General features: G+C 37.6%; 1 protein-coding gene and 2 long non-coding RNA genes across 7 annotated transcripts; all 3 read right to left on the bottom strand.

Moving 5' to 3' along the window:
- Nucleotides 1-22,032: 22,032 nt before the first annotated feature.
- Nucleotides 22,033-30,416, bottom strand: LOC145797283 (uncharacterized). Its single transcript, XR_014338607.1, has 6 exons — nucleotides 24,482-30,416; nucleotides 24,191-24,409; nucleotides 24,006-24,085; nucleotides 23,817-23,921; nucleotides 23,365-23,716; nucleotides 22,033-22,413 (listed from the first exon to the last, which is right to left on the bottom strand). It is a non-coding gene; the product is annotated as an uncharacterized LOC145797283 (long non-coding RNA).
- A 14,335-nt stretch (nucleotides 30,417-44,751) lies between these two features.
- LOC145796736 (uncharacterized) lies at nucleotides 44,752-48,713 on the bottom strand. The gene is made up of 3 exons (XR_014337231.1): nucleotides 48,087-48,713; nucleotides 47,133-47,546; nucleotides 44,752-47,039 (listed from the first exon to the last, which is right to left on the bottom strand). It is a non-coding gene; the product is annotated as an uncharacterized LOC145796736 (long non-coding RNA).
- Nucleotides 48,714-48,772: 59 nt separating this feature from the next.
- Nucleotides 48,773-71,555, bottom strand: LOC114287184 (uncharacterized). Of its 5 annotated transcripts, XM_082884030.1 has the most exons (3): nucleotides 70,991-71,317; nucleotides 70,327-70,520; nucleotides 64,723-69,163 (listed from the first exon to the last, which is right to left on the bottom strand). In XM_082884030.1, exon 3 carries the CDS (start codon nucleotides 67,196-67,198, stop codon nucleotides 66,041-66,043), a length of 1,158 nt encoding a protein of 385 aa, XP_082740156.1. In that variant the 5' UTR covers nucleotides 67,199-69,163; nucleotides 70,327-70,520; nucleotides 70,991-71,317; the 3' UTR covers nucleotides 64,723-66,040. The 5 variants fall into 5 exon arrangements, 4 of the variants coding, with proteins under 4 accessions (XP_082740156.1, XP_082740154.1, XP_082740155.1 ...); XR_014338606.1 differs by lacking the exons at nucleotides 64,723-69,163; nucleotides 70,327-70,520 and adding an exon at nucleotides 48,773-49,944 and having other exon boundaries at nucleotides 70,991-71,555; XM_082884028.1 differs by lacking the exon at nucleotides 70,327-70,520.
- Nucleotides 71,556-72,089: the final 534 nt, after the last annotated feature.

Genomic DNA, 72,089 nt, shown 5'->3' with positions numbered 1-72,089 from the left:
TATGTGGTTTAGTATATTTCTACTGGGCTGTGGCTCACCCTTTATGGGAACATCATTTTCAGGTTCAGGGGATAAGCTACCTCCAAGGACTTAGCTTGGAAGGACTTGGATTCTAAAGACTATTTTTCTATTGTTTGCTTTTATTTGTTAGTACATGTAAAAACTCAAGCCTAGGGCTTTTCTTGTATTGAGTTAGAACTCGTATTTTTGTATCCAAGTGTTGGCTTGGAAAGATGTAAGCCTGTAGGGCATTTTATTCGATTATTTAGTAATACTCTGATGAATGAATTAATAAAATGTCTTCTTTAAATAATGCATGTCGATGATATATAATGGGTTAATTTTGAGGGCGTTACAATACCTACATATATACATAGGGAGGGTGAGCTTGGATACTCAGTGAATGGTACAAGTAATAAAGGGGTTAAATGAATGATACCCGAGATCTTTGCAAAACCATACATAGTATATCTTTATCAAAACCATACATAACATAGTTTAGCTTGACTTGAAATAAAACATTAATCGAACCTTGGTCTTTCAAAACTTACATACTTACTTAACATACGTTAACTTAAAACATGGGGTGATGACATTCCGGGCAAAACAAAAGCATAACCTTGGCATCGAGCACACCCGTTCATAGTCCGTCGGTGGCCGATATCTTAACAAGGGTGCTACTTCGGCTTAACGTCCCCTAACACGAAAGGACGGTGTGACTTAGGCTTAACGTCCCCTAACACAAAAGGACGGTGTTACTTAGGCTTAACGTCCCCTAACACGAAAGGACGGTTCCAAGAATGTCATCCAAAACAAAGCTTATACTTGATACATAAAATAGGGATATCTTTCATGCTTAACAAATACTTCTAACAAAACAAAGCAAAGCTTTATCAAAACCTTATAACATAGCTTTATTAAAAATACCACTCACATAGCTCTTCGGACGTCGAGATCGAGGCAAAGGTCCAAGTCCTACAAACACATGGCAAAGTCTACTGAATGCACTTCTCGAAACAAGTCTTACATGCATGCAAATGATCTCGGAAAACATGTTGGAAGTCAAAACACTGTTTTACATGTCAGGAAGACATGCTGGGTACCAACCAGGTCTTTGCCGAGGTCCCACACCTCCTGGCCGAGGTGCGGCTACCTAGGCTTCAGCGTGCGATTGCATGCCGAGGTGCGCACAAGACAAACTAAAGGTGTAAGTGATCATGCAAGGTAGGCCAAGGTAAGATACGATGCTTGGCCTAAGTGTGAGGTCTAGGTAAGAGTGGTCTCGGCGACTACACTTAGGGAAGTGAGGTCTGGAGATCTGGGCTTCCACCCGTGAAGAGCAGGAAGAACATGAACATGAAGATCATGAAGAACATGAATGCTAAAATCATAACTTCTTGTTACAAAAATCTGGGATTTCATGCTATGAGTTCGAAAACATGGACCTAGGCACCCATACTTGAAAACCATGTGAAAACAAACACAAAAACATGGATCTTGGCATGAACTTTCGGATCAAAACATGACTTTTCTTTGAAGAACACATGAATACTATTTCCTCTTTCTAAAACCGAACTTCGAAGCAATGCATGGCTTACAAATCATATTCAATCATGCAATGCAATAACATAAACATAAAGAACAACATGAGCAGATCAAGAATCTAACCTTAGAACACGGATCTAATGGTTCGATCTCTAGGGGTCAAGCTTGGAAATCTACCTCCTCTCAAGAACTCCTCTCCCTCTTCTAGAGCTTCTCTCTCCTCTTCAAAACAAAGATATAACAAATGGTAGGTTTCTTTCTCTGCCGGCTGACTTAACACTCAGCTCGGACACGTGGCAACAGCTGGTTGGTTCTCCTCAAAAAGGTGATAGATTGACAAGACAAGACTATGACAAAGTGTATCTAACAAGCTACCCGGTAAGGCACTCCGGCAAGTGATGACATCGGCTAAGGACAAAGCTTCGGCAACTAAGGTGACAATGACCTCGGCTAGGAATGACAACACTTGACTAAGCTGTGCCACACCTTGGCCTAGATGTGCCATACCACTCCAGGACAAGATCACTTAGGTGCAAGGGTAACATCTCGGCCTAGATAATACACATCTCGGCCTTGGTGATGAACACCTCGGCCTAGATAATGACATCTCGGCCAATATGTCAGGGCAAAGGTGGAGGTCAAACAAAGTGGTTCCAAGACAATTCTAGACTGAAGATGACCTCGGCTTGGAATGATCTAGGCTTAACATAACTTAGGCTCGAGACACCAAGGAAGGGACAAAGCATGCACATAACACTTAGGCAAATCACATAAACACAAAACAAGACATGGACCTTACTTAGGCTAAACAAGTTGTAAACATACAAATGCAAGCTTAATGAGTCATAATCATACAAATGCTCATGAACATGACTAAGACATAAATGTGGGTTGTTACAAAACCAGTAATAAACACAATAAAAATGAACCATTTGACTTTCAAATAACATAAACATTTGTTGGGTTTTTTTTGCTATGTGACAAGAAGGGCTAAGAGAGGGGGGGGGGGCAACCATCACGTGGCAACTCTCGTGTGGGGTGAGTCGTGACCATAGGAATCCCTACCCACTCGAGTGCTGGACGAAAGGGATATTAATGGACCCACTCTCAAGATGGACAACCCCACCGAAAACATAGTGATAAAGGAGCCATTGGCCAAGTTTAATAGGGATTAGTCTCGGCCGAGCATCACCTCAGAAACTCACCAAATTAGATTGGATTGGAGTAAGCCCGTAATCACCGGGCTACATCCCTCGGATAGTAATTGTTGAGACATTCAAAATCAAACATAACTAAATACTCATGAGAAGTCAAAAGATGCTAAGAAGGAAGCACAACTATACATCTTGTAGTGATCAGGTTTATCAATTTTCTTAGTGAAACTTGGGATGAGTCCCCACGTCATGCACTGAAGAACTGCACCGTCACCACCAGAACCATCTTCTCTTCGAACCACAGTCAAATCCCTTCCGGGAGAAACATTATAGGATGGCCGGTACCTGAAATTCAACTTAGCTTCATTGTTCAATAATTCTAATTCACAACAAAGGAGCACTACAAAGCAAAAAAGAAAAAAATAAATAAAAGAAAAAAAAATTTACATTGTCAAAAATAGACTTACCTCTGAAACTGCTCAGTATTTATGAACTTCAAAGTGAGCTGCAATCTAGAGATAGCGATTTTGGGTTTTTATTTAATTATAATTGTCTGAATAGCCTAAAAGGAGTTTAGATGGATCAATAACGAATATAAATTAGACATCTATAAGTCCATAAAAAATTGAGAAAATAATAAAAAATTATTTTAAAATAATGAAAGAAATTTGCAAAAAAAAATAGAGGACAAGAAGAAATTAGGCTACCAAACCAAAAACAACATTCTCATCGCCATTGGAGGAGGCAAAGAAGGACAAGGGGGGTCACGTGCCCCCCCTCAGTTTTGAGTTTTTTTTTTTTTTTGGTCATATATAAAATGTATTTTTTTTTCTTAACATGTTTTTTGGTTAAGAATTTATTTTATTGCTCATAACAAGTAATTATTTGATACTTTAAGAGTACTGTGTGATATTATTTGTATAATAGTTTAAACTAGTAGTATAGCCAAAAATCTTATAGATTGGATATAATGAACTCATTATTTTCAAGCAGTTGATAGATTGCTTAGTGTGTTTTGTGATTTCTCATGCTTTGAGCATCACGTAGGCATTGCTATATGGTATTCTAAGAATTTTTAATAATTTTTATTCAAAACACATCATTTATAAGCAATGTCATCTCTTTAATATTTTTCCATCAAATAAAAATTAAATAGATTTTATAATAATTTGTGCTATAAACGATGTGTTTTTATTTTCTAAAATTAAGAATTTTGATCCATAATTTTTTGTGCTAAAATTACAAACTTACATCACCATCCCGCACCGAGCTATTCTACACTATTATAGATTTTTAATTTATTCCTATTAATAATGAATATGCAATTTTTTATGCTTAAATTTAGCTCATAAAATTATTATTATCTTAATGTTCATCATGATTTTTTTAAAATAAAATATTATAATTAATAATGCCCCCTCTAACTCAATTTCCTGACTCCGCCATCGCCAAAAAGGAGAGCTATATACAAAAATTCAAAGCTCATGCATACAGAGCTCCACATAAAACATCTCTAACAGATCAGCCTTCACAAAATTCAAGGATGTCAAGTTTAAATCAATAATTCTTCATCATTTCCTTCTCCTCTTCTCAGTTTTTTAAAATTTTAAATTAAATTCCGAAAACACATTTAAAACCTCCATTTGACTATGAATTTCTTAATTTGAATCTCTGAAGGCAACGGTAAAGAAATAAAATATCGATTCAATTTTAAATTTCGTACACATGAACGCATAAACACGTAAATAAATATGCATATGCATTATGTGATTTGTGAGTTGTACATGATATCACTTAAAATCAATCAGAAGTACAAAATTCTATCAATTCGAGCAAAATACTGAGTTTGGAGCATCAAATAGTTCTACATCTCCGTGTGATTCACAAAATCAAAAATAGAAACAGTTCGGAGAATGAAAATACAAACACTAATTTGAAAAATAAATTTAAATAGTCATCTTATAAAAAGAATTCCAAAGACTCAAAAATAACAAAAGTAAGAATCGAAATAGAAACTGGGAATAAGAATCCGCGAAGAAACAGTAAGATACCTGCAAAGTATGCAATGGCCTTAAATAGGCCTAAATTCCATGAATTTGGCTGGAAATTTCATCACACATCTTCAAGAATTATTCTTTTTTCTTCATTTCACCCTCACATTCCATTCTCTTTAATTAAAATCGTTTTTTCTCAATTTAAGGAAGAATTCAAGTTTTTTCTTTTATAATCATTCTACCAGTGCAATGCTATCAATCTATCAACATAGAATATAATGCCAATGTAGTCAATCATAAAGCTAAGCATAATTGAAGAAAATAATCCAAGCAATGATTTATCACTCAAACATGATACAAAAAAAAAAAAAAAAACTCATCATAACAATATTTCTAAGATTTTAATTTAGCACCAATGAGAAGAGACCAATGAACAATTTGGAGGGAAGCAATATGTTGATCAAACTAAGCTACATCCAACACATAGCTTCAAGGATCAACAAAGATAAAAACAGAGAATATATTAACTTTTAATTTAGACCAACATTAAAAACAGAGAATAGATTAATAATTTTTAAGCTATTAATCTGTTTGGTATAGCTGTTGGATTATAGATTAAAGTTGCTGAGTAGTGTTTGTTAAATAAGCTGTGAAGTAGCTTTTTCAATTAACTTTTATTTTTTATTATTCACTATTTTTCTACATTTCTCATAAAAAATAATAATAATATTATATAGTCCGTTTGGATCTTTTTTTATTTTTTAAAAAATAAAAAATAAAAAAAAATCTAAGAGTATAACCGTGAATTAACATGTCTACAGCAGAAGCTGATAATCAGAAACAAGAGGTGAGCAGCTTCTCAGAATCAACTTTTTTAATTTAAAATAAGTTGTTAGAATCAGAAGCTGTTTGAAATAAGTTTAATCAAACAGTCCAAAATAACTTTTTAAAAGCTAGAAGCCATAAGTTGGCTCAAAAAAGCCCCACCAAACACCCCCAATTCAAATTATACAGAGCTTAGAATTAGAAATTGAAACCCGAGAGATTCATGTATCTAATTGAGATAATCAAATCATCAACCACAACAAGCAACGTAAATTATAGTTAAAATTCAAATCAAATTGTTTACCTGAACCAAAGCTTGAGTCCCAGCTGACGCGATCGCAGTCACAGTAGTGCTTATCGTATCTAGAGCGTTGTTGTTCGTGCTTCTCATCTCTCTGTTTTTTCTCTTTGCTCGATCAAACAATTAACCTAATTTCACTCAACAATTTTTTGTTTCATCGTCGATCAAATCTCGTAGAGGCTGCAACTTTCTCAAGAAAATTCAACTTAGGGCTATTTTGGAAGTGGGGTAAAACCACTTCCCACCTTTTAACCTACTTCCCTCTCTTACAAAAAAACCAAAAAAAAGCCAAAAAATAGCTTTTGACCATCTTCCCAAAACACCCCTTAGAAAATTGAATTTCGAGTCGGAAAATGAAATTGAAGATCAGAGAAACAGAGCATGATGAAGAAAGTGAGAGACCGAGAGACAGAGATTCATACCACTGGAGCTGCGACTATGGCGAGCAAGAGAGCGAGAGAGACAGTTTAAGAATGGCGTGAGAGTGAAAGGGGTTAGGGCATTGGTGTATAAAATAAATAAAAGAAATAGCAATAATAAATTGAGGGAAGTAAAATCATGTAGTTTTGAACTAAATATATTTCTGTTCATTTATTTTTTGCGTTAGCCTTTTTGGCGTTTGCAATTTCTTTTTTTCTGCGACGGTTAAATAGTCAGTCGCAAAAAGTTAGACGCAAAAAATTAATTTTCCAGCAGTGACAAAAGTTTGGAAGTCATTCACGAGATCGTGAATCATGACATAACAATGGAAAACTCCTATTTATTCCAAGCTTATTGATTGATCGATCATTGATAATATGTCTTAATTCTGTCTCATTCTCTATTAATATTATCATGTCATCAAAATTACAGAAAGTAAGACAGATGATCTCATATCTGGCCAACCAACAACTAATTACTGGAAAATCCCCTACGAGTGGATCTAAGGGGAAAGGGGAAGCTGAAAGCAACCATCTCTCTTCAAAGTTTCAAAAATCCCTTACTATACTACTATTAATTAAAAAAATTAAAAATTTGTTTTATTATAGTCCTTTGTATAGATAATTTTTGGTTACGGGAACATTTGCTCTGTGAGATTAGAACCCTACATCGGTTCATCCACCTGATCAAGTTTAGGTGTTAAAAGAAGTTGAAAAACGTGGTCAAAAGACAATTAGGAAATAAGAAATAGAAAGACCCGCTCTCTTTAAATGGTTGTTCTTACATAACAATGTTGCCTTCGTACTACAACATTTTTTCCTGAAAAGTTTTAACTAATTTGAAATGATAAATCCTAATCTCATTTGATGTTACAAAAAACTATTTTGTATTATTGACAATTGAATGTTTGATCAATCAACTATAAACAAGAACATTCAATCTCCTAAGCCAGATCAAGTGAATTATGTTGGACAATCTTCACTGTATTTAAAAAATAAATTATGTTTGTGTACTGAACAACAAACGGAATACAGAATAAATAAAAGAAAGGAGAGAGATAGTTTGATTACGAAAATCAAACCAGAATATAAAATGAATAAATAAAACAGATTTTTTTTTTTATTTTGTTACAAAAATAAAATCAAAATTTGAAACAAGAAAAATAATAAAAAAGAAAAGTAAATTAATTACTTATCAAATTAATTTGTTGAACAAATTTTCCGATCAAGTCCAGTGTTTAACACAGTATCCTTAAGACAGATTCGTCCTCTCCACGGTGCTTTCAGAATGTGAACGTCTATCTCTCAGGATAAAATGATCGACAACGAATAACTGCAGCACTACAAATTATTCGCACAACGAACACACTTTGTGTATACATTCTTTCTAACAGAAAAATTAATTACACTTTTTCTCACAGAAAATTAATATAATTAAAGCTACAAATTGCAGAGATGAATGGCAGTAGAGAAGAACAAAAATTAGAGTAAGAAATCCAAATGAGGGACTGCCTTTATATAGGAAAATTCGTGGCTATATGGTTTGAATTAAACAAGTGAAAACCTGTTTGAACAGGTATGTTACCTGTTCGGTTTGAATGAACAGATACAAATATGTTGGGTTCAAATTTTGAACAGATAAAAACCATATTGAATAGATTTGAATCTGTACAGAAACTCGGAAGAAGTAAAAAAACAAATTTGAATTTTTCCCACCAAAATTTGAAATTAAAACTTTGGATATATTTTATTTTATCAAAAAATAAAATTTAATTCAAATTTTTTGGCCCAAAAAATAAGTATTAGGCCGGACAAGCCCAACCCAACCTCACACCACTTACTCGCGCCCAAGCCTAGCCCACCCGACCGATCGGACGAACGGCGGCGGCGGCGGCGCGCGCGTGTGTTTATTTTTGGGTCCAATGGGTCTAGCCCAATTTTCCCATAACCTCTCCCTTCTACAAACTTGGGGTGCCCCATGGGGCCCTCCCCAAGTTACAAACCCATGCCTTATAAACCCACAAAATTCTTCCCACTAAACTAATGTGAGACACTAATGTGAGACAAGCCTTTATTCAAACCTGAAGGAATTTCTATCAAAAATTCAATTGCCATAGATCTCACTTTGGCTTCAATTTTCCATTCACCTGATAATGGTTTTGAACAACCAAATATACCACGTGATTCACAACGCGGTATAGAACGCGTTACCACTTAGACCCGCCAACTTTGGCGCATGGGTCCCACCTAAAAATTAGACCAAAGTTTAGGAAAAATTATGTTTTTCCAAAACTTTCAGAACCCATTTCTAACAATCCCCCACATGAATGGAATTTGATGACAATGGAAATGCAATAATATGCAAAATTTTTTGAAAGAGTATAAATCGAAAATATCTTGCATCAGGATAGGTAGCTTTCGGCCTTGAACCTTCCCTAATGATAACCTATCGGGCTTACTAGCTAACCAATGGACGCGATGTCTTGAATTGTTCATCCGTTTGTGTAAGCCAAGACAATAGTGTTAGACTTATTTATTTTGATGATTTATTTAATTATGTTTTTAATTTATTTGGAAGAGAAAAATAGAATCAAAATTTATTTTGATGATTTTATGTTTTAATAAAATCAAAATTTATTTTGTCCCATTATTTCTCACCTAAACCTTTATCCTAAATGCTGTTAGAATGTATTTAATATTTGATTAAATCAGGGGTTCAAACAGCCCAAAAATAGAGGTTCAAACAGCCCAGCATAGCAGCATTTCAAAAGGTTCAAAAGGTTAAAGTGGAAGATATTCAAATTTGTAATAATAGAGTGGAAGATATTTAAATTAGTAATGATGGAGTACAACGGCTATAAACGGCTATAAATTCAAATGACTACAGCGGCTATAAACGAATATGAACGGCTATAATTTTCATTATATATACCAAAGTCTCTAATGTAAACAAGTTACAAAAAACCTGAAAATATTCTTTGATCTATAATCCCTCACATTTATTCTCAGAAATAATATACTGAGCCTTATAGCATTAAGCTCATCTTTCCTGTGTGAGATTTATAGAAAAATCAAAACTTCATTTTATATATCTATCTTTGAGAGATATTTATTTTAAGCTTTCTTTGAAAGCAAAAATACCATTTCATCTTGTGAAAGTGTTGCAAACACTGTGTTCTTGAAATCTTGAGAGTGATTGTGAATCACCTAATATTTGCAAGGGTTTGGGCTTGTGAAGTCTATGTAAAATCCGTGGAGGATTGCTCCATTTATAAAGAGGTTTCTAGCACCCCTGTGAAGCTAGAAGATAGTGAAAAATCTCAAGTGAAGCTTGAGGAGTGGATGTAGGCTTGGTTGAAGCCGAACCACTATAAATCTGTTTGTCTCCTCTTCCCTAATCTCTTTACTTTCCGACTACTGCTATAGCTATCTAATATTCATGTGTTAATCATTTGATTTACCCTGTATGTTAGTTATACTTCATTGTTATTTTCTTGATCATTTACTGCTAAGTTCATCATTGTGCTTGTTAATAATTTGTTGTACTAGTAGTTAATTTTATTGGGGTATTATTAATTTTAATTTGTAAAAACCTAATTCACCCCCCTCTTAAGTTTCTTTTTGGCTAATAATTGGTATAAGAGCCTGGGGCTCTTGTTTAGGTTTAACAATCTTGAGTTTTTGATTCATAGGAACCATGTATTCTACTTACTCTGCTATAGGACAAGCTAGCAATAGGCCACCTCTTTTTGATGGTAGTAATTACATTCATTGGAAAGAAAAAATGACTTTGTATCTTCAAGCTACCAATTATGCTTTGTGGCTCATTATCACTAAAGGTCCTAAAATCCCTACCAAGGTAGTAGACCATATCAGTGTGCCTAAACTTGAGGATGAATTTGATGAGCGTGATTATAAACTCCTTCAAGCTAATGCTAAAGCCAAGCTTATTCTTGTGTGTGGACTAGATGCAAATGAGTACAATAGAATTTCTAGGTGTATTACTGCTAAAGAGATTTTGGATAAACTTGAAATCACCTATGAAGGAACTAGCCAAATAAAAGAGTCTCAAATTGACATGCTTATTCATGACTATGAACTCTTTACTATGGAATCATTTGAATATATTTTTGAGATGTTTTTTAAATTTACCAATATTATTAATGCTCTAAAATCTCTTGGTAAATCTTATACTAATGATGAGCTTGTATAAAAAAAATACTTAGGTCTTTTCCAAATGAATGGGAAGCTAAGGTTACAACTATCCAAGAAGCAAAAGACCTGACAAAATTAGGCATTGAAGAACTCTTAGGCTCACTCATGGCTCATGAACTTTCAATGATGGATGGCAGCAAAAAGGAAGCCATTTGGGGAGAAAATGATGGAGTAGCCAACCTGTGTCTCATGGCTCTTGGAAAAGAAGAATCCACTCAAGATGAGGTAATTTCTAATTATGTAGAACTTGAAAGTGCTTTCAATGAATTACATGACATATTTAGAAACGTTTGCGTTAAGAATTCTAAATTAAAGAAATTAGTTACTTCTCTTTCAAATGATGTGGGTGTTTTAAAAATGGAAAACGCTACTTTGAAAAATGACTTTACGTCTATTGCCAATGAAAAAAACATTTTGAAAAACAATGTTGAGGATTTAAACAAAACTCTTGAAAATTTTGTAAAAGGAAAAGAAAACCTCAACAAGCTTCTTGAAAATAAAAGATGTGTTTTTGACAAAGTAGGCATTGGTTTTGATCCTCCTAAACCTTTTATGAGATTAAATGTTATTGAGACTAATCCCCATGGACCCAAGAAAGTATGGGTACCAAGAAAGAAATCAAGATATTTTGTAGGTGAAATCTCAAAGAACACCAAGGACTTCGAGAGGAAATGCACAACAAGAGTGTTTAATCTAAAGAGCAAAATCAGCTCCTACAAGAAGAAGAATGATGAAATGAAAATCACCAAGATGAACAATAGAGGTAATGTATGGGTGAAGATTCCAAAGAAGTAAATGAAGGTATAACTCCTAACACACCTTTAAGCTTAAAGTTCTATATTCTTTAAGGTGTGATTTGTGTACAATAGTTTGTGTCTAATCATTGCTTCCATGTAACCTAATTGTACTAAGTTTGCTAAGTCATGTTCTGCTAGTTTCTTTCAAATATTCATTGAACTAAAAAATGAGAATTATATTATTTTGATGAATGTCTATTAGAATGAGAATGATTCCTGTATTCATTAACATTTTATATCATGTCATCCATTGCTATGAAAAAGAGATAAGAAGTGATAAATTTTTTTGTGAGCATACTTTTCACATCTTATATATGACTTCATACTAATATATTAATTCCTTTTTGAGTCATATCTTCGTAGAATCAATTTTGATGTCATAGCATGTTTTTGAGATGTATATTATCTATATTTTGAATTCTACATTTGTGATCTCAAGAATATGCTCAATATGAAAATTTCATGCTTATATGCTTTACATTGGAATATTTGAATGAGTTGTGAAATTCCTTGATTATGATCCATCAACAATGTCTAAATGAAAAGAAGTATCATACGTTTGTAGAGACATTGCATCTATCCTATTGAATATCTTTTGAATATGGATTATATTGGCACACATCTCATGAAATGCTTTTGATTGATAAATTGTTGAATTAATTGTTTATAACATTCATGTTGTGTTCCATATTGAGTAAAATGTTTTATCACACTTGAGCATGTGGATTGAATTGATGAAAATGCCTTTTGATAATGTTTTGTGATTAAATGAGATTGTTGCATCATTTCTTAATAAAAACAAAGAGCATAAAACTATTTTCTTATGCATATAATGCTATGCGCTACAACTTGAAAATTCTGAAAAATAGCATTCCAAACTCTTGTTTGATTATTGAATTATTTTTCACCTTTTTAGTTTATGATAAGAAGTGATTTGTGTTGTATTTTTATTGAGTAATAGTGATTGTTCTATGAATGTTATATTTACACAAAATAGAAAAGGGTAGCACTAACTTAGGGGGAAAATCATTTTGCTAACATACTTGTTAAACCCTTTGAGATGAACTCCTCATGAAAGAAAATTGAAGATTGAAAAGCTTCCATCTCTTGAACCTAAGGTATGCCTCATATACTCTCTTAAGCTTTTGAGGTAAAAATTCTATCTTATATCCCTTGAGCTAATACTGTTATTACTTTGATATGAAAAAGATTGATTATACTTCATATGATTTGCAATGTATACTCTTTGATGGTGCTCTTACCTAAAAATCATGCCTATACTTAAATGTGTGGTACATATTGAAATTCATGATTTTTCTTGGCATATAGATTGCTATACCTTGAACATGTTTCATTTTTTTTTTGGAATTACATTAGTTCCATGAGATTATATTGAGTTTAACCTATTATGAGCAATATTTGGTATTCTACATAATGCTTGAGCTATGATTGTTAAATCTTCTAGATTGCATGTTAGTATCCTTGGTAGATTACATGTTGGTATCATTTTGGCATCCTATTTGATATTATTGACGAGAACATTTCAGTTATGAGTTTTCATTTATCATATCTCCTATTGATTTTGCCAAATGAAACAAGGGGAAGAATTTAAACTTGATTATTTTTTAAAATCCCCTCAGTTTCTATTCTATTTTTGATATCAAACTTATGGGCTTGCACTTTCACATGTTACTATTTTTTTCGCCCATTATTGTCAAATGGTATGAGCTTCAATTGTATGATCATTATGTGCTATCATCTTTTTGGTATCATAGAGCTACCTTGATATAGATGATTATTTGTGCTATAATGAAACTTACATTCTTTCATCTTATATGTTGTACCATACTCCCTTGTTATGCTTGATTTTGTTGAAAATGTCATCGGGGGAGAAAAAGAGACTTGATTGTTTTAATATCTCTGATTATTTTGGTATCTCTATGCTTTTGGTATCTTAATTCTTACAACATGACCTTTGAGTTGATTAGTTGTCGATAATGTAAGAGGAAGAACGTTTTCCTCAAGGAAGAGTGACTTGAACTTTAGCTCCATATTTATGCTCTTGCTTGGCAACCTTGTTTGATCTATACACTGTTATGTCTATTATAGTCTTGAGATTGGTATTCTCTTGCTAAGAAATTTAGAATTAGATCATGCTCAAATGCTTCTCATATACTCATTAACAATTTGGTCTCTCATTATTATTTTTTGTTTGGGCCTAATTTTTTTTTATTTTTTTCTCTGCTTTTTAATTTCATTTTCCAGTACTTAAACATAAACATAACAATAAATCGAAATACAAATATTTACATAAAAAAACCAAAAAAAAAAAACACCCTTTATTTTTTTTACAGCCATACGCCGATCAAAATAAACATAAAAAAAAAACCCTTCATTTTTTTTCGGCCATACGACGATCTTACTTACTCGCCTCTTCTATCATTTTCTTCTTCTTTTTATCACCTTGGGTGACCCTTGACGCCCCTGCCCCTATGCTTTTGTCGAGAGCGATGACTCCCTGCTGACTATTAAAGGCCAAGAATGACGTTGCTCCAAATCGAGTCATGGAGGTGGTCTTCCGTTTAAGCTCTTTATTTTCGGCCTTCAGTGTGCCTATTTCTGGTCGCGCATCCTTGTACATGCGCTGGAGCAGAGAGAGTTAGGCTGTAACGCCCTCAAAATAAACCCATAATCATACATCCAGGATACAAGAAAGAGATATCATATTCCCAACATCAGAGTATTCTTACAAGAGATATTACATGTTGACAACAAAAATAAATGCCCTTTAGGCTTACAACTTTCCAAGTCAACACTTGGGTTCAACAAAAATAGAGAGTACTAACTCAAAACACAAAATAAGCCCTTGGCTTGATTTACATGTAACACACAAAATAATCACAAAAAGGAAGCCTTCAGCTTCTATAACCTCCCAAGCTACATCCTTGGAGGCGGCATATCACCTGGACTTGAAAATGATGTCCCATATAGGGTGAGCCAACACCCAGTAGAGATATGCTAAACATAATATGAGCAATAACTAAAACATTAGCATTTGATAAATATTTAACTCATATAAACCAACATAAAACACAATCCAAATCCATGACAAGTATGTCCATGATCCTTTCCAATATCAACAATTTAAATGAGATTATAACTCATAATAAAACACTTCCATACTTCGCAATTCACATGAGATAACAACTCCTATTAAAATACTTCATACTTCATAAATGATACACAGATTTGCTGTATCAATGGAGTCCATCCCCTATCTCCTCCCAAATAAAATCCGGTTTAGGAGTCCATCCCCTATCTCCTCCCAAACCGTGGAGTACATCCCCTATCTCCTCCCAAATAAAATATGGTTTAGGAGTCCATCCCCTATTTCCTCCCACACAATACAATGTATATAAACAATTATTATATACACGATCAATCAATACAAAAATTCGATGTATTATTCCAACCGTTATATTCAATGACATATTCAACCGATTAGTTTTAATTCACCTAATCATCATGCAGTGTCTACAACAATCAAGACTATCCTCCACCGATATCCCAAAGCAATTATTTCTAAATAGATAATAAATGCATTAAACAGATAATGAGTGATTAATCAATCCAGCTACACCATTTCATCTCATAACTACCCAATTTCATTATTTCCAACTCAATTTCATATTTCCATAACTTCCAAAATTTATTATATAAATTAATTTATCAAAAAATTAGGGCTTTTCTCCCCCATTTTCCAATATTGACCCAAAGGCTCAAATATCATTACTAATCATCATTACCATCATTTTAAGACCCAAAATACACATGAACGAGTCATAATAACAAAACCCCTCTTTTACATATTGAAACCCTAACACCCAAAATTACTCAACTCCAACATTAAATCAAAATGACCAAAAGTTTATGTCAAAGATCATAAAAATGAGTAGTTATCCCTACCTTAAATGAAGAGACTCAAAGAAGATAATGAAGATACTCGGATGTGTTCCAACCCACAATTTTTCGGATCAAAACGAATATCAAGAGAAGCACCACACTCAATACAAAGGAACTAGGGTAGAATATCACTAGAACTAGATGTATTTATAGAGAGAAGATGTAGTCTAGAGAGAGAAACTCTCAAGTTATTCATTCAATGAACTTCATTAAATTGATTAATGTATCTCATACATGCATGATACATAATGCATCTTCTATATTAATGAATTCATTAGATAGATTAATGTATCTTACATATTCATAATTGATACATAATGCATCTCTAAGATTCATTCATAATAAATCCATCACATTCAATGTATTAGCATTAGTCTTCTATACATTGTATATATATAGGTGCATTCATCAATGATTAGTCACCATCTAATTGATGTACATGTATCTTACATAATGAGATAAATCTAGTATAATCATGCATAAGCTTCGAAAAGTTAGAGAGAGAGAATGACCTGAAAAAGTGATCCAAAAAGCTGTTTTCGGATTGATATACAAACAGGTCCGCTCGAGCGTCAAGCCCAAAATCTGGACATCAACCATTGGTTTCCAAACACAACCAACCTGTTTCAAACCTGCCCAACACGACCTAAGACTCATATACAAAGAGTAAAGGATAGAAACGGGAATAAGACAACAACACATCCACGGAACCGAGTCCAGAATACAATTAAACAATGAAGGGAAAATCGGGTCGCTATATGGGCATTGACTTGATGGAGCTCACTCATCCTGTTCTGCAATCAGTGAGCCAATTTTGTGACTGCCGTCACTGTCTCCATACAAGACGTCAGTCTGAAATGATTGGCTTCTATATCAGATTGAGCTGCCATGATTTGCTCAATCGACATCATAGGAAGGTTAGGAAGAGGAATGACAGGAAGAGTAGGAGTAGGGGCACTCGGTCCAGTAGAGCTTATGGGATCGTTCAGGTCCAAAAACATAGTGAGGGGACGGGATGCGGAAGCCATGGATTAGAGGTGTCAAAGAAATGAGTTGCAGAGAAATAGAAGTGAACAGACTGAGGTTTGGCCTCTTTTGTTCAGTTTCTTTTTTTTTTTTTTGTCTCTCGATGAGGAAGAAGAAACATAAGAGAATGGTGAAGAAGAAAATGGAAGAGTGTGTGATTAAGAAGAAGGCAAAAGAGAAGAAGACAAAGAGGGAGAGGGAGCTGAGGCGCATACAAATCGAGGCCTGCTTTTGTCAGCCAATGACGCAAAAGTGAGGCCGCGTGTCAAACGTGTTTATCGAAGGCAAAAGAGAGGTGTGGGAGAGTTGTATGTGTAAGAATATATGTATATATATGTTTTGAATTGTATAGATGCCATTTATCCCAATCATTTTCCTCCTCCTCCTCCAGATTCTGACCCATGATTTCCTTTTGATAATGTCATAGGGGGAGAAATTATATGATGTTATGTATTATGGTATTATTTGAAAACTAATCTGATGATTATGTATTTATAGTTTGATATCTTAGTCTCATATCATGTCTTTAATTAAAGCTTATTTATTACACATGTGCTAACCTATGTTTTTAGAAATGAATTCAGGGAGCATGACTTGAGGGGGAGCTTTTCTTACTCCTAAATCAAATCAAAACATCATCGTGTGCCATCATAAAAAATGGGAAGATTGTTAGACTTATTTATTTTGATGATTTATTTAATTATGTTTTTAATTTATTTGGAAGAGAAAAATAGAATCAAAATTTATTTTGATGATTTATTTGAAAGAGAAAAATAGAATCAACATTTATTTTGATGATTTTATGTTTTAATAAAATCAAAATTTATTTTGTCCCATTATATTTTGATGATTTATTTGAAAGAGAAAAATAGAATCAACATTTATTTTGATGATTTTATGTTTTAATAAAATCAAAATTTATTTTGTCCCATTATTTCTCACCTAAACCTTTATCCTAAATGTTGTTAGAATGTATTTAATATTTGATTAAATCAGGAGTTCAAACAGTCCAAAAATAGAGGTTCAAACAGCCCAGCACAACAGCAGTTCAAAAGGTTCAAAAGGTTCAAGTGAAAGATATTCAAATTTGTAATAATAGAGTGGAATATATTCAAATTAGTAATGATGGAGTACAACGGCTATAAACGGCTATAAATTCAAATGACTACAGTGGTTATAAACGACTATAAACGGCTATAATTTTCATTATATATACCAAAGCCTCTAATGTAAACAAGTTACAAAAAACGTGAAAATATTCTTTGATCTATAATCACTCACATCTATTATCAGAAATTATACACTGAGCCTTATAGCATTAAGCTCATCTTTCCTGTGTGAGATTTACAGAAAAATCAAAGTTTCATTTTATATATCTATCTTTGAGAGATATTTATTGTAAGCTTTCTTTGAAAGCAAAAATACCATTTTATCTTGTAAAAGTGTTGCAAACACTGTGTTCTTGAAATCTTGAGAGTGATTGTGAATCACCTAAGATTTGCAAGGGTTTGGGCTTGTAAAGTCTATGTAAAATTCGTGGAGGATTGCTCCATTTGTAAAGAGGTTGCTAGCAACCCTGTGAAGCTAGAAGGTAGTGGAAAATCTCAAGTGAAGCTTGAGGAGTGGATGTAGGCTTGGTTGAAGCCGAACCACTATAAATCTGTTTGTCTCCTCTTCCCTAATCTCTTTACTTTCCTACTACTGCTATAACTATCTAATATTCATGTGTTAATCATTTGATTTACCCTGTATGTTAGTTATACTTCATTGTTATTTGCTTGATCATTTACTGCTAAGTTCATCATTGTGCTTGTTAATAATTTTTTGTACTAGTAGTTAATTTTATTGGGGTATTATTAATTTTAATTTGTAGAAACCTAATTCACCCCCCTCTTAGGTTGCTTTTTGGGTAATAAATAGATTTCACACAAAATATCTTCTGACACATCGTGGTTCTCACGGTTGTATTCATTTTGGCCTTGAACGCTCCTGGTTGTTCATAAGTATTTTTAGAGAATTTAGCCTCTTCATTCTCATAGAACCGGCCCCAGTTTGACACTCATATAGGTGATTCTTATTGTGAGTATCTCTTTTATACTCATCTTGATTTTTATGCCTAAATCAAGATATAAGTAATCATTAAAGCAAAGGTTATCCGTAGACCCCTGCATGCAATACATGTTGCCGATATCACTTTCACCATAGGAATGGGTAGGGAATTTTAATCCCTTGGTGATTTCTGGCGAGCCACACATAACTTAGTTATCCCTTTGAACTTAGTTCTTGGGATCTCCAGTCATATAAGTAGGGTTTTCATTATGATGACTCTTAAGTAATAGGCTTTAATCTCATCCCCTTTGATGAACTATACACTTGCTCTTTTGTCAAACCTTTTGTTAATGGATCCGCAATATTCTCTTTAGATTTTATATAATCTATTGAGATTATTCCATTTGAGAGCAATTGCCTTACGGTATTATGTCGACGACGGATATGTCGTGACTTACCATTATACATATGATTTTGTGCCCTGCCTATTGCAGATTGACTATCACAATGAATGCAAATAGCTGGCACAGGTTTTGGCCACATTGGAATGTCTTCTAAGAAGTGGCAAAGCCATTCTGCTTCTTCTCCTGCTTTGTCTAAAGTAATGAACTCAGATTCCATTGTGAATCGTGCGATGCATGTTTGTTTCATGGATTTCCAAGAAACAACAGTGCCTCCCAAAGTAAAGACATATCCACTAGTGGATTTTGAATCTTTAGTATCCGATATCCAATTGGCATCACAATAACCTTCTAGTACTGCAGGATATCGCGTAAAGTTCAAACCATAATCACGGGTAAATCTTAGATATCTAAGAACTCGAATGATCGTTTTCCAATGGTCTTCTCCTGGATTACTTGTGTACCTACTCAATTTATTGACATCATAAGCTATATCAGGATGAGTACAATTCATTAGGTACATTAGGCTTCCAATGATTTGGGAGTATTTTAGCTGAGACACCTCATCACCTTTATTTTTCAATAAATAAAGACTGATGTCTACAGGTGTTCTAGCTACATTCATATCATCCTTGATAAATTTACTAAGAATTTTCTCAATATAAAGTGATTGAGATAATGCATATCCGTCAGATATTTTAGTAATTTTCATTCCTAATATTACATCTGCGACCCCCATATCTTTCATATCAAATCTTTTGTTTAGCATTTGCTTAGTTGATTTGATCATGTTTTGACTACTTCCAATGATAAGCATGTCATCCACATAAAGACAAACGATGACATAACCTTTGTCAGTATTTTTAACATAGACGCACTTGTCACATTCGTTTATCTTAAACCCATTAGTAAGTATGGCATGATCAAATTTTTCATATCATTGCTTAGGTGCTTGTTTTAATCCATAAAGAGATTTTATAAGCCGGCAAACTTTCTTTTCTTGCCCTGGCACTACAACCCCTTCGGGTTACTCCATATAAATCTCTTCATTTAGAGCACCGCTTAAGAAAGCTATCTTAACATCTATTTGATGTATTTCTAAATTATACAATGCTACAATAGCAATAAGCATGCGAATGGATGTTATTCTTGTCACAGGGGAATATGTGTCAAAATAGTCCAGACCTTTCTTTTGTTTGTAACCTTTTACCACAAGTCTTGCTTTATACTTGTCTATTAAACCATCTACTTTCATTTTACTCTTGAATATCCATTTATATCCAAGACGTTTAGAATTGGGTAGAAGATCCACCAATTCCCAAGTATGATTTTGCATAATGGATTCAATTTCATTATTAACAACCTCTTTCCACAAAGATGCTTTAGGACCTGTCATTGGTTCCTTAAAGCTTTGAGGTTCATTTTCTAACAGGTATGTTAGAAAATCTAGACCAAAGGATTTTGATGTTCTTGCTCTCTTACTTCGTCTTAGTTCATCATCAGTTAAATCCTGCTGGTCGAGACCATTACTAGTCTCTTGTGTTTGATTGTCTTAGTCTCTTGACTTTGTGTACAATCATAAGTTCTTTACTGTGAACTTAATTCCTGTTCTTTCTTGTAAGGAAAGACATGTTCAAAAAACACAGCATTCCTTGACTCTATAATAGTGTTCACATTTATATCAGGTATTTCTAATTTATAAGTCAGAAACCGATATGTACTACTATTCTGAGCATAACCAATAAACACACAATCCACTATTTTTGGTCCTATCTTAGTCTTTTTTGGAATAGGAATTTTAACTTTTTCCAAACACCCCCACACTTTTAAATCTTTGTAGGAAGGCAATCGACCTTTCCACAATTCATAAGGAGTGTTGTTAGTTTTCTTGTGGGGTATTCTGTTAAGGACATAATTAGCAGACAATATTGTTTCCCCTCACAAGTTTTGTGGTAAGCCTGAACTTGGCATTCATCATTTGTTTAAGGGTTCTATTCTTCCTTTCAGCAATTCTATTTTACTGTGGAGAATAGGGCGCTGTAGTTTGGTGAATAATGCCATGTTGTGCACAAAATTGATTTAATGGTGCATCAGTACTTCTAACCATTTTAATGGTTTTACCAAGTTGATTTTCAATTTCAGTTTTGTAGAGTTTAAACATTTCTAAGGCTTCATCTTTACTTCTAAGTCAGTATACATAACAATATCTTGTGCAATAATCGATAAATGTTATGAAATACTTCTTACCTTTTCTAGTTTGAACAAATTTAAGATCACACACATCAATATCAATTAATTCTAGAGGTTCGATTTTTCTTTCAACCGATTTAAATGAAGCCTTAGTTAGTTTCGCTTCTACACAAATCTCACATTTGTGATTAGGATCAATTTCAAACATTGGTATATAATCCAAACCAATTAATCTATGCAAAGCATCAAAATTTACATGTCCTAATCTACCATGCCATAAATTCGACTCAAGAATATAAGCAAAAGATGTGTTATTCTTATTAATAGCAAGTTTTGGTACAACCGTTATTACATTCAACTTGAAGAGACCATCACTCATGTATCCCTTACCAACATACATACCACTCTTTATTAATACAAATTTATCAGACTAAAAAACAAGCCTAAAACCATTTTTACTTAACAAAGAACCATAAACTAAATTCTTCCGGATGTCTACACTACAACAAAAAAGGCCTTCGGTGACAGACTGATTTTGTCTCCAAACATCAAATTTTCGTCACTAAAGTGATCTGCGACGAAAAAAATTGGTCACCATGTTCGTGGCCTATACGTCGTCGCTGAAAGTACCTGGTGACAAAAAACAGTTTCATCACCCTTCTTTTTTTTTTGGAGACAAAATGTTTCATCTCTGAATGTTGAATTTTTCATCCTCTATAACATCAATTTCGTCGCCAAAACTAAATAATATTTTATTTTAATTGTTTTTCGAGATGAAATATTTCGTCACCAAATAGATTTTAGTGACGAAAGTTTTCCTCACCAACGATATGGATTAAGGTGACAAAAGAATTCCTCACTAAAATGAGCAGAAAAGAAAATTCTTCAATGACAAAAAATATTTTGTCACCAAATATTTCAAGACGAAATATTCGGCAAATCTGACGAAATTATTTGTTTGGTATTATATCATTAGTGACAAAATTATTTGTCATGTTTTTTGAAAACTAATAGTGACATTTTTTTATTTCGTCACTAATAAAAATTAAAAAATTTGAAAATGGGGTACTATTTTCTTCCGAATTTTTTTCTTTTCAGTAATAATTCCCTGCGCATTTCAATAACCTGTTCAATAAAATATCTATTACAAATCAATACCAAAATCTATTCATTTTCATAAACATCACAATCGAATTTCAACACTATCCACAAAAATACAATATGAACTGCATGCGGATTATAAACATGTCTCTTAATATCCACAAAAAAATGTCTACTAATATCCACAAAACTATAATATCAACCGCATGCGGATTACCAAACACATCTCCTAATATCCAACAAAAAACATGTCTACTAATATCAACAAAAATAAAATATCAAGGGCGGATTACCCAACATGCCCTGTAATACCAACAAAAATAGAAAATTTACAATGCAACCAAAATATATGTACGGTAATATGAACAAAAACACAAAATGAGCTACTCTCCGCCCTCCAAATTACCAAACATGTCCATATCAAATCTCGAATCTGCAAAAAAATAAAACACACACACAAAAAAAAAAAAAATGCAAGTTAGACAATTATTATCTTATCCATAAAATATACAGCTTAACATGCATTTTTTGAATTAGTTTTCAAATCGGGATTCCGGTGCAAGTTCTGTAAGTTTCCACAACTTACATTGGTCTCTCCCGACGTGTTTGAGGTGTTCCCCGGGCCGTCCCGTGGCTATTGCACAATTTTGGCCCCCGAAGGTCTATTTTCAAGCTTAAGTGTGAAAAAGTGCAATTTTGGACTTAGTTTTCAAACCAGGAGTCCCGTGCTAGTTCCGTAAGTTTTCACAACTCACATTGGTCCCTCTCGAGGTGTTTGAGGTGTTCGCTAGGCCGTGTCATGGCTGCTGCACGATTTTGGTCTCCGATGGCCTATTTTCAAGCTTAAGTGTAAAAAAGTGCATTTTTGGAATTAGTTTTCAAACCGGGAGTCCCGTGCTAGTTCCGTAAGTTTTCACAACTCACATTGGTCCCTCCCGAGGTGTTTGAGGTGTTCCTCGGGCCGTCTCGTGGATGTTGCATGATTTTGGTCTCCGGTGGCCTATTTTCAAGCTTAAGTGTGAAAAAGTGCCTTTTTCGACTTAGTTTTCAAATCGGGAGTCCCGTGCTAGTTCCGTAAGTTTGCACAACTCACATTGGTCCCTCCCGAGGTGTTTGACATGTTCCCTGGGCCGTCTCGTGGCTGTTGCACGATTTTGGCCTCCGATGGCCTAGTTTCAAGCTTAAGCGTTGCAAAAGTTCATTTTTTTACTTAGTTTCATGCCTACATGTTGGAATAGTGCAAATTTCAAAGTAGTTTCCTAATTGGGAGCCACGTGCATATTTCAGTGTTTGTGATGTTTCTCGGGCTTTTACATGAATAGTTCACTATCTTAGTTAAAGAAGAAATTTCTACTAAATTAACATAGAACCATAATATACTAACCAAGAAGCTTGTCCATCAGAATCTGAACTTTCCCCACTCTCAAAATTTCCCGTGATACCTTTCTGCCTCAAACACTCTATGATACTTTGTATCTTCTTGCTTTGTTTCTTCTCTGACTCTTCAAACCTTGCAATTTGTTCATTTTGTTGTGCTATTTGCAGCTCGAGGCGTTGAACATAGTCACTATTTTCAGCAGGTGCAACAGTTGTATTCACAGAAGAAGAAGGCCTCATGCCGAGTCCTTTCACATAACCTGGCCTTGGATGGAACACCTTGACTGACAACTCCTCTGGGGTCAAGGGGATCGCACTAGTTTGCGAGAGGTGTTCTGCTTGCGTCTATATCATGTTGTCTTATTAATTTGAAATAAATCAAACAAGTATTAGTTATTCTACCCTACACAGAAAAATAAATAATATTATCAAAATTAAAAGGCATTGCCTTGTACATACATAATTAACTTGGCTCTCCGATGAAATCCATTCACGCGTGTCTAAATTGTAGTGCATAGACTTGTAAAATTCTGCTAAATCGGGCACTTTGCCATTTGCAATTATCTGCTTCATTTGTTTGTCAATGTTATTTCAATGATTTAAATAACAAAGCCTACTAATCCAATAAAATAAATTCGTAGAACGCACCGAGCTGTGTAGCCTGACCAAGATTGATTTTGATCCACATCGATGTTTTGTTTTCATTTCCATCCTATTATTCACATTAGCTAGTGATTGTTCCGACACAATTGAAACACCAATACAAACAAGAAAAGATAACATTAGTAAGAAAAACTTAATTTTTGACAATTAACATATATAAAACATTTTACCTTGAATTCTTTACTATTCCACTTGTCAATTAGAGATGTCTACTGATTGAGAGTAACTCTTGTAGGTGGGTGGCTTCTCGCGTAATCCTCCCCTCTTGCATCCTTAAGTTGCTTGTATTGTTTGTGCAACTTATAGGTGAAACCACTCAATCGTCGACCAAACTGTGTGTCTAAAGCCTTTGCTACATCAGTCCGATTGCCTTGTAGATCAAACTGATCCTGCAAAATGAAAAAAAATTAAAATTACAAAGAAACAAAGCCTAAACATGAAAAGAGTTTGTCAATAATTACCGCTAAGTGTTGGATCATCGGCTCCTTATTAGCAACATTCACCTTCTTCCACCTACGAACGCTCAGGTTTGGTAACTGCATTCGAACCTCTATACCAATCTTGGAGACTAGCTTGGAGGCATTGTCTCCTACTGGTGCACGAAACTGTTCAGGTATAGGAACTAACATCTTCCCATCCTTCTCGACAATGTGATGGGCCTGTATGCCACGTGTGGGACCACGACCACGTCTGTCATGTGATGCTGTAAGGATATAATATTAATTGAGTTAGTGTAGACACCCCATTTTTGACCGTCCTTAAGACTTGGACGTCATCGTTTGAACACTCGATGATTACCCTTGTTTGTGTTCGTCTCGAGTTCTCGGAGGTTTCGGCTACGCGCCTTACCTCAAGACCTCTCGACTTGTTTGTTTTGTGTTTGGTTTTGCATCAAACACTTGTTGTTTTGCTTTTGAGGGTGGGAAATAGCTTGTAGGCCATCCCCACACCTCACTGGCCATGGCTTGAGGCCACCGGCCTTGTTTCCTTGCCACCGGCCATTGGTGATGGCCGGTCGGCACTATTGATGGTCGGTCGACATTGTGTTTGGTCGGCCGGCCACTGATTTTGGTTAATCGGCCACTTTTTCTAGTTGAGACCTTTTCTTGAGGGGGGTTTGAACCTTTTGAACCCTTAGTTTTAGCTTCTTGAGGAAGCTTGAACCTTTCGAACCCTTAGTTTTAGCTTCTTGGAAAAGCTTGAACCTTTTGAACCTTTGTTCTAGCTTCTCCAAGAAGCTTGAACCCTCTTCTCCAAGCTTCTCCAAGAAGCTTGAACCTTTCTAAGCTTCCAAGAGAAGCTTGCACCTTTTGCACCTTTTCCCCAAGCTTCTCCAAGAAGCTTGAACCCTTCTAAGCTTCCAAGAGAAGCTTGCACCTTTTACACCTTTGTTTTAGCTTCTCCAAGAAGCTTAATCCTTTTGTTCTAAGCTTCTTGAAGAAGCTTGGCCCCTTTACCTTAGCTTCCCTTAGAAGCTTGCCCCCTTTGACCCTTTTGCCTTAGCTTCTCCAAGAAGCTTAGGCCTTTTGCCTTGCGCTATAAATAGAGGGTCTCTCCTCCCATTTCAAGGGTTAAAAAATCTGATATATAAGATATATATATCACTCTCTCTCTATATCTCCCTCTCTCTCTACATTTGGGTATGTTAGAGGGTTCAAAAGGGTCTTGTTCTTGGCCTATTGCACACCACTTCATAGCCACACACTTCCATCATCACTTGGAGGTTTTTAGAGCTTGTTTTTAGAGGTTGAGGGGTGCATTTTTGGGTCTAAAGGCTGCTGGTTCTTGCTGGTCTTCAAGGGTAACACTTCTTACCCTCTTTATTCCCCATTTTTGCACACACTTTTAGCTTTACTTGCAAGCATATTTGGGCTTTGTCATAAACTGAAAAAAGTCTTATTTTGAGCTCCTTTTGAAGTTTTTTTCAAGATCACTTTTGTGTTTGGGGTCGTTTACCCCCTCTTAGGCCTTGTTTGGCCCCATTTGTGCTATTTTTGGTGAGCTTCGGGGCCACCTTGTTCGGGCCTCCTCACCACTGAAGGAGAGGGCCATCCCCTCTCCTTGTTGTCTTCAAAATGTGCCATTTTAGCCTCATGTGTGAGCACCATTCTTGAGTTCATGTTGGCCATGTCTTAAGTGTTATTTGTGCTCATTTTTCCATGATATAGCACTATTTCTACTTGGTTTAGACACACCATGCATGCCTTGCATACTTGTCTTGTAATGCCATGAATTTGCCTTAACATGTTTTAGGCTTTGACCCTTTTTCTAGCATAATTTTGGCCAAGCTTTATGAAGCTTTTATACATATTTTAGTATGCTTTAGCTCTGTTTTCAGTTGCTTTGGTCATGCTCAACATGTTTCGTATGGTCTCTTTGCATTCTAGCTTGTTAGCTTTGGGTGTGTGGGTTACTAGCATGCTTTACTTAGCTTGTTCTCATGATTTGGCATTATTGGAGACCATATTTCAGTCCATGTTCCATGTTTGCATACTTGCATTTTCCATCCCTTTCATGCTTTGAAGAGTTGATGGCTTATGCTCTATGTTTAGGCCCTTGTGCATGCATGCTTGTGTGTGTGTTTTCATGCTTTTGTTGCATCATTTTGGCCACTGTTTTGGGCCTACTTGAGGGCTGTCCACTTTGGTTCAAGACCATCCTAGCATGTTGTTGCATGCTTGCCTTGTATGTTGTTGCATATTTGGCCTTGTTCCATGTTTGTTACATTGCATTTTGCATGTTTGACACATTGCACATTTGCATGCTTAGCTTGCATACTTAGGTTGCATAGCATTGCATGCATCCCATGCCTCTTGAATTGATTATGATAGAGGTTGGGGCCCATTATTTGTTTTGTGCATTTCATTCCATATTGAAATTGCACACTTTGGCTTCTTTGGGCCATCATGCATTGAAATGCGTGATTGGTGGTCCGAGGGTCGAGTATCATGCTCCCTTGAGTCTTAAACATGATAGGGAGGGTGGTGGTGCAAACATTGCTTTAAAAATACTTTGCCATGCCTTGTCTGTCCTCTGCTGCTGTCAAAACAGGTTTCTGCAGGAAGCTTTGACCGGCCGACCATCTATACTGCTGACCGACCAAATATTTGTGGCGAGAGCTCCATAATTGGTCGATGACCAACTCCCTTTGGCCGGTGGTGATTTCCCTTGGTCGGTGGTGTTCCACAGTGTCCATGGAGTGTACCTTGGAACTTGTGCAAATTTTAGAGGAGCAGAGCAGGGAAAACAGAGGCAGCTTGTGCATGGCGACGGATTTCCGAGCAAACCCGAGCACGCATGCTTCGGACCCTCTTCCCGAGGCTGTTTATTGCTTTCTACTAGTTAGGTGGTCTGTAATAATTAATTAGTTTGTAGGTTAATTAATTTGTATATTCTTTCGGACCCTCCGAGTGAGGGCAATTGTGTAATAAGTGTGCGTGAGTGTGTGTATGTCTTCCAATCCCACGTCTTTCTTCCATTTTATTTACTAGCTTTCGATGGTTAGTTTAGGGCATGTTTCAATTAGCATACTTATAATAGCATACGTGCATTCATACATTTGTCTTGCATGCACCGGGCTTGGCGCATCATAGTAATTGCGTTCGTGTTTCAATTCCAAATTGAATACGTGTTAGTTGTAGCATTTCGCATGTCGTTTTAGAATAGTCGAGCCTATTGTATTCGCATTCCTGCATGTGTTGCATTAGTCATTTCTGTGTAGTTAGGATCATGCATGGATTTCTAACATAGCTTTTGTTTTGGCTTGGAGTACTCGGTAAGCTTTTACGCTTTAGCACCCTTGCATGCGTGTGAATGTTGCCATGACAGCATGATTATCATGAGACTATTTGCTTATGTGATATAAATGCTTGAATACCTATGGATGGAGGTTGAATTATTTGAATTGGAATAATGCATTAAAACCGTGAGTTTTAAGCTCACTTGATAATGGCAAAAACCATCTTTTCTAAAGCCCACTTGAGGGTGGCAAAACCTGCATTTTAGCCTACTTACGAGTAGCAAACTACTTTAAAAAACAAACACGAAATGTTTTGTTCTAACTCAGGCGATTCAGTCTATACTTGTATGCTGTGCGCATCACATAGTAAATCTAGGCTAATAACCGGAATAAGAACGCATAATGTTTTCAAAACAAGATATCATGATTAGTAGAGGCCGATCTTCGGATCGGGCGAGAGGGGTTGCTCATAGCTGACCTTCCCCAATCGTACCCAAGTTCCCGAGGCAAGGCAACTCTGGTGATGACGGACACGTGGCCTTAGGCAAATGAGTCAGGGTTTCCTAAATTCTCCCAAAATAAAATATTTAGGTGGTGACTTTGTATCTGGCAAAAGCAGTCCATGTTTGGCACTTCTTTACAAAAATCTGTTTTTCAAAACGATTTGCCGGATTTGGACTCTTTGGTTCAGATTAAGAACCGTGACAATTTGAGAGTCCGAACTGTAGTGAGCCCAAATGAACAGAACGGGACCCATCCTCCCGGGGCGTTCGGGGACGTCTACAGTTTCTGGCGACTCTGCTGGAGAGAATGAGAACTTGACTCAAACGCATGATATCCTGTTTTGATTGCAGTTATGTGTTTCTTTGCATTGCATGTGCATTGGTGCGCCTAGGACACCGTGTTTGCCATCTGCTATTCCTGAGTGGTTTGCCAGAGGCTTGCCTTGTCAAGGCATGACCATAAGGTTGACCGGTTGCGGGCTCTGCCAGTATGGGAACACAAACCCTAATTTTTACTGGGGAACCCTTTTTGACCATTCGACCTAGTGCATATCGAAATCCGTAGTGACCATTCCAAAACTAGGACAGGTTGCTTACCCGATGTTAGGTTGTTTGAAACCGCCGCGTGCATAGTGAAACCCTAGCTCCTAACAAAATAGGACAGGGAAACCCTACCCCAACATAGGGGTGTCTTGGCTCTCATTTGTTTGCTATGTGCTTTTAGAGTGTATCTCTACAGGGAATGAGCATAACAGTTTGCAAGTCTGAGTAACAGGCCTGCGGGCATCACTATCAATATTTGGGGAATCAGTTTTACCTGAGGGTATCAGTTTACAGGCAGAATTTTGGGCAGAATTCTGTAGGGGGGCACAGTTATTCAGCTTTGCTCATATGGGTTATGGTGAAATCAAGCTGAGATGCTCTCTGTTTTCCCTTTTGCTAGGTAGTCCTGGAACCATAGCTTTAGAAGGCTCCGATATCCCCCGAGGTTCTTCGGACTTGTGCAGATAGACTTTCTCAGGTCAAAGATTCAATTCAAGGGCAATCAGTGTTCCTTTGCCAGAGGTAAGGTAAAAAGGCCAGTCAGGCACAGATCATCAATTTAACAGTCTTCGGATCAGCAGTCATTATCCATCTCACCTGTGTACGGTCGGGTTGAGATATCTGCTTTTACCACAGAGACAGATATACTGATAGATCAGTTAGATAAGAGCAGAACATGGCAGGAATAAAGGAAATGATGCGTCAACTCCAAGAGAGCATGAAAACCATGCATCAGGATGCTGCTCATCAAGTAGAATTTGCCAAACAACAGGCTAAGATCATGGCTCAACAGGCAGACTTAATTGCCGGCTGCAGCAGCAAACAGGAGCATCTGCTTCACATCAGGCTCCTCCCCCACCCAGAGTTCCAACACTCGGGGAGACAGCAAATGTCCAGGAACATACGGACATTCCGACAGGGGCACCTCTGCCCCCGATCCTACCCCAGCTATCTAAAGCACCGATCAACCCGCCAGATTCACCCTTTGAGTTCGAATTAGACCCTACAGCGCTGAAGGTGAGCAAGCTGGAAAAGATGTTCAAGAAATCTCAGGGAGTAAAGTCCATTCCAGACATTGAAGACGGATACACCGACTCAGCCGTGACGCTGTCAGATCGGTTTAAGATGCAACAAATTGATCGTTTTGACGGATTTGGGGATCCCATGGTGCATCTACGGTTGTTCTCAGATATACTAAGGCCGATGGGCCTCACCAGGTTACAGAAGCTTTCTTTGTTCAGCCGGACCCTGTCGGGTATAGCGGCCATCTGATACGCAAAACTGGAAGACTCCGTCAAAAGGAACTAGGAGGAGATGGTCGAGGCTTTCGTCGATCAATACTCCTACAATACACAAATCGAGATTACAACCCGTGATCTCGAGACGACTAGGCAGGAGCCAAAGGGGGGTTTCTCCGATTTTGTAACCCGGTGGAGGGCCAAGGCCTCAATGATGACCATTAGGCCAACCGACAAAGATCAGATTCGGATGGTTGTGTGCAACCTCCAACCCAAGCTCATGCAAAAGATGATCGTTCTCCCTTCCCCACCTTTTCAGATTTGCATGAGATGGGAGTACAGATTGAGGATGCATTAAAACAGGGCCTGATTGACAATGATAGAGAGCAGCCTAGGACGGCATTTTCCCGTAGTTCGAATGCGACCACCAGTGGTGATACAGCTGCGAGATCTTCTGAAGTTGGAATGATCACCACCAAAATAGCCACCCCCTTTGTTGGTACATCCAATCCAAACCCCCGAACCTCAGACTATTTACCCTGGAGCAAGAGGATTTTCACCTCGCTTTATATGCCTTTGTCTAAAGCTCTGGGGGTCCTACTCAGGAAAGGACATATGAAACCGTTAGAACAACGGCCTCTACCTGATCCTCTCCCTCCAAAGCATGACCCGACTAAGTACTATGCTTTTCATCAACAGACCGGTCATGACACCGATAGTTGCGTCCATCTCCTCCACGAGATACAAAATCTGATTGACAACGAGGTCATTCCCGCACCAGGTCCTGCAAAGTCTATCGACACTTAATCAGTGAACTTGTGGAGAATAATGTGATGTGATCAAGGGATGAACCACCTACGGGCGGCGCTCAGTTTACTCCGGATGTGGCGTATGGCACGTACTGTTTTGAGCATTTTGCGAATGCTAGTTTTTGTGCTTTCTGACTTGGGTATTGGGTCAGTTTTGTCGTTTTGTATTGAGTCAGTCTTTTCATACTGAGTCAGTCGGGTCTGTCTTGTTGTATCGAGTCAGTCTTGTTTTGTTAGAGTCGGGTGATTTCGAGGGTGTTACCTCGGACATCACTTGCTTGTTTTGTGTTTGTCTTTTTTGCTTTCTTTTGAGTCTGTTTCTGCCTTGGAGCCAGTTACGCCAACAGATCTGAATGGAACAGCAGTGATTTTCACACTCTTGTGTTTGCTTCTGCTGTGTGCCAGTTGTGCCAGAAATTCTAAATAAGATGGCAGTATTTGACTAGAAGCTGTGTCTTTTCTATGCCTTGAATTCATTGCATCGACCTAATTTTTCCAAAACTTTTTTCGAAACATTGTGATAAAAACGAAGAGGAAGGAATTCCTCGGGTTTTGCAAAATTTGATCAATTGAGAGAAAGAGAGGCATGCTAAGCCCTTAATGATCGAGATCATGCTTGTTAATGTGAGTACTGAGAAGGATCCTGACTTGATCCATATTGGTTCCATATTGTATTCAGTGCGAGCGATTTGTCGCTTTCTTAAAAGATTTCAAAAAAATGTTTTGCGCGATCCTGCGAAGACCTGTGTGGAATCGCTTTTGAGATTGTGCAGCCTAGGATCATTCTCAGCCTCAAGACTCGGCCCCTCATTGTCAAACCTTGGACTTAAATTCAGAATGTTTAATGGTCAACTACAACGTGATGCCTGTGTGGCCAGATTCAAAGCAGCCCTCGAACAAGAGGCAAGAAAGTTAGATCAAGAAGACCAGATGTCATCAAAAGAAGCTTGCAAAGCTAGATCAGAAGCACCCTGGAACTAGGGGCAAAGAATTTCAAATGTGCTCGAAGAGCCGAAGATGGATCATTCCACAAATCAAAGAGGGTTGGCAAGAATGCCAAACCCCAGAGGGAGGAAAGAAGAAAGTATTGCTGAAGAAAAACTAAGTTCCGATCCACAACACTAGGGGCAAATTCAGTCCCCCATTGGATGGACTCCTGCATCGTCAGCGAACATCAGCCATTCTCCTGGATTCGGATGACTTCAGGATCTCAAAACCATTTGACATGGACAAAGCTACACTTTTACCCTTGAGAGGCTCGCTGGGCCGAAAACCCGGAAGGGCGACCCAGGCAAAAGTTAGAGCAAGAAAAAAAAAACAAAAAAAAAAGAAAAAGAAAAATGAAGAAAATGAAAAGAAAAGATGAAAAAGAAAAAACAAGAGAAATGAAAATAATTGAAAAGAAAATAAGAACAAAGCTCGCAAGGTTGAAAACCTAGAAAGGGCGGCCTTGGCAAAAGTTAGAGCGCAAAAGGAGAGGTTAATACCCGAGTGTGCCTTACCCCTGAACTACGTAAGGCTTGATTCCCATGTTTGGGATACGTAGGCAACTTCATCCTGAAGTCCAGCCACAAACACCTCCAAAATTGATTGTGTCCATGTGATGGTTCTGGTCATCTTTGCCTTCTCTGTATCCGAGAATTTGGTTGTGTTCGTCACTCTGAGGACTGACTACAATGCGCTGCGGTGCCATTCAAACAAGGGGCAACTTTTCGTTGCCATTCAATGCGCTGTGGTGCCGTTCAAACAAGGGGCAACTTTCTGTTGCCATGCAGCTCTTTTCAAGCAAGGGGCAATTTTCCTCCAGATCCGAGGTTGTGCATCTCAAGAGTAGGTTCCGTGCTTGTTGAGCATTGGCCGTTTGCAAAATTAGTTTTTGAGAATTTTTACTGAGGTTGACTAATTTTCTCGAAAATTATTTCATTTTTTTCCAAAACTGAACCTTTTTCTTGGACCCAAAAAAGGAAATTTTCAGTGCTCATAACCTAACTTGCATGATTTAAATCAGAAAGTTGAACAAGCATGTTAATCAAACTCTTAGACTGATCAAAATTGTTTTAGTAGAAAGCCAAAAACAAAAAATGGTCAAAATGATGAAATAGGGGCACAGTTGAGTCAGGTGTTCTGTCTTTTCCCCGTTGTCAACATACTTGCCCGAAAGGGCACTATACTTGCCAGAAAGGGCACTCTATCGGTCGGAAAAGGGCACCACTGAAGCTGACCGCAAAAAGGCAGAAAGCTCTCACATCCTCCACGCAACGAGGTATCAAGCCAAGTGCGAAGCACGAACTGGAATGGAGCAAGGTATTCCACTCCCTAATTTGGACAGATCTGATCATGTCCAAACTCCCCAGCAAAGCATCGTCAACCGATGTCAGTTGCAGATATGTTACACACCCAGTTATAGCACATCCCTTCTGTGGAAGAAACTCACTGTTGTGAACAAGAAGAAGAATCAAACGGAATGCTAGGGGCAAGACCCCGTAACTTTCCATTTATCCATCAACCACCCAGGGGAGGGATAAAAAAATGAGAGATTGAAGAATAGAGAGATGTGCGTTGAGAGAAAAAGTGAGAAAAGGGATTTTTCAGAAAACTAGAGATTGAGTGCCAAGTGATGTGAGAATCACAAGTGAGAAAGGGTGGGAAACAATACCCGGTGAAACAGGCTCCTTGTGCACGTCTGAGTGTCGTGTCTTTTGTTTTGTTTGTCTGAAATCTTGTTTTGAGTCGTTCCGAGCGTGTCTCATTGTGCTTAGGTTATTTTACCTTTGTTTTCCATTTTTGAGTCGTTTTGGCTGTGGTCAGTTGTAGGCTCAATACCCGGTCGAGAACTCATTCTCAATTTCAAAAATGAATCGTTTTGTGCTCAGAGTGCTGTGTCATTCTCCACATTTGTGCAAAACAAGATTTGTTCTTTCATAAAAACCGCAGGGTTCAACCCAGGTCATGTGAGAACAGTAAAACCAGGACCTATCTGAAGCTATATAGGTTCCAGACTGCAAAGCAAAAGAAAAGAGGGAAAATCGGAGCATCTAAGTTTGTTTCAAATTCCATGATTGTATTCTGGATGCACCTCCTCAGGCCTTGTTAATGCTACCGAAGTATGAGTGCGCCTCTACCTCAAGTGTAAGCCTGCTTCAAGTCAAAATGGCAGTCCAAACAGCACCCGAGGGTTTCACATGCAGATGTTATCTCTCGCCAATATAGTCAGGGTGTCCCCTTTTGAGCTGAGCGGGTTGCCAAGTCTTTCGAGAGGTAAATCAGAGGCACCAGAGTACATATTTGATGCTCCTCTATTGCATAGAATGTGAACTTTCATATACACTTCTGTTGCATGCGTGCCGCGCATCATTATGATTCATGCATAGGATATGCTTGCTTTCGATTCCGCATAGAATATGCTTTGCTTTCAATGTTGCATAGAATATGCCTGTCTTATGCACGGAATATGTCTTCAATATTGCATCAAATATGCTTTCCATGATTGCATAGAAAATGGCCCCATACTTGCATAGAAAATGCATCTTATCGCACTTCTTTTGTGCACCTCACTCGCACTGTCTTGTGTACCTGTATTGCATTGTTTTGTACATCTCTAACATGCGCTGTCACGCACGTTCTAGTTGCATTGTTATGCACACTTCACTTGCATTGTTATGCATGGTTCTAGTTGCATTGTTATGCACACTTCACTTGCGTTGTTACGCACATTCTACTCACATTGTTATGCACCCTTTCAATTGCATTGTTTTGCATGCTCCTTCATTTTGAAACACCGGGATACATCCCTATGTTTCTCCCTCTATGGTTAAGAGCAATTGGAATACGTTCCGGTGCTTGAACCACTCTGAAACACCAGGATATGTCCCTATGTTTCTCCTTCCTTTTCCGAAACACCGGGATACGTCCCTATGTTTCTCCTTCCTTTCTGAAACACTGGGATACGTCCCTATGTTTCTCCTTCGTCCCTAACCACTGGGATACGTCCCTAAACACCGGGATACATCCCTATCTTTCTATCTTTTCGAAACACCGGGATACGTCCCTATTTTTCTATCTTTCCGAAACACCGGGATACGTCCCTATGTTTCTCATTCCTTCCGAAACACCGGGATACGTCCCTATGTTTCTCCTTCCTTCCGAAACTCCGAGATACGTCCCTATGTTTCTCCTTCGTTTCAAAACACCGGGATACGTCTCTATGTTTCTCTCTCCTTCCGAAACACCGGGATACGTCCCTACGTTTCCCTTCTTTCCGAAACACTGGGATACGTCACTGAAACACTAGGATATGTCCCTATGTTTCTCCCTCTTTGGTTAAGAGCATTTGGAATACGTTCCGGTGCTTGAACCACTTTGAAACACTGGGATATGTCCCTATGTTTCTCCCTCTTTGGTTAAGAGCATTTGGAATACGTCCGGTGCTTGAACCACTCTGAAACACTGGGATATGTCCCTATGTTTCTCCCTCTTTGGTTAAGAGCATTTGGAATACATTCCAGTGCTTGAACCACTCTGAAACACTAGGATATGTCCCTATGTTTCTCCCTCTTTGGTTAAGAGCATTTGGAACACGTTCCGGTGCTTGAACCACTCTAAAACACTGGAATATGTCCCTGTGTTTCTCCCTCCTTGGTTAAGAGCATTTGGACTACGTTCCAATGCTTATAGCTTTCCGAAACACCGGGATATGTCCCTATGTTTTTTGCATGATCATAAGTTATGCTCGGCTTTGTGTATTGTCTTGCATTTTGCCCCTGCCCTCGGGCGCATATCTTTGTCTGCTGCTTCTATGCTTTGTCTAAGTCTTCGGCCTTGTCAAAACTGAGTCGTCTCTGGGCTTTGACATTCACTCCCGTCATTTTTATGACTTTCGAGTTCTGTCAAAGAGGGGCAATTGTAGACACCCCATTTTTGACCGTCTTTAAGACTTGGACGTCATCGTTTGAACACTCGATGATTACCCTTGTTTGTGTTCGTCTCGAGTTCTCGGAGGTTTCGGCTACGCGCCTTACCTCAAGACCTCTCGACTTGTTTGTTTTGTGTTTGGTTTTGCATCAAACACTTGTTGTTTTGCTTCTGAGGGTGAGAAATAGCTTGTAGGCCATCCCCACACCTCACCGGCCATGGCTTGAGGTCACCGGCCTTGTTTCCTTGCCACTGGCCATTGGTGATGGCCGGTCGGCACTATTGATGGTCGATCGGCATTGTGTTTGGTCGGCCGGCCACTGATTTTGGTCAATCGGCCACTTTTTCTGGCCGAGACCTTTTCTTGAGGGGGGTTTAAACCTTTTGAACCCTTGGTTTTAGCTTCTTGAGGAAGCTTGAACCTTTCAAACCCTTGATTTTAGCTTCTTGGGGAAGCTTAAACCTTTTGAACCTTTGTTCTAGCTTCTCCAAGAAGCTTGAACCCTTCCAAGCTTCCAAGAGAAGCTTGCACCTTTTGCACCTTTGTTTTAGCTTCTCCAAGAAGCTTGAACCCTTGTCTAGCTTCTCCAAGAAGCTTAACCCTTTTGTTCTAAGCTTCTTGAAGAAGCTTGGCCCCTTTACCTTAGCTTCCCTTAGAAACTTGCCCCCTTTGACCCTTTTGCCTTAGCTTCGCCAAGAAGCTTAGGCCTTTTGCCTTGCTCTATAAATAGAGGGCCTCTCCTCCCATTTCAAGGGTTGAAAAATCTGATATATAAGATATATATCACTCTTTCTCTATATCTCCCTCTCTCTCTACATTTGGGTGTGTTAGAGGGTTCAAAAAGGTCTTGTTCTTGGCCTATTGCACACAACTTCATAGCCACACACTTCCATCATCACTTGGAAGTTCTTGGAAGTTCTTGGAACTTGTTTTTAGAGGTTGAGGGTTGCATTTTTGGGTCTAAAGGCTGCTGGTTCTTGCTGGTCTTCAAGGGTAACACTTCTTACCCTCTTTATTCCCCGTTTTTGCACACACTTTTAGCCTTACTTGCAAGGATATTTGGGCTTTGTCATAAACTGAAAAAAATCTTATTTTGAGCTCCTTTTGAAGTTTTTTTCAAGATCACTTTTGTGTTTGGGGTCGTTTACCCCCTCTTAGGCCTTGTTTGGCCCCATTTGTGCTATTTTTGGTGAGCTTCGGGACCACCTTGTTCGGGCCTCCTCACCACTGAAATCTTGAGGGATTTCAGTGGTGAGGATGGCGTCTTAAGGTCCTAAGAAGGAGAGGGCCATCCCCTCTCCTTGTTGTCTTCAAAATGTGCCATTTTAGCCTCATGTGTGAGCACCATTCTTGAGTTCATGTTGGCCATGTCTTAAGTGTTATTTGTGCTTATTTTGCCATGATATAGCACTATTTCTACTTGGTTTAGACACACCATGCATGCCTTGTATACTTGTCTTGTAATGCCATGAATTTGCCTTAACATGCTTTAGGCTTTGACCCTTGTTCTAGCATGATTTTGGCCAAGCTTTATGAAGCTTTTATACATGTTTTAGTATGCTTTAGCTCTGTTTTCAGTTGCTTTGGTCATGCTCAACATGTTTCGTATGGTCTCTTTGCATTCTAGCTTGTTAGCTTTGGGTGTGTGGGTCACTAGCATGCTTTACTTGGCTTGTTCTCATGATTTGGCATTATTGGAGACCATATATCAGTCCATGTTCCATGTTTGCACACTTGCATTTTCCATCCCTTTCATGCTTTGAAGAGTTGATGGCTTATGCTCTATGTTTAGGCCCTTGTGCATGCATGCTTGTGTGTGTGTTTTCATGCTTTTGTTGCATCATTTTGGCCACTGTTTTGGGCCTACATGAGGGCTGTCCACTTCAGTTCAAGACCATCCTAGCATGTTGTTGCATGCTTGCCTTGTATGTTGTTGCATATTTGGCCTTGTTCCATGTTTGTTACATTGCATTTTGCCTGTTTGACCCATTGCACATTTGCATGCTTAGCTTGTATACTTAGGTTGCCTAGCATTGCATGCATCTCATGCCTCTTGAATTGATTATGATAGAGGTTGGGGCCCATTATTTGTTTTGTGCATTTCATTCCATATTGAAATTGCACACTTTGGCTTCTTTGGGCCATCATGCATTGAAATGCGTGATTGGTGGTCCGAGGGTCAAGTATGATGCTCCCTTGAGTCTTTAACATGATAGGGAGGGTGGTGGTGCAAACATTGCTTTAAAAATACTTTGCCATGCCTTGTCTGTCCTCTGTTGCTGTCAAAACAGGTTTCTGCAGGAAGCTTTGGCCGGCCGACCATCTATACTGCCGACCGACCAAATATTTGTGGCCGAGAGCTCCATAATTGGTCGATGACCAACTCCCTTTGGTCGGTGATGATTCCCCTTGGTCAGTGGTGTTCCACAGTGTCCATGGAGTGTACCTTGGAACTTGTGCAAATTTTAGAGGAGCAGAGCAGGGAAAACAGAGGCAGCTTGTGCATAGCGACGGATTTCCGAGCAACCCGAGCACGCATGCATCGGACCCTCTTCCCGAGGTTGTTTATTGCTTTCTACTAGTTAGGTGGTCTGTAATAATTAATTAGTTTGTAGGTTAATTAATTTGTATATTCTTTCGGACCCTCCGAGTGAGGGCAATTGTGTAATAAGTGTGCGTGAGTGTGTGTATGTCTTCCAATCCCATGTCTTTCTTCCATTTTATTTACTAGCTTTCGATGGTTAGTTTAGGGCATGTTTCAATTAGCATACTTATAATAGCATGCGTGCATTCATACATTTGTCTTGCATGCACCGAGCTCGGCGCATCATACTAACTGCGTTCGTGTTTCAATTCCAAATTGAATACGTGTTAGTTGTAGCATTTCGCATGTCATTTTAGAATAGTCGAGCCTATTGTATTCGCATTCCTGCATGTGTTGCATTAGCCATTTCTGTGTAGTTAGGATCATGCATGGATTTCTAACATAGCTTTTGTTTTGGCTTGGAGTACTCGGTAAGCTTTTACGCTTTAGCACCCTTGCATGCGTGTGAATGCTACCATGACAACATGATTACCATGAGGCTATTTGCTTATGTGATATAACTGCTTGAATACCTGTGGATGGAGGTTGAATTACCTGAATTGGAATAATGCATTAAAACCGTGAGTTTTAAGCCCACTTGATAGTGGCAAAAACCATTTTTCTAAAGCCCACTTGAGGGTGGCAAAACCTGCATTTTAGCCTACTTACGAGTAGCAAACTACTTTAAAAAACAAACACGAAATGTTTTGTTCTAACTCAGGCGATTCAGTCTATACTTGTATGCTGTGCGCATCACATAGTAAATCTAGGCTAATAACCAGAATAAGAACGCATAATGTTTTCAAAACAAGATATCATGATTAGTAGAGGCCGATCTTCGGATCGGGCGAGAAGGGGTGCTCATAGCTGTCCTTCCCCAATCGTACCCAAGTTCCCGAGGCAAGGCAACTCTGGTGATGACGGACACGTGGCCTTAGGCAAATGAGTCAGGGTTTCCTAAATTCTCCCAAAATAAAATATTTAGGTGGCGACTCTGTATCTGGAAAAGCAGTCCATGTTTGACACTTCTTTACAAAAATTTGTTTTTCAAAACGGTTTACCGGATTTGGACTTTTTGGTTCAGATTAAGAACCGTGACAATTTGAGAGTCCGAACTGTAGTGAGCCCAAATGAACAGAACGGGACCCATCCTCCCGGGGCGTTCGGGGACGTCTACAGTTAGTAAGTAAACAAATGCAAGTTAAACCTTAAAAACAACTTTGCAAACTCACCAACGATTGTAGATGCAGTCACCTTATCCTCGAGTTGCACATTATGAGGTGGTAAGGGTTCGGTACCGACCTCCTCACTTGGGGGATCCATCATTTCCTCTGGGGTGGGAGTTAATGGCCTTGAATGAGACCGTAAATGGAGTCCTCGTGCCATCTGTTGTTTTTGAAAGAACATAATCAAACAGTAAAAACGATATTTAAAACAGTTAAAATATATTTTAAAAAAGATATGTGAAGAAGAAATGTAAATAGTAAAAGACATGTTCACACACAAATATAAAATAATGTGTATAATACCTCGCTGTCAAAGGAACCCAATGACTCATCATCATTGTCATCCTCACTCTCTGAAGGGTTATACTCAACACCATTATCTACCTCAACCCTAATCCCTTTTCCCTTGCAGTTGCACATTTGGGCTGAACCGCACTCCCTAAAGAATTTGTAATATTCTTCACTCCAAGTTTGTTCATTACCTCACAGTTCTCCTTGATTCGCTTATTTCTTTGTTTCTCGTATTCTGTTAGCTTCTAAGTTCTCAAATCACCTGGTTTCAGCCATTGTTTTTTTGCCTTGGACCATTTTCTACAACTATATAACATAATTCAACTTTAATTGAAAATATAGACAATGTCATCATGCACCATTACATAAAAGAAGAAAAAGAAAGTAACATACACATACAAAATAAAAATTACATTAATTAATAACATCTGTTCGAAAATAAAGTGATATACTAAAAATTACATATCATAATCCATATCAACATCAGGAATGTTATGTTCTTCATCTCCTTCATCATCTCTATTCTCTTCCATTATCGCATCTAATGACCCTACTTCCGAAATAACATTGAATTCAACATCATCCCTACAGTATCGGACAATTGGGTTAATGTCAATTGGAACAACATCAGTAATGTTTTCTTGTTGGAACACATCATTATTTTCTAAAGGATCCAATAATTCTCCATCACTAGTGTCTAAAACATCAAAGACACCCCTATGTTGCACCCTTTGTACGACATTCCAAGGTTCACCCAATTTGGTATCATTCAGATAGAAGACTTGCTTAGCTTGACTAGGTAGGATAAATGGGTCAAATTGGTACCACCGACTTGTGACGTCAATGCTTGTGCAATATGTATCAAATCGTATTGTTCTGTTTCTACCAGTGTTACCAGTGTTGTACCATTCACACTGGAACAAAACAACCTTTTTACCACATATGTAATCAAATTCCAAAACCTTGCACAAGTGACCGTAGAAGTCATGCAATTTTCCTTCATGATCCCCGTGTGTAAGCACACCACTATTCTGACTCGTACGACGGTTGTCTAGATCTCGAGTATGGAATCGGCTGCTATTGATTATGCAACCTGAGTACTCTTTCACTAGCAAATTAGGACCATTTGCTAATGACCACAATTCATCAGTTGCCTCTGATGACTCTTCTATTCTCAATCTATTTATCTACAATTACATGTAACAAGCAATAAGTAAATAATTATGAATGATGACATTTTATAAAACTTTAATTTTGTTTAAGTTGTAAATGTCGAAAACTTATAAATGTTTTACCCTTTCTTTGAACCACTTGGGAAATTCTTGTCGTTGTATGTGGGTTATGTCATGTCCAGCTTGAGTTTGTAATAGATTTTTGTGTTCCCTACTCAAAAAAAAAAAAAAAAAAAAAAAGTGATTACTACGTAGTTCCGCAAATAAAAAAGCTAAGCATAAACATAATTCAATGAAACACATACTCCAAATACTTTTCAATCTCTGGGCTATTGTACAACACAGTACAACACAAACCAATGAGCAATATCATGAATTTCTTGAGACATTTCAGCATCTCGTGTGATTAGACCAATTGGACGTGCAGTTTCTGTGAATACTGTCAACCCTTATTGCCGTTCATCGCGATCTTCATTCTGTTCTGGTCGATTATGCACAATTTCAATCGCATCAACATACATTGAACAAAAAGTAATGCACTCTTTGACAATGTAAGCCTCGACAATTGAACCTTCTAGTCGAGCTCGGTTGGTCTCATATTTTTTTAATGCTCGAAGAAACCTTCAAGAGAGAACGAATTAGGAGTATAATTACATATGCAACACACTTACGCAAATCTCATTTACAAGTATAAGTGTAAAAAATACCTTTTAATTGGGTACATCCATCGATATTGTACGGGTCGTCCAAGAATAGCCTCACGAGGCAAATGAACAGCCAAGTGGATCATCACATCGAAGAAGGCTGGAGTAAAGATCTTTTCAAGCTTGCATAAAATGTGTATTATATGTTCCTCTAATTTCTCCAGTTCGCTCCGCCTTAGTGTCCTAGAGCATAGGTCTTGGAAGAAATTGCCTAACTAAAAAAGTGTTGTGCTAATTTCTTTATCCATGTAACCACGAATCCAATGGGAAGAATTCTTTGTATCAGTACATGGTAGTCGTGGCTTTTTAGGCCTGTTAGTCTACCATTTCTTGCATTCACTGATTTGGATATGTTTGCCGCATACCCATCTGGGTACTTGACAGTTTTTAAAAATTCAAAGAAACCATCCCTCTCTGCAGGTGTCAATGAAAAGATTGCTCGAGGCTTGACATATGATCCATCGGGTCGTTGTGTTAGCTATAGCTCTTTCCTTATACCCATATCTTCCAAGTCCAACTGTGCCTTGTCTATGTCCTTGTTCTTTCCATCAATGCCTAACATAGTTCCGAAAACATTTTCACTAAAAATTTTCTCCACATGCATGACATCAATGTTGTATCGAAGTTTTCGCTTCTTTCAATAGGCTAACTCATACAAGATGCTTACCTTTGTCCAATTAGGTGCTTGACGGGCCTTTTTCAATTACTTGGATGCTTTCCATATATGACACCTGTCACGTTGTCCAACTGGTCTTGTATCTTTTCCGCCGTCAACTCCAAAGATCTCTTCCGTTTCTCAATCTTACCATTGTAAGCCTTACTCTTTTGCCTTTCTGGGTGGTCCTCAGGCAAGTAACATCGATGGTTAGTGTACCCCATCTTACTTCTCAGAGATTCAAAATACGGTTCATCATTGCAAGCGTAACAAGAATAATGACCCTTTGTTCTCCACCCAGATATGTCACCAAATGCAGGCCAATCATGTATTGTCCACAACAAAGTTGCATGCATTCGAAAAGTCTCATTGGTGGAGGCGTCGTAAGTCAATGCACCATTTGTCCATAAATCATTCAACTCATCCACCAATGGTCACATGTAGACGTCAATATCAATCCCTGGTTGCGATTAGGAATAAGTAATGACATCAAACAAAATGGATCCTTCATAACCAACCAAGGTGGCAAGTTGTATGGAATGAGTATGACGGGCCACAAATTGTAAAAGTTGTTCATGTTCCCAAAAGGGTTAAACCCATCAACGGTCAACCCTAGCCTCACATTTTGAGGCTCCAAGGAAAACTCGGGATGTTGTGCATCAAATTCCTTCCACTCATCACTGTCAGCGGGATGCCTCAATATCTCGTCGTCCACTCATTTGTCTTTGTACCATCTCATGTCCTCAGCCCTCTTCCTTGACATGTATAATCTTTTCAACCTTGGTGTCAAAGGAAAGTACTGCAATACTTTATGAGGGATCTTTTTACCCCTTCCACGATTGATCTTGTATCTAGATGTCTTACAAGTCGGACATTTATCTAGTGCTGCATTCTCCTTCCAAAATAATACACAATCATTTATGCAAGCATGAATGAGCTCATATGACAAGCCTAAGTCACGTAGTATTTTCTTAGCTTCATAAGTTGACTTTGGAACCAAATTTTCTTTCGGTAAAAGTCTACTTAAAAACTCTAACATCATATCAACTGACTTATTGCTCCAATGATTTCTTACCTTCATATTAAGCACCTCAATCACAAACTTCAACAAAGTATAATTTGTAAAATTCGGGAACATTTCACGCTTGGCATCAGTTAACAAATGATCAAAAGTTCTCACTTTCTCCCCTTGGGTTGTATCAGTTGATTCCCCTCTTATTCAATCTTCCACTAAGGCTTCAATACCATCTACAATTTCATCACCATCAAGTCGCATCTCATCATCATGGTAAGCCTCGTTTGAAACACGGGGTTCCCTGTGCTGGTGCCATATAGTGTAAGTTTGCATAATCTCATATTGGAGCAAATGAATTTCCACATTTTGAAGATTTTGTTTACAAACATTCACACACTTTATACATGGGCACAACAGATTACCATTCTGGTCTATAACCCCCATTGCAAATTGAAGAAATAACTTGACCCCATCATTATACGGTTTACTCATCCTTCCATCAGCCGTCCTACCTAGGGCAATCCAACTTTTATCCATGTCTGATCACAAATGAAAGATTAGGAACAATATAGTATAATGTAGACTTGTGTATTTATGAACTAATTAAATTGAAAAATTCAATAAGGACTTCACCAAATATATGTCCAGATCTTTAATGAAGATTCTTATACAAGTTCTAATGTTATATGCAAGTAAGGAATAAAAACTAACAAAAATGGTCATTATTGATTTTAACATTCTAACACCACCATTCTAACACCATTCCTACTGCAGTACAAAAGCAAAATGCTCCACCATTATAACACCAAAATACTCCACCAGCAGAACTCCCACACTGAAGGCTACTGATGTTGCACCTACTAACCTAGGCCCCTTCTAACCAGAACAAAAATCCCACAAAAACAAAACCAAAAATGACAACCACTTCTGAACATAACATTCTAACAAAAGTTTTTAGTATACCTCATGTGATGTTTAATTATAACTTCTTCTCTTTTTTTTTAAAGTTACGATCCTTATAGTGTTGAGTTATGTTATTTGTTATAATCAAATTTACAAATGACATAATTTCCATATGATATATATCCTCCTTTTATAGGTAATGATTAAGAGTATGACTAATATGCCTATCTTCATACAAAGCCATCTTACCTAAAATTAATTAGGGCAAAATATTTCTTTTATGGCATTTGACATTAAATTATGTGGACTTATCTTTAGAGGGGCGTGTAAATGAATAATCCCTTCCTCATGATGAATAATCCCTTCCTCATGGTGACGATCCCATGATTTCAACCATGATTATATAATTTCCTTCCTCATTATGGCGATCCCACGATTTAAACCATAATTATATAATTATGTTACCACTTGTTGAATTGAGTTCTACAATCTTGCTTCAAACCATTTGGTGTTAGACATACGACTTCACTTCATCTTTAATAATATTTAACATTGCAACACATTTTGATTTTCAATACAAGTACTTCGCAAGCAATGTGGGTATAAAATAAACATCAAACACCAGTCACAAGAATTATGCAAAATGGTTCAAACCATTCATAGTTGATAAAAAAGGCAACATCAAACACTCCATTGATATGACAACATATATCTGACAATGTACAAAAGCCACAAATTGTTCTGTTCCCATCCTCAAAGCTGAAAAAATAGAGCTCGCGATGGATGAAAACAATGGAGGAGATCACAAAACTGTCTCCTTCCAAGCTGAACATCAACAACTAAACACAACTAAAAACATACTAGCTAGTGCAAGAGCATACTTGATACTACCTAAACATAACATTACTACTACTACTACTATAGAGACCAAAGAGGCATGGCCTCTAATACATGTAATGAACTGCCAGCAGATGGGATTGAAATTGAAGTCAAAAGGCTGAGTGGGATTGAAGAATAGTTGTATGGCAAAAGAAGCAACTATAGAAAAATCATAGGTTGTATATATATATTTTATATGTAAAAAAATCTGCAACTAGTGAGAGGGAAACTGAGGAATGAAAGATGGGGATCAACCGAAAAAGAAAAAATTGAGAAGTGGTGAAATCGGTTGCTGAAGTTATATATATATATATATATTTTATATGTATACAGAGCATATACATCAGATAAAGAAAATATTAGACAGATGGAGCATTGAGAGAGAGAGAGAGAGAGAGAGAGAGAGAGAGAGACTAACAGTGGTGGTGGTTCTTCGATCGGCACAGCAGCGGTGGTGAGGGAAGGAGGGGCTAACGATTGGCAGCAAGGGAAGGAGAAACCAACGGCGGTGGTGAGGAAAGGCTGTCGGCGGTGGTGATGAAAGGCTGTCGGCGGTGAGTCAATGAAATGGTAGCAGCGGCGGTGAGGGAACTCTGTGTGTGAATGAGTATAAGGTGTGTGTGTGTGTGAAATCAGGTTTGATGGAGAAATTATTGTGTGTGTTTGAGAAGAAGAAGAACTGATTGCGCCAAAACATTTTTATTTCCCCCCTAAAATATTTAGTGACTAAATTATTTATTGGTGACAAAATTATTTCTTCACCAAAGATAAAAATATTGGCCACAAAAATAGTTTTGTCACTAAATGATATTAAAATATTAAAATTTATTGGTGACAAAAATATATTCGTTATTAATAATTTTATAATTGGTGACCAATTTTTTTGTCACCAAAAGTCTCAAAATTTTGGCACCCTCCAAAAAAATTAGCAGGAAAATCTTTGGTGACAAAAAAAATATAAATAATGACGAAAAATAATTTTGTCACCTAATTTTTTTATTATGATTTATATTGGTGACGAAACTTTATTTTTGTCTCTAAAAATGGTACATTTGGAGACGAAATATTATTTTCGTCATTAAAAGATATGTATTTTGTGACAAATTTTTTTTCCGTCATTAGTTTTCGTCTCTAAAGACTATTTTTGTTATAGTGCTGGTACATACAAGTACGTTGTTGAGGGTAACTTCTTTCCCTAATGTCATCTTCAATATCACTTTTTCTTGTCCAGCCACAGTAGAAGTAGAAAAATTTCCCATGAAAAGTTGTTCACCATTTGCAGTCTCATTGTAGGTAGTGAACATCTTCTTGTCCGCACAAATATGACGAGTTGCCCCAGTGTCAACCCACCATTCTTTGGGATTTCCAACCAAATTAGCCTTAGACACCACAGCAGAGAGGTTGATGTCATTTACCCCGTTAGAGATGTAATCTAATTCTGTCACATTGGCTTGATTGGTGGTCTTCTTGCTTGTACTTCCTCGATCCTTCTTAGGGCGACGACAATCAGAAGCTCGATGTCCAGTCTTGCCACAGTTATATCACTTTCCTTTGAACTTCTTATTGTCGTTGTTGTCGCCTTGTTTAGGACCATCTCCAGTAAACTTCCTCCTTTTGTTATGTGATTTTTGCACTTGTTCAACCACATTAGCCTTGGACTCAATGGGATTTTTACCATTCCTCTTTTCAGCCTTCCGGTTATCTTCCTCAATTCTCAGTCTTACAATAAGTTCATCCATGGTCATCTCTTTACGTTTGTGTTTTAAATAATTTTTGAAATGTTTCCAAGCTGGTGGTAACTTTTCTACTAAAGCAGCGACTTGGAAAGACTTGCTAAGAGACATACCTTCAGAATGAATATCATGTAAAATTAATTGAAAATTTTAAACTTGAGAAATTACCATTTGGGAGTTTACCATAACGAAGTCTAGAAATTTACCGATAACAAATTTCTTTGTGCCGGCATCCTCTGTTTTGTATTTTTTCTCCAAAGAATCTCACAATTCTTTTGCTGTTTTCAAAGGGCTGTAAACATTATACAGCGTGTTGTCAAGGCCATTGAGGATGTAGTTTCTGCACAGAAAATCAGAATGTTTCCATGCGTCTATAGCGGCAACAACTTGTCGATCACTTTCATCCTCTCTAAGTACTGGAGCCTCTTTACGAAGAAACCAGGCCAAATTTAGAGTTGTAAGATAGAACAACATTTTCTGCTATCATCTCTTAAACTCAGTGCCATTAAATTTTTTTGGTTTTTCTCCATGATTTATTGGAACTTGAACATGGTTCTCGATAAGGACCGGAGTCATTGTAACGATCGGATTTGGAGTACTACTTTCAGCAGCCATAATATCTGATTACAAAAATCAGAAAAAACCAAAAAACAAATTAATTTTCTAGTTACTAAAACCATAAAATAAATTATAATACAAAATAATTTTATTTTCCTTGTTACTAAAACTAGAAAAATAAAATACCACAATAATTTTTCTGTAACACAAATTAATGTTCTGCAATTGTTAATGACACCAGTATATTATTACTAGTTGTCAAAGAAAATAAACAGTATATTACTACTATTTGTATTTTTCAACCAGAATATCACTATGTGAAAGCATAGAAAATTAAATACAATGAAGACTCCAATATATATATATGTCTTAAGATTGTTGGACAATCTTCATTGTATTTAAAAAATAAATTATGTTTGTGTACTTAACAACAAACGGAATACAGAATAAATAAAAGAAAGGAGAGAGATAGTTTGATTACGAAAATCAAACCATAATATAAAATGAATAAATAAAATGGATTTTTTTATTTTGTTACAAAAATAAAATCAAAATTTGAAACAGGAAAAATAATAAAAAAGAAAAGTAAATTAATTACTTACCAAATTAATTTGTTGAGCAAATTTTCTGATCAAGTCCAGTGTTTAGCACAGTATCCTTAAGACAGATTCGTCTTCTCCATGGTGCTTTCAGAATGTGGACGTCTATCTCTCAGGATAAAATGATCAACAACGAATAATTGTAGCACTACAAATTATTCGCACAACGAACACACTTTGTGTATACACTCTTTCTCACAGAAAAATTAATTACACTTTTTCTCACAGAAAATTAATGTAATTAAAACAGCAAATTGCAGAGATGAATGGCAGCAGAGAAGAACAAAAATTGGAGTAAGAAATCCAAATGAGGGACTGCCTTTATGTAGGAAAATTCGTTGCTATATGGTTTGAATTAAACAAGTGCAAAACTTGTTTGAACAGGTATATTACCTGTTCAGTTTGAATGAACAGATACAAATCTGTTGGGTTCAAATTTTGAATAGATAAAAACCATATTGAACAGATTTGAATCTATACAGAAATTCGAAAGAAGTGAGAAAACAAATTTGAATTTTTCCCACCAAAATTTGAAATTAAAACTATGGACATATTTTATTTTATCAAAAAATAAAATTTAATTCAAATGTTTTTTACCCAAAAAAAAGTATTGGGCCGGACAAGCCTAACCCAACCCAACCTCACACTACGCACCCGCGCCCAAGCCCAGCCCGCCCGCCCGACCGGATGGACAGACAGCCGTGCGCGCGTGTTTATTTCTGGGTCCAATGGGTCTAGCCCAATTTCCCCATAAGCTCTTCCTTCTACAAACTTGGAGTGCCCTTGGGGCCTTTCCCAAGTTACAAACTCATACCTTATAAACCCATAAAATTCTTTCCACCAAACCAATGTGGGACAAGCCTTTATTCAAACTTTAAGAAATTTCCACCAAAAACTCTATTTCCATGGAGCTCACTTTGGCTTCAATTTTCCATTCATCCGATAATGGTTTTGAGCAACCAAATATACCACGTGAATTACAACGCGGTATAGAACGCGTTATCACTTAGATCCGCCAACTTTGGTGCATGGGTCCCACCTGAAAATTGGACCAAAGTTGAGGAAAAATTTGTTTTTCCAAAACTTTCAAAACCCATTTCTAACAAATTATCATGTGGGACACATCATATCTCTTCGGAGGATCGTTCACTAGAAAATGCCTCTGCACTTGCTTGACTCCCTCCTGCAGTCTCAGATACTAGTCCTTGGGTATTCCCAAAAGAATTTTCTTCAGGTTGGGTATGTCACTGACTAAAACCTCGACCGAGAATGAGTTCCAATCTAGGACATCACTGAAGGGCAGGACATAGTGCTGTAAGATCAAAACCGATACACACTTTGCGTAAATCACCTCCACGATTCTTGGACTCGCCACTTCCCACCCGCTCGGGAAAATGCAGTACCTATTGGAGGATTTACATGCCAAAAACACTTAATTTAACTTTTCACAAAAATAAAGTGTCAACAAAGTGTAATGATATACAAATAGAATTTCCATACAAACTTTATCTTTAAAATTTTAATTACGATCCAATAGTACTTGCTTTTCTTCATCATGTCGGGGTAAGACATTCCCTCAGGGAGAGTTTCATAGTCGAGTAATTGTTCATCTTTTTCTTTCCAATGTTTGAGGAATGTAGATCTAATGCGACCGTGTGCACCACCTGCGAAAAAGGCTAGGACCGTGCCGTTGGAGGCAGGCAATACCCCTGTGAGTCCCCCCGATTTCACCTGTTTTGAGGTTGATTTCTGGAAATGATGCATCTTTCTTTGGATTGAAGTGCTCGGAGGTGTTTGCATTGCAGAGTACCCGGATTGAGGTGAAGTATAATTGTGGAACATACCGCGTTGCTCGCGGCCGCTGTAACATGGCAAATGTTTGAATGCAAAATAAGATAGAAAGTGAAAGTGGTTGAAAATTAAGAAAAATAAAAATAATGAAAATAAAAATCCAAGTATGATTCAAAATTAGTGGTTTATTGCATATCTAAGAAGAAAAAAAAAAAAAAAGAAGGCATGATCAAATGGTGTGCTATGTACAGTTGGTTTTAATAATAAGGTTACAATGGTAAATAATTAGCTATATTGTGTGGTGAGCAGAGTTAAATTTTGATGATAAACATTACTAACATTACTTTATTTTTTGTATTCAATTTTACCAATTAATACCTTAAATTTTCTTTTATCCAAATCTAATGGTTGAAAATGATTTTTGGATATGGTACCCAAATTCCATTTCTCTTTTTATACAAAAAAAAAAAAAAAAAAAAAAAAAGCCTCAAAAGAAGGAAAAGTAAGAAAATATATATGTTGCCAAAAACTAAAAGTGAATTTACCATTTTTCAGAAAATTTAGCACATTTTTCGTTGTGTTTTTGCTTTCAATTCTTTCTGAAAAGTAGTTTTTTTTCTTAAAAATAAAAAATAAAAAAAAATCACTTTTTATAGTACTCAACTTTTTTATTTTTTATTTTTATGTAGTCTTGAAACACCCAAACATTTTGTGGTTATTTTGTTTTCAAAAAATTAACCGTTACACTTTTCTTTTTTCTTTTTTCTTTTTTGGGAAAATTAGTCTAAGGTCCCTCTCCCACTTTTAGTAATGGAAGAGATCCACAATATTATTTTTTGATGTCTAAGGTCCCTAAACATATATCAGAGAAATTTGACTCTTTGTCTCTCCTCCTCTACTGCAGAGCAGCACTTCCAATCTCTCTCTCTCTCCCTCTCTCCGAAACCCTAGAGAGAAGAGATAGGCAAATTCAACCAACTATTTCATCTTGGTCGACGCCAAGAGTGTTGAATGAGACTACTGTTCCTTTTGTTCCAGTGATGTTTTCGCCAAGAAGGAATTGTCTGTTACAGTACCACCACTGATTCACTCATATTATTCTATTTGTAATCTCTTCTTCTTCTTGTTTGAATGGCGAATGTACATGAGGTAGTCGTGAGACTGGTTGTTGCGCTACTGGTTGTTACTCTCTTATCTGGTCCGATCTGCATATTTGGAAAACAATCGCAATCGGCATTGAGATTCGATAGAAATGGGGAGTTCAGAATATTGTAGGTTGCGGCTATGCACTATGGGGATGGAAAAACCACCCCTTGCAAAGACGTGTTGTCAGGACAGGTCCATGGTTGCTCAGACCTCAATTCCCATGAGGACACAGCTTTGTAGATATCCAGAGAAATTCCTTATCATTTTCTCTGCCTTCAACAACAACAACAACCATCTAGCTTTGAATTTCTCTGGTTCAAACCAGAGAAATTCTCTCCAAACTAAAAAAATTCTCTCTGGTTGTTTTAAAATTTTCTTTGATCTGTTTACCATTTTCTCTGCCTTCAACAATAATAACCATTTGAATAAATCAACCCCAACTATTAATTAAATAACAGATTTAAGAACATAAACCTTGCAATGGTTTGGATCAGAGAATTTCTCTGGATTGTTCAAATTTATCTGGTTGTTTAAATTTCTCTGGGTTGTTCAAATTTCTCTGGTAGGTCTTTGGGTTGTTCAAATTTCTCTGGAAGCTTTGTTATTGCCCTATGCTACCTCCAGTTAATCATTTGTCATGTTGTGTATTTGTGTTGATGCTATCAAAGTGCTCTTGCTTATATGGCTTTCATGGTGCTACTACAGCTACTTGTTTGATGTAGAAAGAAGAAGATGATGATGATGATGATGAAGGCTATCAAAGAATTTCTCTGGAGGAAGAATTTGAATTTGAACTCAGAGAAATTGGTCTAAGGTCTGTCAAAATGATTTCATAAAATGATATTGTGATCCAGAGAAAATTGATTAAAATGAATCCAGAGAAATTTGAATTTTCTCTGGTTTATAAATGAACCCAGAGAAATTCGAATTCGAATTCGAATTTGAATTTGAAACTAGAGAAAATTGGTGATGAGCAAGAAGGCGGTGACGCTTTGAAAAGACTTCGGCTATTATTCATGCAAACCCTTTATTATTTATATCATTCACTGAGTATCCAAGCTCACCCTCTCTATATATATGTAGGTGATGAGCAAGAAGGCGGTGACGCCTAGATGTGATTCGCGAGCTTGTTTTGGATTTTTGTTATGTCGGCTTGACTTGTATTTACGTCGGCAGTCTTGAAAATTATGCTTATCGACTTGTAATACTTGTATTTTGCACACGTCGGCTTGAGAAGCCTTTTGATCAAGATGTAACAAGTACTTTACTTCATTTAGACTAAGTTGTAACCCATGTAAAGATGTTTGCCATTTCATTTGACTTACGCACAGCTCTTATGGACTAATCTGATTTGTATGTATTGCTTCCGTACTTGTGAGCCCCATATATTTATACTCTGTTGTGTGTGGATTTTGAAAGTTGGCCTTCGGTAACCTCGGACTACTGGCCATCATGGCATCATCCTACTAGGGGTGGGTTTGGGTCGTGACAGAATGGTATCAGAGCACAAGTTCCTTAGTATACGTTATTCACACACTTTGAGTCCTAAAGAGCATAGGATTTCCCCTTAGAAGGATGTTAGGATTGCATCATATTGCTTGCTATGTGAACAATGTGTGCATCGTCTCGGCATGCTTAATTGTTACTTTCCTACGTGTTTATTTTTTCATTTTGTTTTAAAGTCACACTTTGCATACTCATAGCATCATGAGGAGAGGTAGACCTCTAGTTGGCCGAGATTAGTCCGAGGACAGATTAGACAGACTGGAAAGGTTAGTTGAAGGTTTGGCCCGCAAGTTAAGGCAGACGAGACAGTAGTACGCTAGTGCTACATTGACTCAGGCCAAGCAGACAAACGGCCGAAATGCAGTTCCACCTCCACCTCCTCCAGTACCACAAGTGCCCCCACAGCCAGCTTTATATGGGGACGACACGATAGCTTTGATCAGAGAGTTCAAGAAAATGAAGCCACCGAGATTCCAAGGGGGTATAGAGCCGATAAAAGCTGAAGCGTGGGTTTTGGAAATGGAGAAGTTGTTCGAGATCTTTCCCAGCACCGACACCCAGAAGGTGACATTAGCAGCCTTTACCCTAGATGACGACGCTCGCAGATGGTGGATAATGGTTCGAGAAAGCAATCCAGACTTGACCTGGACCCGATTTTTGGAGTTGTTTTACACCAAGCATTTTCCCCTAAGTGTTCGAGATCGCAAGACTACCGAATTTCAGACTTTGACACAAGGCAATAGAACAGTAGCTGAATATGACTGTACCTTTACCGAGTTGGCGAGGTATGCACCCCATATGGTCAATGATGAATATATGAAGGCTAGGAAGTTCGAAAGTGGGCTTTGTGGACCGATACAAGACCAGGTTAACATGCTCAACATGCCGACTTACGCCGGAGTATTGGACAAAGCCATTCTGGCCGAAGCTAACTTGAACAGATACTAGAACTCAGGAGAAAGCCAGAGGAAGAGACAGAATTATGACAATCGCCGGGCACAATTTGGTACCAAGAAGAAAGCGAATGTTGGCAGTTCGAGCAACCCAAGGCAGGAAAGTGGTACTAAGCCGACATGTTCTAGTTGTGGGAAGCCACATTTCGGGGTCTGTCGTCGGGCGTCTGGAGCTTGTTATGAGTGTGGTGAAATGGGCCATTATGTGAGGGACTGTCCTAAAACAAAGGCTGACGATAGTAAGAAGGATGAGAATACCTCGGGTTCCGTACAGAAAGGTAACATTGGGAAAGGACAAATGAGGCAAGGCAGAGTTTTTGCACCAGTACCAGGAGACACTCAGAATGCTGAGACAGTGGTGTCAGGTATACTCCCAATTTGCTCTCAAAATGCATATATATTGATTGATTCGGGTTCTACGCATTCATTTGTTTCTGCTAAGTTTGCCGAGAAGATTAATAGGAAACTAGAACCCCTTGATTATGTGTTATCTGTATCTACTCCATCTAGGAGATCTATGAATGTTGCATCCATCTATCGAGCATGTGTTGTTGTGATTGGGAATGTTGAATTGTTAGCTGATTTAATGCCATTGGACATAACTTATTTTGATGTTATATTGGGGATGGATTGGTTAGTGGCAAATCACGCATCCATAAATTGTGTTTCTAAAAGTGTCACGTTAAAACCTCCAAACCTAGCCGAGGTCACGTTTCAGGGTAAAGGAGTAGTATCCCCACCTTACTTAATTTCATCCATGAAAGCCTATAGGTTGATCCAAAAAGGGTGTCAAGGTTATTTGTGTAGTGTACTAAGTAACTTGAATGGAAGTGTTGAGTTAGCCGACGTCCCCGTTGTTAATGAGTTCCCCGACGTCTTTCCAAATGATTTGCCGAGTCACTTAGTTGATATAGAGGTATAGTTTACTGTTGACATCATGTCAGGAACCCAGCCCATCTCTAAAACACCCTATAGGATGGCCCCCGCCGAGCTTAAGGAATTGAAACTTCAACTACAGGAGTTGCTAAATAAGGGTTTTATTAGGCCGAGCACTTCACCTTGGGGAGCACCCGTCTTGTTTGTTAAGAAGAAGGATGGTACACTTCGTCTTTGTATTGATTACCGAGAACTGAATAAGGTAACCATCAAGAATAAGTACCCGTTACTGAGGATAAATGATTTGTTTTATCAGTTGCAAGGAACACGAGTCTTTTCCAAAATTGACCTTAGGTCGGGTTATCATCAGCTTAAGGTTAAAGCCGAGGATGTTGAGAAGACCGCTTTTCGGACGAGGTATGGCCACTACGAGTTTTTAGTAATGCCTTTTGGAGTGACCAATGCCCCTGCAGCATTTATGGATTTGATGAACAGAGTCTTTAAGCCATATCTGGATGAGTTTGTGGTTGTCTTCATTGATGATATATTGATCTACTCTAAGAGTAAAGCTGAACACAAGCATCATTTGAGACTTACCTTACGGACTTTGAGGAATCGGAAATTATATGCTAAGTTTAACAAGTGTGAGTTTTGGCTTTCCACTATTTCGATTGATCCTAGTAAGATTGAGGCCGTTGTGAATTGGCCGAAGCCGACTAATGTGTCCGAGGTTCGTAGTTTTCTGGGATTTGCAGGTTATTACAGAAAGTTCATGAAGGATTTCTCAAGGATTACAATTCTGTTGACACAACTGACTACGAAGGGAGCGGCTTACGAATGGACTGAGGATCGGGAAGCAACCTTCCAGGAGTTGAAGACGAGGTTAGTCACAGCACCAGTTCTTGTACTACCATTAGGTAATGAACAGTTTCATGTTTATAGTGATGCATCGCATAAGGGTCTGGGTTGTGTATTAATGCAAGGGGGTAAGGTCATAGCATATGCCTCTCGTCAATTGAAGCCACACGAAAAGAACTATCCCACCCATGATTTAGAACTAGCAGTCGTGGTATTTACTTTAAAGATTTGGCGCCACTACTTGTATGGAGCTTCTTGTCAGTTTTTTACAAATCATAAGAGTTTAAGGTACTTGCTCACTCAGAAAGAATTGAATATGAGGCAGAGAAGATGGCTCGAGTTGTTGAAAGATTACGACATGCAAATTCAATATCATCCAGGTAAAGCTAACACCGTAGCCGACGCTTTGAGCAGAAAGATGGTTGGAAATTTGGCATGTTTAACCACGATCTTAGTGGAGCTGACTATTGTTGAGGAAGTAAAGACAAGACAGATGGAGGATGAATTCTTCAAGAAGGTAGCCGATGAGATTATCACAAAGCCGAGATCAGGGTACACCATAGAAAATCAAGTGCTCAAGTTTGAAGGAAGATTGTGTGTGGCCGACATCCCAGAGTTGAAAAGAAAAATTTTGTAGGAAGCTCATGGTTCCAAGTTTGCTGTTCACCCAGGGACCACCAAGATGTATCAGGATGTGAAGCAAACGTTTTGGTGGCCGAATATGAAAGGAGAAATAGCCGAATTCGTGTCGCAGTGTCTGTATTGCCAACAAGTGAAAGCATAACATTAAAGGCCAGCAGGACTTCTTCAACCTTTACCGATTCCTAAGTGGAAATGGGAGCACATCTCCATGGACTTTGTGGTTGGTTTGCCGAAGACACAAAAGGGTATGGATTCGATTTGGGTTATTGTGGATAGACTAACTAAGTCAGCACACTTCTTGCCTGTTAAGACCACCTTCAACGCCGATAAACTTGCTTTGTTGTATGTGAATGAGATTGTTAGACTTCATGGAATGCCGATGTCAATTGTGTCAGACCGAGATCCGAAGTTGATTTCCAGATTTTGGCAGAGCCTACAAAGAGCTTTCGGGGCCGAGTTGAAGTGTAGCACAGCTTTTCATCCCCAGACTGATGGGAAAACAGAGAGGACGATTCAGACACTTGAAGATATGCTTAGGCTATGTGTATTGGACCTTCAAGGAAGTTGGGGAGTACATTTTCCATTGGTGGAATTTACCTACAACAATAGTTACTAAGCTAGCATTGGCATGGCGCCGTATAAAGCGTTGTATGGAAGGAAGTGCAGGTCGCCGATATGTTGGACCGAGGTAGGAGACAAAGCTCTGCTTGGTCCCGAGTTAATTCAAGTAACAACCGAGAAGATTAAGCTCGTTCAGCAAAGAATCAAAACCGCACAGAGTCGACAGAAGAGTTATGCCGACCAGAGAAGAAGAGAGTTGAAATTTGAATTCGGGGACCATGTGTTCCTAAAGATTTCGCCGATGAAAGGAGTTACAAGGTTTGGGAAGAAGGGTAAGTTAGCACCCCGCTACAACGGGCCTTTTGAAGTTCTTGAGAAGGTTAACCTCGCTGCCTATAGACTTGCTTTGCCGCCAGGTTTGAGCCAAGTCCATAATGTGTTTCATATTTCGATGTTGAGGAAGTATATTCAAGATCCACTACATGTAATCGACTATTGCGGAATTATAGTTAATGAAGATTTAGGCTACGAAGAGAAGCCGATACGGATTATCGACAGACAGGTGAAACAGTTGAGAAGTAAGTCGATACCAATGGTGAAATTTGAATGGAAGGAGCATTACGGTGAGGATGCCACATGGGAAATGGAAGAGGAACTGAAAGTCCAACATCCAGAATTGTTTTTGGAACAATGTAACTCAAGTTTGGGGACCAACCTTCTTTAAGGGGGGTAGGATGTAACAACCCTTACTTCAACTTAGTTATACTTGCATACATTTATGCATGATCTTGTTTTGTTGTGTGCATTTGCAAACCTTGTCTTGTTTTGCTTGAGTGTTGCTTAATGCTTTGTTCTTGCCTGGTGTGTTGCCGAGGTCCTCTTAAGCCTAGACACCTTGGAACCTTTCTACACTTAGAACTATCTTGGACCACTTTGTTCGACCTCCACCTTCGCCCTGACATATTGGCCAAGATGTCATTATCTAGGCCGAGGTGTTCATCACCAAAGCCGAGATGTGTATTATCTAGGCCGAGATGTTACCTTTGCACCTAAGTAACCTTGTCCTGGAGTGGTATGACCTAGGCCGAGGTGTGGCACATCTAGGCCGAGGTGTGGCACATCTAGGCCAAGGTGTGGCACAGCTTAGTCAAGTGTTGTCCTTCCAAGCCGATGTCATTGTTACCTTACTTGCCGAAGCTTTGCCATTAGCCGAGATCATCATTTGCCGGAGTGCTCTTGCCGTCTAGCTTGTTGAATACACTTTGTCATGGTCTTGTCTTATCAGTCAGCCACCTTTTTTAGTAGAGCCAATCAGCCGATGTCACGTGTCCCAGCAGAGGGTTAAGTTAGTGACTGTAGAGTAAAACATATCATTTTGTATCAAATCTTGTCTTTTAGAGAGAGAGGCTCTAGGAAGGAGAAGGAGAAGTTTTGAGTGAGAGAGTAGACTTCCAAGCTTGATCGTTGGAGTTTGAACCGTTAGATCCTAGTTTTGACGTTAGAATCTTAATCTACTCTTGTTGTTCTTATTGATCATTTAGCTGCATTGCACGATCGAATCTGTTTTGCATGCCATACATTGATTTAAAGTCAGTTTTAGTAAGAGAAAATAATGTTCTTGTGTTCTTGAAGAAAAGTCTCGTTTTGATTCGAAAGATTGCATCTAGAACCATGTTTTTGTGTTTGTTCTCACAAGATCTTTGAATATGGGTGCCCAGGTCCATATTTTCAAACTCATAGCATGAAATCTCAGACCTTGTAATAACAAGTTATGATTTTAGCATGCATGTTCTTCATCTTCTCCATCTTCATGTTCTTCATGTTCCTCCAAGGGAAACCCAGATTTTCCCGACTTCGCTTTTGTATCTGGCCGTCGGGACCGCACCTTGGCGAGATGGTGTGGGACCTCAGCCAAGACCTGGTTGGTGCCCAGCACATTCTCCCGAGATGAGAAACAGTGTTTTGTTTTGATTTAACTTAGTTTTGATGAATGCCAAGATCATCCGTTTGCATGTGAATCTTGTTTGAAAGTACGTTCAATAGACCTTGTCATGTGTTTGTAGGACTCGGATTTTTGCCTTGACCCCGACGTTGAAGAACTAAGTGAGTGGTATTTTTAATAAAGCTATGTTATCAATGTTTTGATGAGCTTTGCTTTGCTTTGTTTTGAAAAGTATTTGTTAAGCATGAATGATTGTCCCTATTTTGTATATCAAGCATTATCTTGTTTTGATGACATTCTCGGAAAGTCCTTAGTGCCAGGGGACTATAATGCAACTGCTCATCTTGTTTTGAAAGTCCTTAGTGTCAGGGGACTATAATGCAGCTGCACATCTTGTTTTGAGAGTCCTTAGTGCCAGGGGACTATAATGCAACTGCACCATTGTTTGAGATATCTCCCTTGCTTTGTCTTGTTTTGCCACTGACAGTTTACCGCTTGGGTTTGTTTGTCCGGAATGTCATCATTTATAATATGTTGATGCTAGTAAGGATCCCTTGAAGCTTTAAAGATTTGCTAGGTGGACGAGGTCCATCTCTTGTTATATAAAGTTTTGATATGTATCGCTTTGAAAAGACTTCGGCTATTATTCATGCAAACCCTTTATTATTTATATCATTCACTGAGTATCCAAGCTCACCCTCTCTATATATATGTAGGTGATGAGCAAGAAGGCGGTGACGCCTAGATGTGATTCGCGAGCTTGTTTTGGATTTTTGTTATGTCGGCTTGACTTGTATTTACGTCGGCAGTCTTGAAAATTATGCTTCTCGACTTGTAATACTTGTATTTTGCAGCGTCGGTTTGAGAAGCCTTTTGATCAAGATGTAATAAGTACTTTACTTCATTTATACTAAGTTGTAACCCATGTGAAGGTGTTTGCCATTTCATTTGACTTACGCACAGCTCTTATGGACTAATCTGATTTGTATGTATTGCTTCCGTACTTGCGAGACCCATATATTTATACTCTGTTGTGTGTGGATTTTGAAAGTTGGCCTTTGGTAACCTCGGATTACTGGCCATCACGGCACCATCCTACTAGGGGCGGGTTGGGGTCGTGACAATGAGTGCCCCGACAAACCAAGTCCGGGAACATCCACGAAGTGCAGAAGCAACTTGATCAAAATTAATACCGGTACGAGTAAGGACAGAAAAACAAAAATCCGGGACTTCGGGAAGATCAAGAAACATTCTAAAAACATCCCCAGTGATAACAAGAGACTTCTGCCTAACCCAAGTGGTAAAAAATGCCGGAATTTCTTTGCGAATGGAATGGAGATTGCAATAAAATTCACAGATAAGACTTAGATTTTATGGCCCCGAAAAATGCAACACTTGATGAATCGAACAAGGAACGAATGGTTAGTACCTCAAAGGCACTAGGGAGGACATTTCTCTCTAGATGGACTTTACGAGTGGCATAAAACTCTCTAAACAACTTAGACTTTTCTTTGGATTCGAACTTGTCAGTGTTGAATGAGGGACGGGAAATAGTAGTCTTGCGACGTTTAGAAGACTCGGCCATGACTAAACAACCCATAAGAGCCAGACAAGCACAGAGAAAAAAAAAAAACAACAACAACAACCCAAGGTACCTAATGACAACATGAGAATCCCAGAGAAAAACAAAAAATAACCATTAAAACACCATTAGTCCACAGACATATCACCAAGTGAATAATCAGAAAAACAGAACCTGAATGAGGGTAAAAATCACAGATACAGCTAAATCACCAAAAAAAAAAAAAAAAACAAAGTACTAGGACCACAAATTAAACAGTAAAATGTTAAACACTAAATAAACAAATTAAACAACCCACAGAGATTAGGATATGAAATACTAAATAAAACCCCAAATTAAATCATAGCAACCAAGCCTAGCATAAAATAGTCCAAGAACACTAACCCTAAATGCAAGAGAGAGACACTAAACATTATGAAATAAGAAAAATCAACAATGAAGAACCCTAGATTAAAATAGAGCAGACTCACAGACACAACGAAATGAGAAGTAAAAACAAAGAGAAAAATAAAAATAAAACTTACCAACCACTGAGAATACAGATGAAAGAAAGGAAGATGCCCCAAAAACAAGAGTGAAACAACAGAAGATAGCTGCAAAGACGACCACGAAAACCCTAGGGGAGAGAGAGAAAACACACGAAGAGGGAAGAAAAAATGAACTAAAAAGACACAGCTTTAGAATTTGAACCTCGACAGGTCGCTCGAGCGAAGACTCTTTCGTTCGTGAGTACAATTACGCGCAAGGGGTCACTCGAGCCAAGAACTTGTCGCTCGAGCCAAAAACACACGCTTTCAGGTCTAACTCAGCAGTAGAAGCACGCTCGAGCGAGAAATCCTTCGCTCGAGCGAAGAAGAAAAAAAAAACAAAACCCAAAAAAAAAACCTTTTTTTTAAAAAAAAAAAAAACCAAAAAAACCAATACTTACACTAAGTCATAAGACCTGAAACAGAAGTGAGTGAGAACAAGAGCATGAAGTATGATACTAACATGAAATAATCTACAAACCATGAAGCCCGCTAACTTGCAATTTTGACAAGATGAAGCAAATAATCATGAGCAGGTCAGATAAAATCAAAACAATGAACATAAGCTACATGAGAATGGACAACTCAAAAACCAACATGAGAGCTCACAAAAATAATGTGCGTGTGTGCAATCCATGAGAGGCCACAAAACTAGAGTTAATCCTCGTAGTGATCGGATGGCTGGACCTCCAGCACGAGTAACTGAACATCATAGAGAAAAGTCAAACCACTAGGAATCACGGGATATTTGTTGAGTAAACGCGAAGACTGCCCCTCGATCAATGATTACTTCTTTTTTTTTTTCAACTTTTCTTTCTTGTGGGCTCTCACTGGTGGCATGCACGCTTAAGAGTATGGAGACCAAACAAGAGAATGATGAAATCAAAAAAATGGCCTGGCTGGTGCCTCTGAGGTAGCCTTTTCCTAATGCCCGGACTTCAATGAACTGAGGGAGAAACCGTGGAAGTGAACAAAAGATGGTATAAGAGACTCAACATCACCTATGATATACTAGTATAGGTCAATTCCTCTGAAAAAGTACAAGAAACACTGTTAGTGGTCCATAGAGAACTTTGATCACTTGTGCGGAAACCCCTGCAACAGTTTATCTCAAGGATGTGTACAAAATGAGATCATGAAGTAAATGAGTATGGGCATTCAGAATGAGCTATGAACAAAGAAGAATGAGATCTTGTAAGCAACATGAGCAGTGTTCATATAAATTTTTGATGCAAAGATAACAGGAATCAATGACTATGAGATTATAACATCCAAGCACACAAAAAGCAATCACTCGCTCCCCTTCAAGTAATAGGTAACACCCTAGTGACTGAGCACAACACCCAAAGTCTTTCTAAGGAACTCAAACCGAAGAAGATCAAGGGGTTTTGTAAAAATATCAGCTTTTTGATGCTTAGTGGGAACATGTTCAAGAACAACAAGGCCTTCTTCCACTAACTCTCAAATAAAATGATGACGAATGTCAATGTGTTTGGTGCGAGAGTGTTAGACAGGATTTTTTGAAATGTTTATGGCACTTGTGTTATCACAGAAAAGAGTGAGAGTGTTCTGATCTATCCCATAATCATGAAGCATTTGTTTCATCCACAACATTTGTGCACAATAACTCCCTGCAGCAATGTACTCAACCTCAACAGTCGAAAGAGAGATGGCATTTTGCTTTTTACTATGCCAAGAAACTAAATTATTCCCAAGGTAAAAACATCCCCCGGATGTACTCTTCCTATCATCAGCACACCCTGCCCAGTCGGCATCAGAAAAACCAGTAATTTCAGCTGTAGTATCAGTAGAAAACCAAATCCCATACCCCAATGTCCCATTAACATATTTAATGATGCGTTTGACAACAAGAAGATGAGACTCTTTAGGACTGGCTTGGTAACGGGCACGAACACCTACACTGAAAGCAATGTCAGGATGACTGGCTGTGAGGTAAAGAAGACTTCCTATCATACTCCTATATAGGGTAGGATTAACATCAATACCAGAGGAATCTTTGGAAAGGTGAAGATTGGTGCTCATGGGAGTGCGTGCATGTTTGGCAGACTCAAGACCAAACTTTGACACAAGATTTTTGGCATACTTAGTCTGAGAAACAAACATACTCGAAGGAGACTGTTTAATTTGTAGAACCAAAAAATAAGACAACTCTCCCATCATGCTCATCTCAAACTCATGTGTCATGCAATCCGAAAAATATTTCACAAGATGATCAGCAGTGGATCCAAACACAATATCATCAACATAAATCTGAGCAACAAGAATATGAGACTTACTATGTTTCACAAATAAAGTCTTATCCACGCTACCCCTTTGAAAGTCATTATCAAGAAGAAACGTAGTAAGTCTATCATACCAAGCCCGAGGGGCTTGTTTCAAACCATACAAAGCCTTGTCTAACTTGTAGACATGATTTGGACATTTAGGGTCCTCAAACCCTTTTGGTTGCTCAACATATGCCTCTTCTTTCAAGTACCCATTCAGAAAGGCACTTTTCACATCCATTTGAAACAATTTGAAACCAAGAAAACATGCAACACCAAGTAAAATACGAATAGATTCGAGACGTGCAACTGGGGCAAACGTCTCATCATAGTCAACACCCTCTACTTGTGTGTAGCCTTGAGCAACCAATCTGGCTTTATTCCTAACCACAATACCATTCTCATCAGATTTATTTTTAAAGATCCACTTGGTACCTATCACATTCATGTCTCTAGGTCTGGGAACTAGAGTCCAAACATTGTTACGTTCAAATTGACCTAATTCTTCATGCATAGCATTGACCCAACTATCATCTAGCAAGGCCTCTTTAAAATTCTTAGGTTCAATTAATGAAACATAACACATATGTGATACCTCATCCTGAATCTGTCTTCGGGTTTTCATTCGATCCGATACACTTCCAATCACCTGTTGAGCTGGATGATTCAGTTTCACCCTTGCTAATGGTTTGAACTCAGGACTTGCAGTGACAGACGCATCAGGGGTGATGTCTCTTTGTGCACTCTTTGGACTTTGACTTACCAGTGAGGATGGTGCTGTCTCAACTTCTTGTGCTTGGACCTCAGCTTCTCTTTGACTTTGTAGTTCAATATTCAGGATTGAAAACTCACCATTGTCATCCTCATTTGTTGCTGGAGTAGGGGCACCTGTGTCATCTATAACCACATTGATTGATTTCATTAAAGAAGAAGTTCGTAGGTTACGGACTCGAAAAGCCCTACTAGTGTTTGAATGCCTTAGAAAAATACCTTCATCACTTCGGGAGTCAAATTTTCCCAAAGGGTCTCTATCTTTGAAAATGTAACACTTACTCCCAAAAGTTTTGAAATATTTTACATTAGGTTTCAATCCCTTCCACAATTCATATGGAGTTTGTAAAGTACCGGGCCTTAAATACACACGATTTATGACATAAATAGCAGTATTTAGGGCTTCAGCCCAAAACTTTGGAGGAAGTTTCTTACTAAGGAGCATAACCCTAGCCATTTCTTGAACAACTCTGTTCTTCCTGTCAACCACTCTATTTTGTTGTAGAGTAATAGGTGCAGAAAATTCATGCTCATATCACAAAAATCCGAAAACGAACTGTTTTCAAATTCACGACCATGATCAATTTGGATTCTTATGATACGCCCAATGGAAACACCCTATTCATTTTGGATTTTAAGGACTAAGGCCTGGAAAGCATCAAACGTATCAGATTTTTCCCTTAAAAAATTTACCCACGAAAATCGAGTAAAATCATCAACAGTTAAAAAAATATATCTTTTACCTCCAATGCTTTCAGTGCGAGTAGGACCCATTAAATCCATGTGAACCAATTCAAGAGGACGTTTGGTTGTAAAGTTGTTCACCTTTTTATGAGGGGCACGGGTTTGCTTTCCAAGTTGACATGGTCCACACACATGGTTCAGATTCTTACCCGGCTTAGATACTCCTCTCACAAGCTCTTTGTTGGCTATCTTAGTTAGGTCTTTGAAATTCATGTGACCTAATCTTTGATACCACAAATCAATGTTACTTATGATGGCAGAGTGACAAGTGAGATCATTAGTAGTAACAATCCCATAGCAGTTATCAGATGTGCAAACCCCATGCAAGACAGTATTTCCCTTTTTATCCAAAATTTCACATTTATTTTTTGAAAACAATACTTCATGGTGGGAATCACACATGTGACTAATGCTCAAAAGATTTGCTTTAAGATAATCAACAAGAAGAGCATTTTCCAGCTTGGGAAGACCAGCAACACTTATAGAGCCCTTACCAATGACTCTAGAAGTGCCACCATCTCCAAAGGCAATAATTCCTCCTTCATATTTTTCAAGGGAGGTGAAGTAGGATTTGTTACCGGACATGTGACGAGAGCACCCGCTATCAAGATACCACATGTGTGAGTCACATGCTTTTAGAGCAGTGTGAACAACTAAACAAGTCAGATCATCTTTTCTCACCCAAATCTTTTTATTCTTGGTAAATGTCTTGGTGTGGTGAACACCCTCATGAATCTTGGTATTCCGCCTAGACATGTAAGGCTGTTTCCTAACCCAAAAAGTATTCGAGTTTCTACCCTTTTGAGACACCTTACCAAACAATTCAAAGCAATAAGGACGAATGTGGCCATACCTACCACAGTGATGACAAATAAAAACAGATTTTACCTCCCTTTTGTTGATCTTACCGCCTTTAGGTAGATAAAGAGAGGAATCACCCTAGTCTACGTTCAATTTCCTCTTTGCTTGAGTCTTCAGTTCATGTGAAGTAGAGGCCTGTCCCTTGTGAGCTGTCGCACCATAGCCTAGCCCACTTTTGTCACAACCCATTTGTCGAGACCCGAGGATGTCTTCTAATGATTTGGAACCTTTGTTCCACATTGCAATTGTGGCTCTAGCAATACGGAGTTCTTCATCTTTCTGACAGGCTATCTATTCCAATGTAGCTTGTGACATCTCAAGGCTTTCAAGCTTCTCGTCATATGTGGAATACACTTTCAGAAGTTCATTCCTTTCAGTTTCATAGGATAGAAGTTTTCCACATAGGTCTTGCCTGTCACTTGAGATCTTGATGACATTCTGCTTTGCTGCTACAAGTTCTCCTTTTAGCTTGACATTCTCGCTTTCACATGCTATGAGCTTGAGAGAGAGTTTGTCATTGATTTTGGACAAATTCAGAGATTCCTCGTAAAGCTTTTCGTAAGCTTGTTGCAGTTCATCACCATTAATCTCATCATTGTCTTCTGATGTTTCATCATCCTCTTTTTGCTCTTCATTCTCCTTGACCTCATCCAATCTAGCAACTAAGGCAGGAAAGTTGTTGGATGGTGGTGAAGGTGAATCTCTTCTTTCATGAAATTGGCTCAGAATTTCCCATGCATCTTTAGCCTTTGTGCAGTGAGCAACCCGTTGTTGTTCTTCATCAGAAATTGCTCCACGAATAGTAATCAGGGCTCTCTGATTGCTCGGATTGTCAGCACTTTCTGTATCTTCTTCAATGGCTTGCCAGCCTTCTGGGTCAAAAGCTCTCAGAAACGCCCTCATTCTGATCTTTCAATACAAGTAGTTACTCCCATCAAAGGTGGGAGCATGATGCAGGTTTTGACCACGAGGTAATTTCGCTGGCTTTGGAAGAGGTTGAGTGTAAGTAGACCAAAATGCCATGAAAGCACTATCCCCGTCTTCACCGGATTCAGGTTCTTCGGGTTCTTGCTCCGACCCACTTTCATCATCCCAAGTCACTGCGTAGAATTTCTTTCGATTCTTTTTCGAAGGACATTCAAGGGCAATATGGCCAAACCCTTGACATTCATAGCACTTGACCCCTTTTCCCTTTACAATCTTCTTTTCAGTTTTTGGAGCAAGTTTTGGTGGAAAAGTTTTGGGTTTTTCATTACTCTTGTCTTTTGAAATAGGGTCTCTGAAATTAGGCTTCTTTTTCTTCAAAATTTTTTTAAACTGTTTAGTAAACATAGCCGTCATCTCAGACTCTAAATCAAGCTCAGTCTCTGGAGTTTTTGCAGTCTCATGAGCACTAGTGAAAGCCACACTATCTTTTTGTTTTTTCTTAGAAGTCTGGTGAGCTTCATAAGTCTGCAAATTTCCAACCAACTGATCAAGCTTGAGGGTATCAACATTTTGAGCCTCCTCAATGGCTGTCACTTTTGATTGGAACCTCTCCGGCAAAGACCTCAAAATTTTTCCAACAACTTTAGCTTCAGGGATTTTTTCACCGAGTGTGAAACAGGAATTCACAATGTCACTAAGTTTTGCATAGAAATCATCAAACGTCTCATCATCATGCATAAAAAAGGTTTCAAAGGCAGAGGTGAGACGTTGAAGTTTTGACCTTTTGACAGAAGTAGTACCTTCGTGAATTGTTTCAAGAATGTCCCAAGCCTCTTTTGCTACCTCACACGCGCAGATACAACAAAACTCTTCGGGTGTGACGGAGCAAAAAAGGGAATTGAGAGCCTTGCTGTTCCAACTTGAGTTTTGATAACCGGTTGTGTCCCATTTATCAAGGGGTTTAGGAATCTCAACACCATCAATGGTGACAGTAGGTTCACTCCACCCATAGAGCACACAGTGCCAAACTTTCTCATCGGTGGATTTTAAAAACGCTCTCATACGAGCTTTCCAATAAGAATAGTTTGTACCATCAAGTAACAGAGGTCTATGGGTCAAGTTACCTTCACGTATTGAATCCATATCACCAATCACACAAAATCACACTCCTATAGTTTTGATAAAAAAACAAAGAGTGACCTGCTCTGATACCAATTAAAAACCCTAATTGATTTGTGATTAAATCAAGATTAAAATATTTCAATTCCCAATCATTCAAAACACATAATCTAAAGCATCAAGCACTTACAAAAGTGATTTAGATTGTTGTTTTCGAAATAAACAATAAATCGACACATACGATTTTTATGTGAAAAAATCACAATTGAAGAACCTTCAATTGTAATCAAAAACCACGGGCGAAACGCCACTAATCAATCCACTACTGAAGAAAGAAAGATTACAAAGATTACAAACAAATTACCCAACTTATCCAATTTGTCTTCAAAGCTTCTATAACTCTTTCACCAAGCCTTCGTCTCGGAACTAATTAATCTGAAGTTGAATCCACAACTTCACTTGTCGAATCAACGACTACATGCAGAATCAAACTCCTTTGAAACTTCACGTTTGAATCTTCGGAATCCACCGAAGAAGACTACTCTTATATGTAATCAATCAGCCTCTTTGATATGTGCTTGTCAATTCATGAGTTTAATACTCACTTAATTTATCAAGGAAAACTCACAAAAAATACTCCAGAAGAAAACCTTAGAAAACCTCAAAGTAGATCTAAAAAACCTAATCCTAGTTTTGAAGTAAAACAAATACTTATAGAAATCCTGGACTGTGAAGCTTGCTCGAACGAGGAACTTATCTCGCGTGATTTCCACAAGTGGCTTCGCTTGAGCCACGCATCCTGCGCTCGAGCAAACAATCAACTCTTTCAGGTTTCTATGCAGACGCACTTCTTCGCTCGAGCCATATAAGCTTCGCTCGAGCGCACATTAATCTCTTTCAGGTTTTTGCCAGACGCAATCTTCGCTCGAGCGAGGACTCCTTCATTCAAGCGAGCAAGACAAAACAAGAAGGAAATTTACAACTCAATCACACAAGTTTATTCGCAGGATTGACAAGACTCAGGGACCTAACACCATGGTATAAAAAAAGAGAAAGCAGTAAGAATACATCCCACCCTATCACCACTTACAGTGTCAATCTTATCGTCGTCGTCAACGACATCATTCATGCGCATAGAACTTTTAACGATACATTCCACCTTATCACCACTTACAATGTCAATTTTCCTCACCATTTTATCGTGGTCGTCAACATCATTTATCGGCATAGAACTTTTAACGATACATTTCACCTTTTCACTACTTACAGTGTCAATTTTCCTCACCATTTTATCATGGTTGTCGACGACATCATTCATCAGCAGAGAACTTTTAACGATACATTCCACCCTGTCACCACTTACCGTGTCAATCTTCCTCACCATTTTGTCGTGGTCGTCAATGACATCATTCATCGGCATAGAACTTTTAACGATACATTTCACCCTGTCACCACTTACAATGTCATTCTTCCTCACCATTTTATCGTGGTCGTCAATGACAGCATTCATCGGCAGATATTTTTTAACGATACATTTCACCCTGTCACCACTTACAATGTCAATCTTCCTCACCATTTTATCGTGGTCGTCAACGACATCATTTATCGACATAGAACTTTTAACGATACATTTCACCATGTCACCACTTACAGTGTCAATCTTCTTCACCATTTGATCGTTGTGGTCAATGACATTATTCTTCGGCAAATAACTTTTCTTGAGAGTGAATTTGAAAGTGAAGCGGAGTTTGGGAAGGAATGGCTTGTTGCAGTTGATATCACCACCTCTCTTGTTATGATATCCTGGGTAGTTCTCCTTTTCAAACCCCACTTTCTCTTTCAAATTAAAGCCAGTTTTTGAAGCTAGCTTTTCCAAACGCCATGTGTTGTAAGGATAGTCATCCCTGTGTGTGACATGCACTTCACCGCCTTCCTCAAGCAAATCTCTTGCATTCTCAAAAAAAGCTGTCAAAAAGCTCCCTGTGCATCCTGTCTCTCAATAATACACCCAAATCATGTTTTTTTTTTTAAAAAAAAAATTATTTATAAACAAAATTCTTATAAAAAATAAAAAAAAATAAAGAATAAAAAAGCAGAAACTCAACTTGATTGATAGCCACATTTATAAAATTTTGAGTCATATTGATGGGTGTTTTAGCTGGAGTACTTCAACTGCCAGGCATCATTTTTTTTTTTTTTTTTTTTTGGGGGGGGGGGGGGGGAACTAAGCCAGACATCATTTGTCACTAAATTTGTAATCTGTTTGTGTTGACGAAAAAAATTTTCACATAAAAATTATTTTCATAAAAAATATTTGAGAAAATTACCTCTCAATTATAATTTGAGAAAATTATTACATATGTACGAAATTTTTTATAATTTTAATTATTAATATTGATAAAAATTTATCACTAATTTTTATTTAATTCTCAAATTTTATACTAAGCTGAAATTCTCCCAAAATATTTTTCTAAGGGTTGATATTAAAACTAATATACTAGTGATTGTTGGTGGTAGTATTTGTGGTGGTGATGCTGGTGGTGGAAGTGGCAAACGGTGGTGAAAAAGATGGAGGTCGAAATAGTTGTGGTAATGTGGTAGCATAAATAAGACTCAATTTAGAAAATATTTTTTACCTGTTGAATGTAAAAAATATATTTTTGGCCCAAATAATTTTTTTATTACTAAAAAATGGCTTTCCAATGAATTTCAGTGTTTTTAGTTAAAAAATAAATAAATTTCATTTTTCAGTGTACATAACATTAGTAGATAGTTGAAATGAACTCACTACACTTGGGCTCCATTTGTTTTGATATAAAATATTTTATTTATTTTTTGTTGTTTGGTTGAATAAAAAGCAAGTAAAACATTTTTGCATCATTTTTCTAACGATAACTTACCTTTAAAATTTCGTAAGTCGATTTTTTACAAAATTAACTCTTATTCACTACCTTTTCAACACATTTAGCCTTTTCAAATAAATATTTTAACTCACTAAAAAGTCATAAATGACATTTTATTGAATTAAAATTTCTCTTTTAGGCAATAAATTTTTTTTTTTTGTTTCAAGTGTTAATCAAACGTCAAAAATCAAAAACAAAATATTTTTTCTATGTAAAATCAATTTATAGTTGAAACAAATGAAACCTTACTCACTAAGCTCTTCATCTCTTTCGCAAAAGCCATAAAAATGGCCTGCATGAGGAAAATTAAATATTACAACATCGAATTTCATGCGACTTAGTGTGGGATGGTAGCCCATCCCATACACATCCACTTCATGCAAAATTAGGCATCCTAATCTCTCCAATGTCTGCAATTCGGCTTCACTTGTCCAGTGTTCCACCTTTAACAACTCAGCGTAAAAACCAAAGTATAACACAAGATGTATGAAAAAAATATTAAATGCATATATAGATGGCCTCATTTGGTAACATCTAAAAAATTTAATTTTTTAGCTCAATAAATGAAAAAAAAATCTTATTGGTTAAAAAATTCAAATGTCAAATCAAAAAAATTGTTAAAAGAGCTAATAAAATTGTCCAGTCACTACAAGGAATTAGAGACAAAATCAATTAGTCGCTAAAAGCGTAATATATTGTAATGATATATTAACTTTAAAATTGTGTGATTAGCCAAAGTGCGTGTAAGATAACCACAAACATCCAATTTTTAAAAAAGAAAAATTGACTAACACTTTATGTATTTGTTGTTTCCAACACAAAAAATTGCAAATTTTGATAAAATATTGAAGGGATATGAAGCATCCAAAATTATAACCATATTAAACAAAATTTTATCTCTCATTGGACTGACCTTGAGAATGAAGAGAAGTTGCAACCATGTTAACAGCAGAGCGAAAAGCTGTAGCTAAACATGCTGAAAATGAGAAGTCGCCTTCACCAACCAACAGTATCTTCTACCCATTCTTGTAGTGTTGTATCCATCTCACTCTCTCCTTCCTCCTCCTCCTCCTCCTCCTACTACTACTACTACTCATCTCTCTCTCTCTCTCTCTCTCTCTCTAAAATGAATGGGTTGGTTTATGATACTCATCTATAACCATTATATAAATCTGAAACAGATCCACAGACATCTACTACTACTTTAAAAGTGGGAAGGCTCTGAGGGCATATTTGATTGATAGAATTAGAGTAGGGAATTGAGACTATTAATATGTGGGTTCAATAATCCCGTTTTTGTTTTGAAATATTGTTTCAGGATTATTAATCCAATGGATAATTAATCCTACAAATTTGTAGTATTATTCACTGTGTTTGGTTGTGGTTTTTTGAATATGGTTTTTTGAAAATTTTATACAACTTGTTTGGTTATTCTAAAAAATCAGTTATGTTTTCAAAAAAATAAATGAGATAGGTAGGCTTTAGTAGAATAGGTACATATAGGTACATATATGTATGTATATATATATTTAAAAAATCTGAGAGAATGTTTTGATGTGATTTTTTTGTATTTTTTTAATTGTTTCAATCATTAATTTAGAGGGAAATTTGAAATTGTAATGATATATTTTTTTGAAAACCAAACAAGCATTTTTTTTCAAAAAACAGTTTTCAAATCATTTTTTCAAAAAAAAATTTCAAAAAACGGCAACCAAGCATGCTGATTAGTACTGGGGTAGGGGTGGGATTATCCTGAGCTGGGAAATAAAATAAAAACTCTTTTATCCTTGACTAAGAATTAAAACACTTATTATTTTTATATAATTTTATATTTTAGAAGGCTAAAAATAATTTTTTAAAATTTAAAAATATATTTTGATATTTATTTTATAAAATTAATTTATATTTTTTAAAAAAATTAAAAAAACAAACCAAACATGGCCTTTGTATTTTGTATTTTTTATTTTCTTTTATTTATTTATTTATAATTTTTTTCAAAATCACATTTATGA

This window comes from Camellia sinensis, chromosome 8 (genome assembly GCF_055761805.1).
Source record: "Camellia sinensis isolate YWXY chromosome 8, ASM5576180v1, whole genome shotgun sequence".
In the NCBI taxonomy this organism is placed as follows: Eukaryota; Viridiplantae; Streptophyta; class Magnoliopsida; order Ericales; family Theaceae; genus Camellia; species Camellia sinensis.
This window is presented reverse-complemented; position numbering and strand designations above follow the sequence as displayed.

Bases quoted from the DNA above. Each gene is read 5' to 3' on its own strand.
- LOC114287184 (XM_082884030.1), bottom strand. From the start codon at position 67,198: ATGGATTCAATACGTGAAGGTAACTTGACCCATAGACCTCTGTTACTT.